The following is a 70,421-nucleotide window of genomic DNA, read 5'->3' on the forward strand; positions in this document are numbered from 1 at the left end:
TCTCCCTGCAGTCACCAACCTTCCCGAGCGGCCGACACAAAGGGACGGATTGCCTGGCAGGTAATTGGCATCCGCGGGGAAGCAGGAACTCCCACAATGCAACGGGGGGCCATCCATAGGGGCTTCTTTTGGTCGACGGTAATTACCTAATTGAAAGGCACACTGGGGGAGAAGGAGAAAGAGAGATAAGGTCCGTTTCTCTGCGCTCGGCCAGGGGCTCCACAGCTGCTAGCTTCATGGTGCCGGAGGTAAATATTGTCTGCCAAAAGGGGGACAGGGTTGGGGGAGACGAAGTGGAAATGAAAAGATATTGTAAAGGTATGCAGGTCTCAAGAGAAGCTGAGGAGGTGGAAGGGAGGAGAGAAGAGCGACACAGTAGTAACAGAGAGCGTGTTCAATTTCCCTAGCCCTGGCCGGGCTCCACAAAGCCTGAGCTGAAGACCAGGAAAAAAGCTCAGAGAAGGCCAGCATCAAAACAGTACAAGCTTGGCTCTTTCATTTTAAGTATACAGCAGTAATTCAGACAGAAAATTAATGTGTGAATGGGAAATGCTATTCAACATCAGAGCTTTAGTTTCCTGAAGGTTAGAGTTCAAGCTGCTGCAAGATTAAAACACACTTTCATTTTGTCAAGACTTTCTACAGTCTTAACCATCCAAAATTTGATTTTATTTTCATTACTTATAAGCACATCTAGGTAAAGGTATGATTCTGAATGACAGCAGACCAGCAAGCCCTAAAGGAAATGCATGTTTTCCCCCTTTGTCCTGACTGTCCTTGAGATATAGTCTCTTTCATGTACAGCAGGTGAAGTGGTAACAATGACACTAATATTTTTATTTCTGAAATATGCAAGCTAAAAAGCATAGAAATAACTGCTAAGGCCAGCTTGGCTAGCTGTCAAAGCACATGCACTCCTTTCAGTAATTCTCCAAAAACTCTTGATGATTTTTCACAGTCAGGGGTGATTTCAGATGTCTCATTTATGATGCCTATTTTAGTTTAGGGTTTTGCAGTTTGAACCATTTTGCAGATAAATAAGCAGAGTAGAACAGCAGGCCACTTCTCCCAAAAGCAGTATATTCACATAACCTCCTAGAAATGTAGAGGGAACTTTATTAAGTTAATGAAAGTTAATTTTAGACTTAAGAGATGACATATGACATATGATACAGAATCAAGATTGTCCCTGCATTCAGATGCCATCTTCCTTCCTTATGTGTGTGGGGTTTTTTTTTTTTGGTGTTTTTTTGTCTGGTATTCTCCCACAATGTTAATTGTCTCCAGTTCCACCTACTAGCTAATTTTCCCTCATTGCACAACACCAGCAATCCAGGAGGGTGTAGGCTAGCATGTTCTTCCTTCTACACACTGTCAGCCACTACATCTTTTTGAACTGCTGCCAGTGCAATGTCAATAGATGTTTTTACCTTCTTGGAGGTGAGCACTAACCATTAGCTCTGCCTATGCCAGCAAGCAGAGGCCCTGATTAGTTATTGCTGTCTTGAGATGTTAGGATATTGCACCTCTATAAGAGGCTTTTTGTTTCTGTTCTGCCCTTTGCTGTTCATAATCAGCTCACCATTCCACAGTTAGTAATGACTTGGGTAACTTCACACAGACTGGTCAGTGATTATTCTTTTAGGAGTACCAACTGTAGGAAAGCGATACTTGCCTATACTATAAGGTACAGGTTAATTAAAGCTGAAGTAATAGCATTTTACTAATTATATGATAGGAGACACTGTTCTTTGAGAAACTGATACTAATTATAATGTCAATTTTATCCACACAGCGCGACAGTATGTTCATTGTTCTTGTGGCATGCTGAAGAATCTTAAAAACAACTCATTGTGAAATGAACCAATTCTGGCCTCTAGTGGTTGCTTCACAGACTGCACCAGCACGAGTATGGCTGTGTTTGTTGTTCACATTAAACAGATGTGAGAGAACTGAGCCAGATACAATATGCATGGAGGGAAGTGTTCTGGTACTACAGGATGCCATTGGAAATATGGCATTCTTAAAGGTTTACCAACTGAACTGGTGTGGTGACATCAATGTAACAAGGTTATGTCAGTCCTTATTACTGCACATTTATAGCAACCTATAAAAGTTATCATCATAGAATTATTCTTATGAAATGAAGAATATGATATCTAAAGATATCATTAAGCTATACACCTGCCTGAGAAAATACACACAAGGAAAATACACACAAAAGTAAATGTATAAGAAATAATCCCCATCTCACCCTCCATTTCCTCAAACTTGGGTCTTCTTCCAAAGGCCTGGGGGTATTTTTTGGTGTTTCTAGGATTGTGGACTGAGACTGATATCATTCCTGCGATCCATTGGAGCCGCTCCTCTGGTCACATTCCTAAGTGTCCAATCACCACTGGGACAATCATGGTTTTAACCTTCCACATTCCATTTCTTATTTCAGTTGCTTTTCATATTCTTGCCTTTGAATATTCCCATCACTTGTCACTGCCACATCTATTGATGCTGCTGTTCTTTGCATCTTATTTACTGTCATGATGTCTGGTGGGTTTGCCACTACTTGTTTGTCTGTCTGGATCTCAAGGTCCCACAGGACCTCAGCCTTCTTGTTGTTCACCACTCCTTCCATTCGGGCTTGGGAATGTCCAGCTCATGTGCCTTGCACATGTTCCTGTATATGATCCCTGCGACTTGGTTGCATCTATTAGTGTATGTTTCCTTGATATGCAGTGGATTCAGAAATTCTTTAGACCCATTTACTTATTGTACACTATATTGTATTGCGGATTTGATTTTGAATGGATATAATTACCATTATTATCTATCATTCTACACTTAATCACCCATAATGAAGTGAAAATATGTTTTTAGAATTTCTAAAATTAATTTAAAATAAAAAAATATTGACAAATGTATTTAGACCCTTTATTCAATACTTTGTAAAAGCCATATTGCCAGCAATTAAGAAAAGAATACACTTTATTAATGTCTTATCTTAATTCTTACCTTAATCACACATTTTCACGTCATCAATTTGGGTGACTAGGTGCAAAATTGATGGTTAAAAATGGTAATTACATCCATTACAGCCGCATTAATATTCATGCCAGCTGATGAAGGACTTTTGTCTGAAATATCCTGTTCCTCAGGAAACCTATATATAGGTTATATATGAGTAACTGTACTGTGTACTGTAGTAAGTGTACTGTAGTAAGATATGTAGAGATGTTCAAAATTGTCATGAATTACACAAGGTTACCATAGAAACTATAAGGGTCGGCGCCAGGCCGAGGCCCCCTCCAGCCACCAGAGGGAGGCTTCGAGTCAGGTACACCACTAATCAGGCTTAACACCCAACAGCTGGACTAGGTCTATATAAGCTCAGTGACCCAGTCACTCACTACTGGCAAGATCTTAGCTGATAACTTTGGTTATTGCGGTCTGTGAGCCCTTGTGCTACAAGGGTGTCTGGTTTTCCCCCTAGTGCTACACCTTACTTCTGTGCTGTGAGGGTGTCCGTATTTTCACACGTCCCCTCCCCTCTCCAGTTTTCCCCCTTAAATCTGTCTCTCTCCCAAGGCTCCCCTTAGCCATTACAGTTCCTCCATTTTCTGGTTTTGTTTGGGAAGTTTTAGTTTGGTTTTCCCCAGGGCATCAGGGCTGCCATTCTTCCCGTGGTGTCCTTGGTTCTCCCTTTTCCCACACTTGGCGTGGAGTTTAGTTTTTTTTTCCCCTCTAGTTTTGTCCTCTTCCATTCTTCAGAGCACAGTTGCTCACCTAGTAGGCTGTTGGTGTCATCACCTATCTAACCTACGTTTGAGCCCACATTACAGAAACAGGACATTTCAGACAGAGGTCCTTCATCAGCTGTGCTTCTGAACTTGAGAAACCAGTTAGTGTATATATATATATATATATATATAATAAAATAAATAAACTACATGCAAACAAAAGGTCTGGGTTACTTAAATTACTGATTATAATATGATTACACTGCCAGAGTTCCAGAACAATGGTTGTCTACGTTATGGCCAATGACATAATTGTGAAAATTAAGTTTATAAATGAAACAATGTCTATTAAAACCATGTTTTACCATCTGCAATTTCAATGTTAATACACCAAACTACATTCATAAATCACTTTACTTTAACCACATAACAGTCAAATGCCAGAAAAAAAAAATTGATACAGGATAACATGTTTGAGAAAATAAATACCCTTTGAGTATAAAATAACAATGGTACTACTCTCAAACAGAGGGAAAATTATTTAAAGGGAATTTTGTTTTCCTTTATGTAACGCGGTGTAGCCCTAGTGCCGAAGGGCGTGGATCAGGACGCACAAACTTCCTCGACAAGGACGAACATTTAATTGAAACATATAAACACAACGGCACTCACACGTATTACAGACAAGGAACATGAAACGGTTAACAATAAACACACGATAAACGGGAATACATGTAACGATGACGCTAACATTTAACATTAACACGCTATGTCAATGACCACCGACGCTGCACACCCTGACTTGGGTTTAAATACACAGACAAACGAGGCGCAGGTGTGTGCAGGCGTGGCCACAAACGAAGGTCCTCCCACTGCACGTGGCTGGCCAAAGCACGTGCCTCGCCGGAGGCGAGCGCTCCGTCATACTTTTTAAAAGACTCACTGAGCGCTGTCTCAGCAGCTAATGAAATGTGATGCAAATTTTTTACAGATTTTAAAAAATAGTGATTAACTATTGTGAAAGTAAATAATAAATACATAATAATCAAGAATTTATATGAAGTAAAAACCCAAGAGCAATACATATTATAAATTCCATTCTGCAGCAAGTTCCAGCATGGCTAGCCTTCAATGCTCCTAAATCTCACCAGTGTCACTACACTACTCCATTCACCACTGTATTCCTGTAGCTGCTCATATCAGATTTAAAACTTTGATGCTTACTTATAAGGCCAAAAACAAACCTGCTCCCTCCTATTTGATGGCAACTGTGAAAACTTCATCTTTATATCAAGCCCTTTGTACTTCCAAGTGTGGCCTAGCTTGGCTCACCATCCTACAAGATTCATGGAAGACAAGTATCAATACTCTCAATTTTGTTCTCAAATTGTGTTGTATTATATTGCATTGTAGCTCTTCTATGTTTCAGCACTGACAGATCTGTCATCTGTCTGTCTCAGCTAAGGTTATTTTTGAACTCTAACCTATTTGCATTAGCTACATAGTGGTTATGGCTCTGGGGACAAAAATATTCCTCAATCTGAATGTACATGCATAAATGGTTTTGCATCATTTGCCAGAAGGAAGGAGGTCAGAAAGATGATGACATGGGTGTGTGGAGTCTTTACAGATGTTAAGCTAGCTGCTTTCCTGATGCACTGAAAGCTTTAGATGTCCTCCAGTGCTGGGAGCTGACTCCCTTTGATCTTGTGAGTGCTGAAGATGACCTGGTGCATAGCTTCCCCATCAGTTATTCCCTAAACAATTATTGTTAAGCATTCGTATTCAAATCAAATTTTGATTTTTGTTTTTTAAATGTGACTCGTATACATTTAATTTATTCTCATTTGAAAAAAAGAACGGTATATGTCCTATGGTTGGTTTGCGATGCCCCACATTTTAAGTTCTGGATTTTAATTTTTCAAACAGATTGAGGCTGAGGTTGCAGAAGTTTTGCGGTGCTAGGGATTTGTCCAGTGCTTTTAAGAGTTTTTAACAATATTACTTTGGGGATCCAGGAGATTTTGGTCCTGAAGTCACAATTGATGCTTCAGGTGATTGAAGACTGGCAGACTGTAGCCGAATATGACTGAGCCTGTTTTGCAGCAGAGCAAGCCACTCTTTTTTTCCCCTCTCCATTTTTTTGTTTTGCTTCTTCTTTTGTGTTTTTCTTCCTGTATGGATGGAATGGTATTGTATTTTTAACTGCTTTTAACTTGTGTTTATCGGTATTACTATTAGCGTTTGTTAAGTCTTGTTGGCGGCGCTCGACAGTGTGGGGGTGTTGTATGGAACTGGGGATTAGTGCTAAGCGGGGGGAAAGCTGGTTAAATATTGACTGCATTCTTGTTTTGATTGTGAAGTGTGCCCAATTTATAGTGTGGGATTGCATTTGTATTTTGTTTCATTTTGGGTTGCTCACATCAGCAGTGTGTTGTGATTTTTTATTTATTTATTTTTTTTCTCTGATTCTTGCTAAGAGGACCAACAGTAGCAACGCAGAAGTAGTGGGGCTTGAACCAGCAACCGTAGCTTAACCACTGAGCTGCCACTGCCCTACAAAGTAACAATGTTTTCACCTGAACAGGGACTTGAACCCTGGATTCTCAGTCTGATGCTCTACCGACTGGCTATCTATGTTACACATATATAGCTACAGAATAGCTGAAATAAGCCTAAATAGAATCGATGAAGCTCTTGCCTGAAATGATGAGACTGCAGAAAATAGTTTACGAAGAGAGATTCGAAAGCCTTTAAATCTTCCACGATTCATTTAAACTGTAGATATAATTACATTGATCAACAATGATTTGCTAAAAATTTTAGGGACAAAATATTTGGTCTCAGGACGCTCCCGAGACCAAATACAGACAAAAAATGTTTGTACATTTTAAAGTGTAATAACAGCCTTATTTGTGAATAATATATAGGCTAGTTAATATAAAATATTATTGGTTATATTATTGTTATATGTTATTATTATATATGTCACTTAAAAACCATACATGATGGGCAATTCTAAATGCTGGATTTCAGCATAAAAAGTATTATGATGTCCATCTATTTTAGTCTGAGAAACAAAAATATTTGTGTTATCAATAGCAGGACATGTTCCTCCAGGAGATTGCTGTGGTCTTCACATATATGAGGCAAGAGCGTGCGCATACCTTTACCTTCTTATTGCACTGTGTTTACCTGAAAAAGTCACAAGTAGTATCCAACTGAAGATCCTCAGCACTGCAACCTTAGACTCTCACTTTCAGATCTGCTGTTTCCCTTTGCTTACGAGTACTCCCTAGCGGGAAATCTTGGAATTGCAGTGGTTCCTTTAGTTACACACAAAAAAAACAAAAAAACAAAACAAAAAAACACCCCCCCCCCCCCCCCCGCACTTAATGCTTATTACACAAAAATGCTTATGTAAAAAAGTGAGTTGAACTTATACATTACTTCCATTTACGTAGGTCCACACCATGACTTACTTTTTTTTCCTGTACCATTATCTTAAGAAAACAAAAGTTTTCTTAAAAGCTCTAACCACTAAAATAGCCTGCACAAGCTCTCTGCTTCCTAAAAGGACATATTTCACTGGGTAAAGTATGGCATTCCTTGTGTTTTTTCTTAACTTAGGTCTTCTGAGTTTCACCAATTGCAGAAAATATTGAGTTATAAACTAAATTATCTTAAATAAAACCACCTTATATAACAATAAGATGTGATGTCATGAAAACAACTTTTGCTATCTTGAGTTCATGAGAAAAAAGCTGCAATCTCGAGAAAATTACTTTTGTTATCTTGAGATCACAAGAAATTTTCATCTTGAGATGAAAGAAATTTCAAGAAATCACAAGAAATTTCATCTGGGGTCAGAAGCTTTCTGAGAGCCTGCTGTACTTCATCCACTTCAATTGACCACCTATCACAGTGGAGGTAGTGTGGGTGGGAGTTTTGAGGAGGGTGACAGAAATGGAAGTGATTGTGAGGTCGGGTGGTAATAAAAGTAAATTCAAGGCATGGAGAGAAGGCAAGCAAATGATACTGTCAACTCACTACCAAATACAAGTGTATTATTAATTTGAACCTTTTATCAGTCTTACTTGTATGCAAAATGTCTTTTACCTGTCTACAATAATAAAACAACATGCAATGATGTATTAATCAACCACTTAGTGCATGATTACTAAGAAAACAAACATACTACAGTTCAGATTTATGCTTAATTCTGGCTTGGCAAGGAGCAGTTATGTTCAGCAGTATTCAGTAAACGTTGCAATTTGTTTAACTGGCTATTGTTAGTTAACAATGCTGAGCTTTTTTTAATCTAACCTGGTTATGGTGAAGATTTTAAGCAGAATTTGAATGACTAAAAAAAATTATTAATAATAAAAATAACTTTATTAATAATGGCATCATACCTTAGGGTTTATAAAAATATCCTGCACCAGAAGGTATATTTACTTACCTCTCCCACATGTTCCATGTTAAGTAGATTCTCAAAGCGTAGGCCCCAGTGTATGTCACTACTTCCTCCAGCAATGCCGCCAAGCTTCATTGTCCTGTTGACCAAGTCCCTACACCAAGGACCCAAGTAGGCTTGAGATGTCCCGTTGTTAATTCCTAGGAGCTGCTTCGCTAAAAATGTTTCCCGGAGGATCAAAGTATAACATGGGTAAAGGGTCAGAAAGTTGCTACTATTACTTCTGCAAGATCCCGGAGATACAAAGAGAGATCAACACTACTCAATACTGTTAACAAATAAACAACAAAGATCTTAGAGTCCAGTTCCCAGACTTCCAAAAACTAATCTCATGTGGGTTTACTCAGCTTTTCAAGAACATTTTCTTTCTCTCAGTGAAACATATCACAGACATTAAGCCACTTGAAAACCCTCAGAAATGTAAACAAAATGACTATGTTTGGGCACCTCATCACCTCTCACCTTCATAAAATGAGATACATCCATGGAGTCTAAATATTAGATTTATTAAGAGATAATTCCAATACTGCAATATATTTATATACCACTGCTCATTATAAAGGAGGGAACAAAGCAAAGTCAACATCTTACAAATACATTTTTCATTTTCACTAATAAAATGTTTGTTTTGTTTAACCATGATGGTGAGAAGAACCAAGATATTCTAACATGTTACCTTATGGCTGGATGGCTGGAACAACAAACTAAGACGCTAATGCAGTTCTCTCAAAATTGGACACTGAAAACAAACAAAAAAGAAAAACAAAAACAAAAAACAACCAACATAAGAACAAAAGCTACTGTAAAAAACACCAAGTGCCAGCAGGTGCAAGAAATGAGTGGGGGAAAAAAAGTCCTGTTGCTACACGTTAGTTATCAATAAAGGACTGTACAGTTACAGAAAGGCATAACATTTGCTCCCATGCTGCACTTGATGTTAAAAAAAAGAAAAAAAAAAAGAAAGAAAGAAAATCTCATTTAGCCAAATCATCCCACAACATTAGATAAGACAAGAGTGGACATCACTGTCTCAATGAAAATTGAGAGTAACACTGGCTTGATGTTTTAATATTACCACATCATATTGGTGCTAACAGTAAGCGAACTTGCACTCTTTCCAATTTGCTGCCATATTTGATCACCATCATCAAGGTCCGGCAAAGGAGGAGTCAACAGTTCACATCAGGGCATTGCAACATAGGGCCTGTGTTGTAACCAGTCAGGATTCAGCCCTGGGTTTAAACGGTCTGGGTGGGGTGGTAGTTGACGGTGCCAGGGTCAGTAAGTCTTGGCATAACGTACACGCACATTCCTGCGCATGTTCAGGTGGGGGGAGAGGGGCAAGGGGAGGGGCATGGCGTCAACTGCTACGTGGCTCAGCTCTTAATGGGCCTCCCCGTTGAGGGAGGAGGCTTCCCCTCGAGGGGAAGAGGAGCGAGAGAAGCCCCTCTCTGTGTTGTCGGAGCTGGAGCCGCTCTGGCTGTGATGGTCTGCCGAGGCAGCGCTGGAGGAGGGGCTAGCCGATGGCTTGCTTTTCTCCTTAAAGTCTGTGATGACGACCGTCAGGTCGCCCACGGTCACCTCCAGGTGCTGGGCGCTACTCCGGTCGACGTTTTTTAACCGGGGCCTGGGAGGGCATAAAGATGTACATTTACATGTCAATTCTTTGAGGCGCCCTAGCTTCAACATCAAACAGCCTCTCTTTATATTAGGGCCCTTTTCTGGACTGATGTGACTCAAGAAGATGGTCTTGTAAGTTGACCCCTACTTGGGCTAAGTTGCCAGTCGATTAAGTACACTTACTGTACAGCTGGACACACATGCTACTAATCCTTATTTGGTTAATACTTTGTATTCAGAAGACCAAAGTTAACCAATGTCCTGTTCTCTCTGCAACTGTGCCATTGTTCCAGTGGTCATGTCTGCATATTTTGTGTACAAATATATAACTGCATATATATCAGTTTATGGTGCATTCTTATGTCTTTGCATAAGTATTTACGAGTGCATTTACAGTATCAATGTATATTGAATGCACTGACCCAACATTGACCCTTTGATGAAAACAAGGTTACTCATAAAAGAAGCCAAGAAAGGTTGAAGATATACACAGCATACAGGACTCTAGTAGACAGACAGTACAGTAATGGTGCTTAGAATAGTGGATTACAACTTACAATCGACTGTGTGTATGGCAGCTCTCTTGCTACAGCTATAATGTATACTTAATAAAGCAATCACTAAGTGTATAGTAAATTGCATTTAGACAGACTGCTGCACATTCATCAAGAGCCCCAGGGTAAATGTACTGCTCTAGTGCCTTTGTCCATGTATTTGTAAACAATAAGGTATACACTCCAAGAGTGGCACTTGTAATTGTGGAAGTTCCCCAAAGATGGCCTAATGATTTTATGGACAGGGATAAACTGATTTTAGGGGTCACCAGAGGCACTGGCCAGAAAGACAGAATACATAATAGTCATCTGGTGGGGTCTCAGGGAAGGAGAGGCCTCCACCCCCACTTCTTTTTTCATGTCGATGCATTTAGTGACCTCTGCACCCCATTCGGCACTGGACCTCGCCTACAACCAAACCAGCGCTACATTTGTGCCTTTGTATGTATTGGATTGTAGCCACAGATGTGGAGACCACACAGCTGCAGTTGTAGTAAAGAAAGCTGTCATTGTGAAACTCCAAAAAAAACAAACATAGCTGGAGATGTGCAGGATTCCTGTACCTGTATTATCTACAAAACCCCTTTCATTGTTACCATAATTCAAGCGATTGCCACTTTCATGCTTATATTTATAATCCAGGTTTGCCCAGTGAGTACCCCTCCTGAACTGTGTAGTTTATTAGCTTGATTGCTCACTCATTATTTAATGCTCCTGCGCTATATAACGGCAGGGTAAAGATTGAAGAGCTCAGGACAGAGGCTCCTTGGGTCTATGCCAGGGTAATGTGGACCCAAACTGGATAAAAACTGTGACATCTGAAAAGACACAGCTACAAAATGTATCACCTCATTTTCTTGTGGCTGTTCCTCTTCAGCGCAGGCTCCTTCTCGTTCTTCTCCTTATCCGTCCGCTCCTTCTTCTCTTTCTTGGGCTGAGTGGGCGAAGCAAACTGCTGCGTTACTTGCTGTGCTACCAGCTGGGAGACAGGACGAGGCTTCCTGGGGGTGGGGGGGAGTGGAGCATGAGAGTGTGAGAGAGGAAAAAGAGAAAAAGAGAGAGAGAGGGATGGGAGGCTGAGTGAGAAAACCAGAAATGCCAGAAATGCAAATCAGGCTGATCTCAACTCATCTGAATGAAGCCTGAAAAAGGAACTCCGGGAAAATGCCAAGTTCAGACAGGCCTCATGCACAAAACCAGTGTAGAAATCCAATCCATCGTGCGCAGATTGTGAAGCGAGAGACCACTGCTTCCAGGGGAGCAGCTGCTAAGTGCCTCTCGTTATACAGCCCACTCCCAGCACAAGCCCACGGGTGCACGCCATCTCTGGCAATTAGGTGGTAAACCCAATATTACTATTCGCGCCACCTCAGGTGCTGCCTTCAACAAAGCTGGACAGCTTGTTGTTACATAATGGTTAGGAAACGCCTGAGAAGCACTTATACACTAATGTTTTTTTTTTTTTTAATTCGTTAGCAATCACTGCAGTTTGCTGGGATTTCAAAATGTTATATTTTGCATCATTAAATGAGGGTGGAAAAAGGTTTCTCTTCTCCAGAAAGTTCCTGCTAGAGACCATGAGCAATGCTGCTACTATCAACAATGTGTAATTAACAGACATCTTCATGACATGTCATTGTGTCTCCTGTTTTTAAAGACTGGCATCAAGGAGACTGATACAACATTTCTGTGAGACACATCAAATAAGCTGTGGCACATTAAATGTTTATGTATAACCGTTTGTGATCACTGTAATAGCTATAGATGTACATTTCCATAAAGGAAACTCCAACATTTGACACCACTAAGTTTTATGTCCTATTTCATCAATCAAGCAAAATAAAATGCTGCATTTGTAATCCCATAATGATGTAACTGGCCTACTTTTATTTATTTGTTTGTTTTTTGTTTGTTAATGGTGATTGGAACCAAGATCTGACAGGGAGCTTTTAGCCCTGTATTTTTAATTATGTCCTTGTTCCTGTACTTTCAATAAATTGTGAATACAGATATCAGTTAATAGACGACAGAGCCATTAGCATGAAATGGTTATGAGATTGATGATTAAAAGTGGGTCATTATATCGTAGTTATAGTATGATGAAGATAGCTTAATCAGGGTTTATGAGAAAATAATAATAATAATAATAATAATAACACTTGTAAAGGAGTGAATAGACAGACAGAGCAAGCGATTACTATAGGGCACTTGCACTTCATACAGGGTCCCAATAACCTGTGTTAACAACAAATTTATTTTTGCAGAATTTACTGCCCAAGAGAGAGGCCTCTGGAGTTACAGACAGCATACTCTATTACACACAGGCCCGTGAACTGCACATATGCTGTTTCACAAGGGTTCAGGATCAATTTCCCAAACCGAGGCTTACTCCTTATAACAGGCACTGCAAAGAATAGCTTTCGAAAAGCTTGCATGGAAAAGATGACTGTGGAGCAATAATGAAGCACAGCCACATAAGAGGTGTACTAGACCCACTTGCACCTCCTTACACATTTATCTTATGGACAATGTCAGCAAGCAAATTCAGAAAACAATCACATGACCATAACCTTGCATTAACGCTCATTGGTTGCCCTGATTTTCCATCCAACATGGGACAGACAGGTTTTGCTGACTAAAGCTATCTGTTTTTGGCAGCAGGGAAAAGAAAAAACCCAAAACAAAAACATTTGTTACCTTTGACAAATTTCCTCACAGCTTCCCCCTCCAGCACTGAGAACACACCTGCACTACTGTAAACATCGCATTATGCTAAACCCCCTCTATTATTCCTACTAAGCTGCCAGTACCTCAGGTGTTTGCATGAGGGTATGAGGACTGCTGGGAGGCGGCGTGTAGTTGGGAGTGTGAGGCCATGATTTATGCGCTACGCCGCAAGAGTGTGCTTGGGCCCCCTTGCTGGTGCCAAGGCCTGCCCCCATCCCATCCATCCCATCCACACCCCCCCAGTCTGACAGATGGCCCCATGCCTCCTGCGGCTTCCCCTCCGCTGACCTCCCCAGCTTTTCCTGCTGCTAGCATTTCCACTAGCTGTTCCGCTAGCCTTTCCTCTTTGCCGTTCCCCCACTTGTTCTGTACTGCCTTTCCTTGCTTGCTCTCTTTCATGGTCATCCCTTCTTCTCTTCTCCCCCCTCCTCCATTTCTGTTCTACCCGAAATTAGGTCAGCATATGTCAGAGATGTGGTGCAGGGCTCATCGTGCCTTGGCTAGCTGCATACTGTCTGTGGTAGAATCTCTCTGTTCTCGCCCCCCCCCCCCCCCCCAGGACAGAGTATTTTGGCAAATGAGGCTGCCAGCGCACCATCTTCCAAGCTTGGAATCAGAGCTGTTTGCTGAGATCTTTTGCACACTGTTGGTTTTGGCGTGGTGGAAAAGGGCACTTTAGCCTTTTGCACCCAGACTGCCACAATAGCTTAACTGGGACTTGCATGAACCTTCAGACTCCTCAATATGCTCCTCTATTCCAATCAAGAACAAGAGTGCATTCCTGTGCTAAAAGCATTACTGCCACCAAGAATAAGTGCGTTTTGGGGTCCGAAACCTGCTCAGATTCGCTTTCCCATCAAAATAAGATAATTATGACTGATCAGCTAAAAACTTGTTAGGATAACAGAACTGTCAGTCAGTCAGTCACAATTGCAGTGATCGTATCATGCAAGTATATATTGTGGTTTAAACACCCCCCTCTCCCCAATCTGTCAACAGCAGGGCCATTTGCTAAAAGCGCTAGCCTGGCCCAAGACACACAGGAACGAGTGGTAGCTTGCCCATTTTGGAAGTGCACTATGGTTAGCAGGAATGGTGGGAGGAGCAAGGGGGGGCTGGAGCATTGGGTGGTTGTCAACACCAGGTAAACATGGTACCATCAGAACATGGTTGGTGGTAGACGAGGGATGAGGGGGTTTTAGGGTCAGGCTGAAAAGGCACTCAAGAAGCAAGGACGAGCGCTGACTGACAAGCGCCGACTCAACAAATCTGAGTAGCACGGACGGGCTGAATTGCTAGCATCCTGCTCCTTCCTGCCCCACCTCCAAACCGCTTCCTCAAGTCGCACGACCAGCAAGCATGCTCTTGAACGATTGCTTTACCTTTCAACACCTGCCTGCCGTACGTGGTTTTAAAGTCTACCTCATAAAACATTCATTCTCATGCACTAATCGGAGTGCATACATAGGGTCAAACAGCGGGTCTGGGGTCTCATTTCTAAGGCCCAAGGAAGGAGTGGAAAGCAGCTGTTAATGCAGGCATAAACAATGAAGAACGCAAATGTGAATTACTCAGTGGTAGGTAATCTTAAACAGAAAGCGAGGACCGCTTGGTGGTACGCGGCTCACTCATTTTGCCGAAGCGTCCGTGCAAAGAAGTCGCCTCGCATGGCACTCCAGCTTGTAAATTAATGGACTGTACGTGTCACTGAATGAAGGGCACATCATCATTAAAGCCCATCAGCAACAGCCATCTCAGGGGCATCGCGAACAGAGGCAGAGGAACGGGAAGAGAGAGAGAGAAAGCGAGAACACCCGTATTTGTGTGTGTGTGTGTGTGTGTGTGTCAGCAGTTAAATGTCCTGATGAGGTGCTTCTCCCCCTGATGACACCGCGCCTGATTAAGCCATTGAATACTAATGAGCCCTGGCTGTCTGGGAGCCAGCTGCCACAGGGCCTGGTTGTGTAACAGCCACACGCTCTCTGCCATACTACCCTTTGCCTACTACTCCGTCTATATGTGGAACAGCCAGGCCCCTACAACAAAATTAATAACGAATTTGAACCACAAACGGTGGACTAAATTAAGATCATAGGATTATTTGTCCTGAAAGTGCAATGATGTAGTTTGGGAACGAGTGTATCATTTCCTGGCTCTTTGCCCCAGAGCTCTGATATCAGGGGAAATATTACTGTCAACAAGGCAAAGCTGGGTGCTGCTCCAAAACTCCAAGACCCTCTCATGATGGTTGAGCTGGGACGGGTTACGCATGGTTTTCATAGCTAGTGTCAAGCCAGAGGGTTTTAAATACCTTACTGATCGCAAAAATGTTCTAAACAAAACAGCAGAGCGAGTCAGTTAGGTTACTAACGTTAACCCTATAATACTCACTCTTCCTTGCGGGTCAAACTGAAAGAAGCGTCGGACGCCGTTTTCTTGAATTACTGATAGCGGCAATAAATAATTTACAATAACGAAAGGTGGTAGCCTGCAACCAGAGCATCTTCCTGAAAATAATGCCCTCTTGTTTACAAACCTTTATGGAGTGGCAGTTTCGTTTCACAATCCGCAGGCTACATTTAAACAGTCTACCGCAGACCTCGACCACTCAAAGAAATATTTACAAACGAACAGCTGTAAATTCGATGGATTTAAACCTAACTGACGGCTCTTTAGCTCCATGCTTCACAACGCACGCATTAGTGCTCCTTCATTGTTTCAAACAGAATAACTACGCGGATAACATTGTATCAACACGCGAATAAGTCTGGTAATCTCGCAGTGTAGGTAACAAATTCTGACAAGACGTTTTATCGGTTCAAAATCTCATCTAAAGCACTTACCGCGTTGACGTTCCCTTTCGGACATCGCACATCATGCATTTGAAAGCCTCGGCGCTGTTCTTGAACGTACAGACACTACAATCCCAGTATCCGTCGTCAGACGAGGGTTTCGGTTGCCGTTTCGGCCTTCAAAAACAAAAACAGAGAACGTCACATGTCTAACTTGAAGTATTTCTGAAAAACTCTAGCGTTACCAACACCCAAAGTCAGCGCTACCCTTGAAAAGGTGACTGGTTTTATGAGGTCTTGGTTTTATGACAGGATAGGCTATTAAAACATGAGTCCGCCATGGTTGTGTTGCAGCTACCTCATTCACACACAGCCTCAGCCTAAACCCTGGGCGCGCGCGGACTGCCTGAGCTCCCGTGTTGCTCGCTTCGAGTATCTTCAGTGACAGTGCGAGTATTATTTTACCTCGTCGGGCTCCTCTTGTCTCCCATACTGCCAAAACTTTGTTTGTGTACGGTGTTACCAGCACAGTCGCTATTTTGTTAAACCGCGATGCGCCCACGGCTCCCAGCTGTCGTAGAAACTCCAGTACAAGGACGCTCACGTGACCAAGTACATCCAACCAATAATTTTGTCAAGACAGGGTCGTAGGGTTTACGCTTTTAACACAAAACACCCGATCCGCGCCGTTTAAACTTACACATATCAAAGTTGATTTTACCCAGTGTGTTTATTCTTGGCACGGGCATTACATTTATCTATTGACCTAATATTTAAGACATCGGGAAAGCCTTTAAAAAGTGTAGTTTATCCCACACCAATTCGGAAATTCAGTTAAGGCAAATGATAGTACGCATTTGAAGACGACATGGTTTTAATGGATTCTTAAGTTCTCTAGGTTAACTCGCGCAGCTTCACAGCTAAAAAGTAGGCTCTTCTGCAACCTCCGAGCTATAAATAAAATACAGCCAGACTCAGTCCAATTCTGCCATTGGCTAACAGTTACGGTCTAACAATCCCCATGAAACCTGAGTCACAGATGGAACACAAATAGAAGATTTGGTTACATAAATTCCCATTTTTATGTGAGAGAAAAAGGGTAAAATGGGGATTCGTTATTTTAACTTGGCTTGGCTGTGTGAGTGCTCCCTTACAAACACACTGATGCACTCAACAATGCTATAGCTCTGAAGGATGGAGGCTTGTTGTAGATTACACAGCAAGTGCCATATATGCACTTGAGCATAGAGGTTCAAGGACGTTGTCAAAAATAGTTTTATTTATTCATATCTGTCTGGGTTTGAAAATGATAAACATCTGTATTTTTATTTATTAAAAAAAAAAAAAAAAAAAAAAGGTTTTAAAAAATGACTGACAGAATAGAGACTCTAAAAGTGAAAAACATTTCTGAACCCCTCCATGAAGTGACTACTACTTCTTAAATCAAGGTGGGGTATTCTGAGTGTAACATCAGTAACAACAGCTTTCCTCCGCACCAAACCACTAAAACCTACAAAAGTTACTTCCATCTTTGTCAAAGCTTTAAGCAAGCACCTCTGATAATCAGTTCAATCTCACAGGTACTTATTCTGGACAATAAGATGCATCGTCTTGTGAACATCACAATAGTCATCAGTCACTGAGCTCCTCCTCATCGCTGAAGTAGGTGCTCTTTTTGATCTTTTTCAGTTTGTGCGAGTCCTCTGATGTCGAAGCCGGGCATGACTCTTCCATGAGCTGCCGCCTTCGTCTTTCTTCTTCTTCAATTCTGGCTTGCTGCACACAGTAAGACCTTAATGAGGATTTGCTTTTGAACAGGCTTTAGGAGTCCCCCCCAGCCCAAGAATATAAAATGATTCTTCCTTGTTGTGGTTTAAGTCTAGTCCTGGACCACACTGGAAAACCAATGATGATTCACTAGTGAAAACCAATTGTAGCCTATTAACCCTTTTAGCATATTTAATTAATGAGCATGTGGAAATGTAAAAGTTCTGTTTAAATAATGACATTCTAAAGACCTTAAAAAGAGTAAAAAAAGATCATAGTTATTGTACAATTCTAAATATTAATTTACAAAAGCACAAGCCAAAACCTGTAGAACCATCGGAACTCCAAAAAAAGACCAAAACGAACACTATTCATTCGCCGACCTGGAAAGCAATTGCTTGACTTAAGCTGTCAAGTGCAGGGTCCTCGCCTTCATCTTCACTTTCTTCTTGGTCACTTAAGGAGAGGGGGAAAAAAAGACACCAGTGCAAAATGCATCACCTAACATCAGCAAACAACACAAGCATTCCCACTGTGTCTCGGCTGCTAACATACTGAATGGTACTTACACCTCCTCGACATGCTTCATCTTTTTCTTTTTTTTCTTTTCCTTTTTTGGCGGCGGTTCTCTTTCTCCAAGCAAATTCTTTGGGCAGGAGTAGCTTAAGTGGCCATCTTCCTGCAATGGAGAAACAGAGTTGTATGATATGATCAAAGTCTTCAGTAAAAATGAAGCCTAAAAAAGTGTACAGCTGTATTTGTCTAATTTAACTTCTTTGTTTGGTTCTGCAGTACAGTAAGCAGACTAAATATGGAGCCATTACTTCTTAATATTTGTGCATTTGTAAATGGGATTAAGCAATTGCCCCAGCTGAATAGGGATGCGTCATTAATTTATAATTTTATTTCTGGATTAAGATACGATTTTAGGTCAATACTAGGCTTACACATAAGTCAAAAGTATACTATCTGATTTCAAAATGATTTGTTTGGCATTCATTCCAGGGACTGAATCTATACTGAGTAATTTAGTGAAACACTTATCTCCATATGATATTACAATGCATTCATGTTATTTTTAGAGATCACTGTATTGAAATGTAATAAAATGAAACAACTGGAGTAGATTCAAAGTGAATGCACTCCTCCCTAAAAAAGCGAAGGATGATTCTGTGCTTCAGTGGCACAGTAAACCAACATGAAACAAGCTAATGACTGGAAATGTGGATAAGCAAGCAGAGAGCAACTCCCTAGATGAGACTTGGGAACTATTGGGGAATTTTTTTTAACTTGATCACATTTTGCATGATAAAGTAAAGGTTCTTTCCCCTTCCCATTTCGTGGAACCAAAAGTTATTGGACAAAGTTCTCACTGCAAGTACTCACATAACGCTTACAAATTACATGTGGAAATAAATCACGGGCAAAATTTTCTGACTCTTTCACTTTGTTAACAAGGGGTTGTTAATGTTTATTTTCAACACCTGAAGACATTTGTGGTTATAATAACTGCCCATAGTCAAAATGTAACAAGTATGAAGAAAACCTGGCTGTACACCTCCACACAACACAGTGAATAGAGTTCTAGTGAGAGAGCCTCTCAGAGCTCACACCACACTCAGAACACCTGAACATATCAGTATAGTTTCAAAACTTACACCACACTCATAACACCTGGACTTATCACTGTAGTTTCTTCTCCGAATGAACTCAGCCGCCCTCCCATTATCGATAGCAATGCTGGCCTTCACTGTCCGACCGAACAACTGTGGGAGACAGAGAAAGTAATTGGCAATTACTAGGATGTCATAGTCACAAAAAGACTTAGAGACAACCAGGAAGTGGGTAAGCAATGATTTAGCGATTGTCTATGTACCTGTTTATGGTTCAGTGATCGAGCACAATTATGGGCCGACTCTTTGTCCAGGAACAGCACAAACGCGACACCTTTACTCATCCGTGTTTGTTTGTCTTTTACAACGGTCACCCTTGAAATTATGCAAAAACAGTGTAATGTTTTAGAGTAAATGTGATTACTACTTGTTTTATTGCAGATTTGTTTAATGAGGAATAAGCTTAAAATGTACTTACTTGACAACTTTTCCATATTTAGTGCATAACTTGAAGGAAATGGGAGAATTCTCAAATAAGTAAACTAATTTCCAGATGAGGCAAAACAAAACATTAAAACTCTGCTGCTATTCCCTATAAAAACAACCATATGGAAACATTATCCTGAGAAATATGAGAGTAGAATGGACTTTGATTCTAGTTAACAGAACTAAGAAGTAGACTTTATCTGAAGGGGAAGCCCCTGCTGCATCATCACGATAAGCCTTTGGAAAGCCAGACACCTTCAGGGTTCTCACTGGGCATCAGGCTCCTCAGAAAACATAGCCTTTAGCCTTAAATCAAGACTGCAGTTCTAAAGATTTAGTGTTGCACATCCTCCTGTTTATACATGCACGTAATTAACAATAATTAACTTTTCAACCCAGACAAGCATTGACAATCAGTCTGACTCCTAATTGCCAAAATGACAAGAAGAAAACTCGATGTTTTTTTTTTTTTTATACAAAATCTCAGTTCTTCAAGTACTATTTTATTAGATTGGCTGGCACAAAATGAGGTTTGTTACCTCAAGGATCATCAACCTATAAAATGAGATGTCAGCAAAAACTTTTTTTGTAAAGCCATGTCACAGATGAGCTTGACATTTCCATCAATTTTGCATAACTTTCAGACATATGCTGCACCATGGTGAGGCAAACCTTCATTTTGAAAAACACCAATCAGTGATAGAAATTATTATTGTAGTCAGTATTGTCTGGAAATTCTAAAAGTTTAGCTTAGTATTTTAGTAGTTTTGACATTTCAGGCAACTGATATTTCTGAAACGGGTTTTAATAATTACTGAGTTATGTACACAAAGAAGTAAGAGAGACACTAGATCTTTCTTAAATAACAAATCATAATCCCAACTGTACTGGTCTATTTGTCTTTATCTTATTATTTTAAGACCAGTGAGTCAAAACATAAATATGCAAAATCTATGCAACCTATAATACTTAAGTTGAGAAAACCATGCAAGTACAGTCAAGACAGCAGTGTAGCACAACAATATGCAATAGCCTACCTTATGCAAGTCATTATTAGTTAAGGAAAATGGTAGATTGGAAACATAAACAGTGCTTTTGCTTGGTGCTAAGCCGCCACTCATGTTGCATCTGGAAAAGTAAAAAGAGAAAATGCAGTAACAAAGTTATCAGCCAGATCGCTGACAGATTGAGTGAAATTTAGTAGCTAAAACAGCTACTAAAAAAGCTTACGTGAGTGAAGTAACGTGAATAAAAGTAGATGCTTAATATGATAATTCACCTACGTGTTATGAATATGTTAGCTCCGTTACTGTTTTAAAACGTGTGCTGAAATATTTGACTACACGTCTTCAGAATATGTCTGACAAATAATAATTTGAATAATTCAGTGAATCCGAATCTTGGCAGATATATGTGAAAATATCTGAAGCACTAGGTTAGGTGCCCAATTAACTAAGTAAGCCAAGTTAGCTAACGCTAGCTATCCGAATACATCACGATACACTCCAGCTACTGTTTACTAGCAGCTTGTATGCTAGCTAGGTTAGCTACTTCTGGGAGAACGTATACATAAACACAATCTGAGAAAAAAAGTCTTACCAAACAAATAGCTACACCTTTGACACAAAGCCTCCGTAGATAAGATGCATTCCAACAAGTTTAAGATATGCGATTTGTTTTTAACAGCGATATAACCTAGCTATACTAGATACAACGATTATAAATGAGGTTTTCTGTTGTTTTTTGCAGAACAGTGAAGCAGGTCACCACCGCAATTCCTCAAATAGCTACCACGAAATCCAATTTCTAACCTACAAAAAAATCAGAATAATATCGCACAACCACAAAAGAACTACTAAACACAATCTATTTCGATATGTGTGGTAAGTATAAAATACGCAGTGTTCTTCACAACGACCATTAGTCATGGTGCACTCTTATTTTGTCAAAAACCTGACTCGGAAATAGTTTTTGTCGTCTGTGGTTGCCGCCATCTACGGTTTAATATCAGACATATCTGACCATAAATTGTCAGTTGAAGCGACCCTTTTGTTTATAGTTGCATTGTAGATCGATAATATTCACTTTGCGATCAACTGTGGAGTTATGCATGTCTTATATGGTATCTGTTCTTTGACGTAAATGGTAAGCTGTAGCTGTCTAAATAGTATAACTATAATCGCTACCTAGCAACAAGCACTCAGATATCCTAAAATGGATAATGCTTGCTAAACTGAGGCAGCGTTAGCTAACTACAGTTAGCGGGCTACCTCCGAATCGTCTGCGTTAATGTGCTAGGTGAGCTATGTGGAAAACGATGGCCTATAGAGAGTAATATATGGTTAGCTGGCTAACTAGTTAGCTACTTGATTACTCTGCGAGGTTGGTGTCCAGCAGGGTTAATTAGCTATCGTTCTCCTAGGTTAGCTGGTTATTTATCGTTATCCTAGCTAGATTCAATTGAAGACAAGCCACATGCTATGCCTTAGCGGCTTGTGCCTTAACTTAATTCACAATGCTTAACTAGCATTTTTGTTGTATGTATAATCTACAAAAGGCGAAAAATGAAATAATGGAAATTTGAAGCAAATATCTAGCTAGGTTAGCTAGGTAGCCAGCCAGCTAGCTAGTTGTTTCTTGTTATATTTGGATGGATCCTTTTTTCCACCAAGGTGGCGGGTGCAATACACCCAGTGCAAAGTTTGGAAAGCGTAGATTTCAGTTTTTTTTTAATTTTTGTGCTCTTCTTCAGCTAACCAAGATCGTCTAAATAAACATCACTTCATAGGAAAAAGCAAGTATGTACAATCTTTAACAAATTACCTAAACTTAATTTACTGATACATGCCTAATCAGTCTGATGCTTTTGAGGTATGGTAATAAAATGTGCTAAAGTTAATAGGTTCATTCTAGCTACCCAAATCAAATGTTCTGTAGGCTTTATATGGATTTCACGTACTAATACATTTTCTTTGTGATATGCTTTCTAAGGGAACTTTTATTTCATCCTCTGTGTTTATTGCACTTTTTTTTTACCCTAGTGGCATTCAGGAGAGAAAGGAACATCCGAGAAATGTATGAAGAGCGGTTTCACCCTGAAAGATCTGTAAGAACTTTTTGGCTGCGTACTACGCTTGCCTATACTTTACCGTTTTGTATTTAGAATATAAACCTGCATTTCTCCTCAGCCGGTGTGGTGAAGGAACTGCCTATTTGCAGCTGTCTTTTGGCATGAAGGTATGTGATGGGATTAAGTGCACTTCCCTTAATTTCACTGCTGCAGGCGCCGTATCCAAGGGGAGTTGCGGGTGAAAGGCGACCTGCATTCGGACGTCCTGACGACGACTACAGCCGAGGTTTCGAATACGACGGCCCACGCTTTTACCCAAACGGTGGTCCCAGGAGCTACCACGGCGACGATCAGAGGGCTTACCATGGTGATGGCCATCACTCTTTTTCTAACGAACCCAGAGGGGGTCCACCTGGTCGAAGGGTAAGCGCTGACATCACAGCAACAACGCCTCCCTAATAGGACACTAGAGGACACATTGTTTCAACAAGTATGCAGAAGATTTTAACAGACTGTGGAGGTCCAAAAAGGAAGTTAAGTGGATGACCAAAGTGAATGAAGTTGCACTCGGCCATTGTAAACCAGCAAAACTGTGACACTGAAACTTTTTTTTTTTTTTTTTTTTTTCCCCCCCCATTAAATTTATGGGGCAGTTTCCAAGACACAGATTATGCCAAGGTCTAGACTAAAAAGAATTTCCAATTCAGTTCCTGACTAATTTCCATATATAAGCATTCAAAGGATTTATTCTGAATGTTTGTTTATTAGTAATGATTTTTTATATTCAGATTGTTTTAATTTGAAGCTCTTTTTATTGTAAACAGCTCACAGCAGATAAAAATTGCATTAGCATTGTTTCCAAAGAGTGTACTTGCAGTGTTTATAACTGACACAATTTGTATGTGTGTGTGCGTGCGTGCGTGCGTGCGTGCGTGTGCATGTGCGTGATCAGGAGGACTACCCTTATTACAGAGGTCCCAGAGAGGAACCTCACTCTGGCCGACAGATGGATTTCAGGTATTACCCTGCAGTCAGACAGTGCTTGTTTAGTAACTTGTCTGACTTCGCTGTCATTTCACTGTCATTTTGCTGTCATTTCCACCTGATTGTGACCCAAAGCAGAAAATGAAACTGAGAGTAAATCATCACATTTGAGGAAATGTTAGTTTGTTGAGCTTGTTTTAGGCTTTTCCTCATGGTCCCTGCAGCATGTTTGTGAAATGCTAATTAATATGTCTTAACATAATTAAGAGCTTACATCAAGTGTATAAATCAGCCTGCCTTTTGTTTCCTGTTTTGACTGGACTGTCGTGGGTACGCACCCAGAGAAAGGTACTGTGGTTTATGAATGAGCTTAGAGAGAGCACATGTCTCATCCCTCCTCCTGCCATCCCGCTCTGCATTTTGTGTGTTTAATTTGTTTTAAGGTCAACTTCATTAAGCAGGAAATGCTTAAATGCATGTCCCAGTCATGTTTTCTTACCTTAGAGGAGTGGCTCAGAGCACTTTGAATTTCTTTACCCATAAGGCATTTGGTCAACTGACTGCTATCTGGTAATATTCGAATGCTTTGAGTTTGGCCCTTATCCCCACAACATGATTCGTTCAAATGGCTGACCAAGCCCAGAATTAACTCCCCTGCCGGCTCATCAGTGTGGGAGATCAGGGAGAACGGGGAGAGTTTGAGTCTGCAGTGCTCCTCTGTTCTGCAGCAGCCAGACCCTGCCTCTCACTCACACACCCTGCCTCTCACTCGCCATTAGCATAGCATTTTTGACAGAGGGAAATTAATTTGAACCGGAGACTCCCTTGTCACTTAGAACCTGTGCACAGGATTACCTGCAAGTAAAACAGATTTGAATTGATCACGGGAAAAGAATTGTGCAGCAGTTTATAAATCATCACACACAGTCAAATAGAGGTACAGAATACAACTTCTGACTGCCACGGCATCAACACCAGTGGGCTAGGATACTGCCAGGCAGCCCAAACCTAGGCAGGAGCAACTGAGAGTTAAGGGCCTTGCTCAGGGGCCCAACAGGAGCAACTCAGCAGTGGCCGGGCTGGAACCAGCAACCTCCTAATCACAAGCCAAGTACCCTATCCACCGAGCCAACACTGCCCTACAGTTTATAAGTTATTTGTGTGTTAAGCTGTTTTGGGTCAGAGTTGCATGCTTTTTTTTTTTTTTTTTTTTTTTTAAATCATTTTATATTTGATTAAATCATTGGGTGACTGATTTTGAGATTAATTGCTGAGTGTGGTTCATTTGGTTCATGTGCATTATTTTCACGGTGTATGACAAGCTATCAAGTGCTCTCTCAGTTGCCCTGTTGTGTGTTGTATGAGAGCTTGCATTAGCTGAAAGGCATTAATGACATAACCCTTTTCTGCCGCTAGGTGGCATCAGTATTTTAAAATTATACCGTGGGCTGCTTGCATTTAGGCACCTATTCTGTCAATCATTGTAGTCATCCTGTTTATTTGGTTCAGTATATACAACACTACATACATCAGAATTCTGCAGTATTGTATAATCTAACCAGTTTCTACTGGTTGAAAAGTGCTTTGTTCTGTATTTTGGGACAGCGTTGAGACCCTGTAATGACCACTGTGAACTGTCAGAAAAATCATTTAACACTGTCTCATATATTAATCTGTGATTACTGCTCTCTTAGCTTCAGACTGTAGGTTTATAATTGAAGGTTATTAGAACCCCCCTTTTGGCCTAGATGTAATATTGTCAGTAAAGACAGATATGTGAGATGCAGTAATTTGGTATGCTGGTGTGAGGCAGGCAGGGTCATATATGCTTCAAACAAAACTCGGGGTCAGTAAAGTTTTGCGAGGTCGGCATGAGTGGCCTTTCTCTCGTTCCCATGTGCATGCACATGTAAAAGTGAGAAATGGCTAGAGTTCACGTTGAGGTCACCCAGGCCAGGTGCCTGCTCTCTGACCCACCCCCACAGCCCCCATCTGTACGACGGGTTGAGTTGTATGAGCAGGTCGTACTGGGCACGTGTGAATGGTGGGGAGAGCAGGGTGAGGGGAAACAGACGCAGTCCATTAAAATGCATGTTAATGAACAGCACTGATGAGCAGCAAACCACTAGGGGGTGGTAGGTTTGTTTGCTTGCTTATAATCAGTGCCCACCTCTTTGCATAAACCAAGCAAGAGTTTACCAGCATGATGTGCCACCTGATCCTCACACAGAGGTGCGTAATCTTCAACAAGGAGGCTAGTATGTCACGTTTGGTAAACCTTTCCATTGGTAATTCACATTCAGTATAAACATTTTCCATTAGCATTCCTGTGATAAGGCCTTAATCAGGTGAAATAACAGGTTTTACTCCCAGCGAGTGTGGCTTGGCCTGCAGTTAATGCAAATTCCAGACATACAGAATCAACATGTTTATGGGAGTTCACAATAAGAGCTCAGTGGAGCTTGTGCTGCATGACATTGGCTGTTCACGCAGACTCACAAGCAGGCATCTCTGCTGCCATTGTGTACCGGGGCGTACTGATTGCCCTCAGCCACAGCATCTCCGCCTAGTGACAGAACTACATTTTGCACGTTGTCCGATGAAGAGCATGCAAGGGGGGTTCTGAAGGCAAACCTGAAGCAAACCATGAGCTTTGCCTGGTGGAGAAAGTGCTGAGTGGTGTCAGGATACTGATGGAGTCCCACGCACTGAACCATCAGCATACGCCAATCCAATTCATAGCATAGCTTTGATGATATGAATAGGATATACATGAGTTCCAGGTGTCGGAACACCACCCTTGCTGAGGCCCCCTTGGTCCAATCGCATTGATTCATCCAAGTGGGCCCCAACTTCTCTGCTGTTGTACAAGCTGCATCTAAAGTCTCATCACTGATCTGCGCTTCAGGCTACGAATGAAAGAAAAAAATTGTTTTGGTCTTAATTTATACTTTTGAAGATGGCATCTGGGGTTTGGCCAGAAGGTTATCCTTCAAAGACCCCTCACCCTGCAGGGTCAGAGACCAGACCCTCCCTCCCTCTTTTCTCCTGGTCCTGAGATACTACACCACATCACTGCTGAGTGCTTAGGGACAGGGTCAGGAGGGCTTGAAACTGCGAGGAGAGCCTGTTGGAGCAGCACTCTTAGACGCCTCTCACTACTCTGTCATGGCTGTGTGTGTGGTGTTTTTAAATATTTGCTGGCTAGAAATTTCAGGGAGAAAGTGCACTAAAGGGGCCAGTGGCTTTGGCTTTAAGTTGATTTCGCATTAAAGCATACAGTTTTGATTACGAAGAGAACATAGAACAAATGTGTCTTTCACTCATGCTAGTTAATCCATTCCTTGTGTACATGTCATCCGCTTGGGCATGATGTCCCACAAGAATGGTGCATGTGGACAAGTAATAAATCGACTAAGCTCTTCTGTGTCTGTCTGTATAGCTGTGTATGCATGTTCTATGGATAAGATTAAGCCTTTATTATTAAAATAGTCTTGATTTAAACCACCCAGAGTTGTGCAAATAGGGGAAACCAATGTTTTAAATGTGTCTTTATACCACTGTTTATTTGGTCGATGTTTGTTTATATTTGTCCCCCCCAAAAATTTCAGAGGCAGTAGTCGAGTTGGACCCCCTCACAACGCTCGCGTCCAGGGTTCGTATCCTGCCCCCAGGTCGCTGTCGGCTCTGGGCCCAGACCCAGGAGATGATACGCTGATGCAGGCCATCATGAACCTAGACCGCGGGTATGCACATGTTCCATCATGTGCTCCGTCTCGCATGTGTTACCTCCTTCTCTGTTTGGACTGTGTTGTAAAAGTGAAGTGTTGTAAAATGCTAGGCATCTAAACAGTGAAAATGCATCCATTAAGGGGAGTAAAGGGAGTCCTTTTTAGTATTCAGCAGACTGTTTGTCCCTTTACTTATTTGCGCGTGTGCTTGTGTGCGTGCGTGTGTGTCCTGCAGGGAGGAGAGGGAAGGCCTGCGTCGCAAGGCGCCATTTCCACAGGTACGCGACCGCTCCCCTCCGAGGCGGGACGTGCCCCCTTCCCCACACAGCCGCTCAGGATCCAGCATCAGCAGCCGCAGCTACTCGCCTGAGCGGGGCAAGGGCCACCCCTACCAGCCTCCTCAGGGGAAAAGTATGCTCGCCTCCTCCTTCATCTTTCATGGCCCCGCCAGCCCTTTGCAGATATGTTTGTCTGTCCCTGGTCTAGGCTGTATTGAGCTGTGCTAGGTGGTTGGGTGGGAATTGGGCCTAGTTTCCAGCGGTGCTTTTAGTCCTTCTTGGCACCCATGACATTAGCACCTCTAGGGCAGGTCATTGGTAGCCTTCTGAGAAAACATCCACAATCTCGATGCCTTGCTTTGTTTTTCCTCCGTGAATTCAGTCTGGAACTGGCTGAATAGTGAGCCATTTCAGTGCCAAAGATTTCTGATTGGCTACAGAAATGGCACAAGGATTCTGATTGGCTACATCGATGGCTAATACCACCAATAGATTTTGAAACAAAATTCAGAAATCTGAGACCATAACAAACACCGGAGATTTTAACATACGAGCCCAAATTATTATCGGTTACCAAATTGGCAGTATTAAAAAAAAAAAACAACAACAAAAAAAAAACGGTAGTTAATTTTTGTATTGTAGAGATGCCTCTGCGCATATCCTGGTTGGTCTCAAGGAGAGTTTTTGAAAATTTCAAAGTGTGACAATACAGCCACAGGGCAGAACCCAAGAGGACGCTCGCACAATTCTGAGGCTAGCTGACCAGTGCCTGAGAGCGTATTAATGGCCCTGCTGTTTGCAGGTATGGATTTTTCTACTGGTCACCCATTTTTTCTGACGGAGGGTGCTCAGTGGCGGGAATTCCCTCACCCTCAGGCCACAGCCTGCGTTATGGGTCAGTGTGTAGTGTAGCTTGCTGTGGTGCAGTGTGACCTTTGATCTGACAAAGCATCATAACCACTCACGCGATGCTTAGTAAACCCTTGGCTGCAGAAGATTAATCAAAGGTTGTCATATTTAAACAGGCATTTTTTGCTGTGAAGGTGCAGAGGCTTATATTATGAACTGCTGCCAGTTGTTCACCTAAAATACCCACTAACCTCGATTTATGCTTGACTGTCTTAAGCAGCCTGTGAGCTTCTCGTCCTGAGCTCTCGTCTCTTCATATCCACAAAGCAAACTTGTTTACAACAGCTGAAGAAGCACAAGTAATTCTTCAGCTTCTTCCAGCTCAGTATGTGGACCTGAAGGTCGTTAACTGGTTATTTTGTGGAAAAATGTGAAAGCATATGGAGGCTGAACGGAAACATCATGAAACAAACTGAAACATCAGGTTTCAGAACTGAGGTGCGAGTTAAACTGATCTAGGTTCAGCCATTTGGCCTTTCTTTTTGATATTATCCAGAAGCACCTTGGAAAAATAATCAGAAAGGAAGTGATTTTCAGCATCAGTTTTGAAAATTTAATTCATATTCATATGCCTTCTGAGTCCCATGACTTTCTCACGTTACAGCCTTTGTAGGTCTTGCCCAACCTAGCGCTACCTGAAAGCCTGTTGTATTGTAGCTCTGCTGTAGAGTGGTGCCATTGTCTGTCTGATTTTCAGACCTGAGGTTTCTTCTTAAATGGAATTTTTCGAGTTGTTCTTGCCCACTAACTCTCCTACACTGTTACAGTGCATGAACGCTTTCTGAAAGGAAACCTGACTTCGATATTGGAAGGAATAGTTTGACTGCCATTAACAGAGGAGATCTCAGTTCACTTTCCCCTTGAGAAGTGTCCTTACCGTGTTTTCTTTCAGGGAGACAAATCCCTCCCTAGAGCTTGAGCTTTTAATTTCACTCCTTCTCACAGCTCCTCGAGGGTGGTGTACCATGCACCGCTGCATCTGCAAAGAGAATCGGCCAGAGCTGGCCTCGGCTCCTGCCCTGACAGCAAGGCCTGGGATAGAGCATTGCACGAGGAGTGTGTGATGATGAAACTTGTTGAAACACAGCTTGTCACTATGGTTAAAATGATTGTTGATTTCTTTGATTTGTTTTAGGGTTCGAAGAGTCCTATGGCCCTAGTCGAAGTGCAGGTGAGTCCACCAGGTCCCGTCAATGCCTCGTGACAGTGTTTTAACCCTTGGGGTGGGTGGGGGAGGGGATGCGGTGGAATACTGTATATCCGTTGTTTTGACCCCAGGGTGCTTTGACTGCTAATGATGTGAAGGTTTATGTTGAAAACTTAAGTTGTTTTTGCAAATGGTAAATTCAGTAATGCTGGGGGTCATCTTAGAGCTACATGCTAATAGCCTGAATGAAATTAGCATTCAAGAGGCTGGATTGAAGGCAGTGAGTACAAAGACTCAGACATGCGCACACGCTGTTGTGCGCTTGCTTGCTCTCTTCCCCTTTCTCCCACCCACCATCCTTTGGCAGGGAGGCCGTTTCCGTATCAGAATGGTCACGCCTGAGTCTGGGTAACTGGAGAAAAAGCATAGCTAATCGCATCGTGTCCTTCTCCGGGCCACTTGTTTGGTCAAGGATCGTAAAAGTCCAACTGGGTAGTGTGTAGGAGGCGGATATCGAATGTAATTACAAAACCTGCTGCTGTAACTGAATATACGGTAGCCCAGATAATTTTCACTTTAATAAAGTTGCCTGTCAGAAGATATAAATTTAAACTATTGTTCATAGTTTTTTTTTGTTTTGTTTTGTTTTTACACCTCACAATAAGACAGAAGTATTTGTGATATCTCTCATTTATGAAACATTTTAGAAGTTACCAGAAACATAAATTGACTTATGGGGGTTGGAGTCTAAATTTGTGGTAGAATAAGTTACCATACTGCAGTTACCATACTGCAGTCTAATAGAACTGTTCACTTATGAGAGTCTGTATGGTGAAATTTATATGTAATGTCCTTTGGGCTTCCAGACATGGGTGTAATTTACATTGGGACAAACATTGGGAACGTTGTGGACATGTCCCCCCACCACTTTCTAAAATGGCTGATTTTGTCCCCACCAATTTTTGAATGTCTGCTGTGAAAATATTTTATATAACAGCTTGCTGCAGATAACATGACTGAATCAGAAATTGATCATGTTTATCACGCTCGTCACCCCATGGCTAGGGTGAGAGAGCCCCAGCTAAGATGAAGCTTTAGCTTTTTCAGTGAGTCAGCCATTAATGGATTGAAGCTTTCCTGCTTCAGAGACCGGTATTAATCTGAGTTAGGTTAAGAAAAGTGCTGGTTTACAGTCATGTCCCCTACTTTATACATGGCTGAGATCTGTCTGATTTATGTTTGCTGCATTTAGCAGTTGCTCTCGTCCAGAGTGACTTACAATAAAGGTTTGTTGACTTCATTAAAGAAATCCTTATGCTGGTATATTAGACCAGAGTTTAAAGGATTTTATTAAGATAGGACCTTGACAGAGAGAACACACAGGAAAATGCATGATCCTACTCAGCGATTGTACTTGGCAGCCCTCCTCTTGCAAGCCTGAGAAACGTTCTGTAGGCCTGCGGGTGTGTACGGTAGGGCATATAGACCTGTTAGTGGTGTGCGCTAGGGTGTGCAGGCCCACAGTGATGGGGAGAGACAGTAGGGCCTCCAATTCAAGTAGCAGACCCCTGGCCTCCAGAAGCTCGCTCTCTGGGCCTCTCCACCTGTCACCTGGGGAGCCACCTGCTGGTCAGATCATAGCTATGCCGGAATCTGAACCGAGATGCAATAGGCTGGAGGGTGATCCCACATCCCCCTGCTTCAAAGGATTTCTTTGTACATGCAGTCCAAAACAGCACTGTTGGCAAAGTTCTCCTTCTGCTATCTTTATTTTGTTCTCATCCCCCAATTCCCCATCCTGTTTGATCTTGCATAGACAGGGACCGAGGCCCAGGGACTTCGGTCATCGCCTCCCGAGATGGGTCACCCCACAGCACTGTGTCAGCCTCCAAGGTGAGTGGTGTGTAACAACACACATGCAAAACTGAGAATTTTCTGCCCTCTTTTAATATATGAAATAACACAGCTAACGTAAAGTACCTGACTAGTGGCAAGGCTTCTTCCTCCCACAACCTTTGACTCGTTCTCACTGGCCCGAGTGACTCCCCCTCTTTTAAGGGCTATTTGCTCATGCTTGGACCCCTCGCATGCCTTGGCCCTAACTTGCTTTTAAGGTGCCCTGCTTGGCACATGAAAGGCAAGCTGTCCCTACAGCATTTGCCCTTATTGTAAGCAGAGTTCACAAACCAGACACTCAGGGGTGGGTCAGAGGACAGGTCTTTGACTGAGGCCACCCAGGACGCTTTGACACTGAGCAAAGCAGGAGAAATCCATTAACTGGGACTTGCAGTTTTATCGCACAATCTGACGGAACACACAGAGCACTCTGGCTGCACTCTGGGGACTTCTCACGGCCTGCAATGAATTTCTGTTCTCTTGCTCCCATCTCGTTCCCACTACCTTCTCCGTTTGTCGGGCAGTGACTAAATCCATGTTGACACCGTGTATGGGGATGTTTGTTTTTAAATGATTTTTGCATACATTCTGAAGATATTTCCCTTTGAATTGATTTCAGGCTTAAACTGGTGGCCATGGTTGGCTTCCAAAGCTTGTTGCCCTTCCTTTGAATTTTGTAGCTTGTCAGTTTCCTTTCTGTTTTGCTTTTCGTTACGGGTTTTGTACAACCCAACCACTTTGTAATCTATTCTGCATAAGAAACCAAATACTGTTATCTGCAGAGCCTGAAATGCACACATCACACTTGCCTTCCTGATCTTCTGATCTCCACGGTTGTGGTTGTGCTTGCTGGGCGCGACCTTTAACCTTTTACGGGAGATGAAAAGGCTGGTTCTGGTGGAAACTCCTCGTTGCGAGTGGCCCCTCAGGATCAGCAGAGTTTTTGGGTTGTCACTGTGGGCAAGTGAGACAAGCTGGAAGTCCTCCACACCCACACTCTCTCCCTGAACCTTCCACTGGCTCTAAATGTCTGGGAAAAAGATGATTTTGGGTACAGTATATGCAAGCTTTAGGCTTAGATTAGTTAGTGGGTGGTCATGTCCTTTTTACCATGGTACAGATACACTGTTGTTTGCAAGTCCTCTGAATCATTTAATTCCATTAATATCCAAGTTATATCCAATATCCAATTAATATCCAAGTCTCGTAACCAGTTAAAGAATATAATTCAGCATTCAACCATATATTCTGTAGTTTCACAGGGAAAGAAAGAAAAAGGGAACACTTTTCCCCTCAGAACCTCCTTCTGTACTCCAACACTTTACTCTGTTTCCTTTGGAATGCGTTCCCTTTAACACAGTCTTCCATAAGTTTAAGCTGCATTTCAGTTATGTTGTTTCCAGCCAAGTCGCTGAGGGCTGCATTTTTAAAATGTGTGCGCTTACAAATTTGCAGGCAATTACTCTTGTCAGGTTTTGGAAATAGCAATTTGCTAACACAATCACGGGGCAAAAAAACAAGAATCTAGGGCCTTATCTAGCATAAAAACTGGCATTATATTTGGTCTATGAATGTAATTCTAAATGGAAATTTGAAACGTGTGTGGATTATTAGAGAATTGTGAGCTGTGTGACTGTCCAAGATCAGAGTGGTGTGGTTTTTGTGCAGGAGGACATGCCAGCGACAGAACCCCCTCCAGATGAGCCACTAGCCACTGCAGACGAAGCCCCCGCTGTTATGGACGACTTCCAGGAGCGCAGATCACAAGCCATTGCAGCCAAGGCCAGGGAAATCGAAAAGGTTTGTCTCATCCTAATGCTTACTTCTAATGGCCAACAGAACATTTTGGGGAAGGTTATGATCAGAGGAACATGTTTATATTGCTAAACTCCTCAGCATGGCTGTTTCCTCACCAACTTAAAGAAGGCAGCAAGGTGAGGAAACTTTTCCCTTCTGCACATTGGCCCCTGCCATGAAAGGCAAGATGCATAGTGACACAGTCATGAGTGACAGACATGCATGCTCCAGGCTCATCGGTGCTCTGCCCACACCCTCTCCACTGTGCACTTGTTATTTGGTTTCATCTCTCCCACAATACATCTGGGGCACACCTGCCCCGGAGCGATGCTCCACCCCTCTTGCGGGGGACGTCTCAGATCTTCAGCTGCGGACTTACATTTACCATGTGATGTTTTTATCCAAAGTGACTTATAATTGCGACAGAGTACAACTTGAGCCATTGAGGGTTAACGGTCTTGCTCAGGGGACCAACAGTGGCAACCTGGTGGTGGTGATTAGAAGTTGCCACTGGCCTCTTCCCTTCGCAACATCTTGTTCGCTTCAAGCTGGATCAGACTCCTCAAAGGAAAACCTGGTCAATGTTAAAAGGCTGGTCCATACAGAGCCCTGCCCTATAGGAGAGTCAGCCCCTGAATTTGAGGTACAGCTCTTCAGTCTTGGTTCTTAAGAAACTCTTTTTGATCCATTTCATGACATCTTAGAGTTGCAGGCAAGAAAAAAGTTTCTTGGGAAGACTTCAGTTTCTGGCCTTGAGGGTTTTCGTGGTTCCGGCCATTTTGGTGCTGAATTGAAGTGTGTTTGGATTTCTTTTGAAACATGCGCATATTTCACTGACAGTGTGTGAGGGTCTGTCAAGGTGATGCCTATGATTTGACATTGTGTGTGGAGAACTGCATGTAGAAGCTGTCTTATGGACACTGCCATATTTCACTAATTAGCCAGATACTAGCTAATGTTTAGATTTGACCCTGATCTAGTCTCTCAATACCAAAGTTGTTGTTCTGTTTTTGTTTTTTGTTGTATTTTTTAATAACCGAAGCCGACATGTTGACATTCATAAATGGCCCAGAACACTAACCACACTGCTACATCATTCCTCATTTTTATTCCCCCATTCTGTAAACGTTTTGCCTTTGCTTATATGCTTTTTTTCCCCCCTTTTTTTTCCATGTACTGCTCACTTGTGACTTAGAAGATAAACTAATTCCGGTTTTCAACAGAGCAAAGCTGTTCTCCATCTGTGTTGCACTGACATAACAGAATGTAGCTGTGCTGTGTAAAGGACAGAGCTTTGCAGCTGCATGCTGTTACGTTGAGCAGATGTCCACATGTTTTCTTATGTAGTGTCATGGTCCTATAAGTTCATTAAAAGGAAAGGTGCTAAATGTACTTTCAACAAACACAGAAAGATCATTTTGGCCTATGCAATGGCTTAGGTTTTCACATCTAACTTAATGTCTTTCCTGGATTCATCTTAATGAAAACAAGCTGTATGGAAATGGCTCTTGAAATCCTTTCTCAGTCAGAGACTACTCATAAACTGCATCTAAGGCACCTATCTCACGAGCAGTGCCCTTAAAGGGGCCATGCTTACTCCAGTGCTGGGGTTTTGAACCCTGTTATATCTGATCCGAAAATGCGGCAGCCCGTATTGAGGGCAAATGGTGGAGGAAGTAAGTTAGTTATACGCAGTTACCCAAAGGTCATCGGGCTTTAATCTGTTTCCTGCAACTACACGTCAATTTTTATTTTTTTTTGTGTTAAATTACGCTCACATATGCCACGTATCAGTCATGCATTGGTTCAGTCCTGTTTTTGCATTTTCCTCCCTTTCATTCCACTACTGGAAAGGAGTTGGAGTCCTTGGCTGTATGCTCTAGAAACACTGATTGTGAGATGTTATCATCTCATGTTTCCTTCATTGAGTGCTTATTTAAACTCCTTGCGCAATATCCTGTTAACAGCGGGCCATAAGAGGGGGAGAGATGGGGCTCCTGAAGAGCGCCAGTGCCTGGAGTCATTCCCGCTATTCTGGCCTACTCTGTCCTGTTGCTTTTAGGAAGTGGTTGGTAAAGTGTAGTGGGCAACAATGCTGCCTCCTGTGAGGGACAGGGGGTTCGATACCCACTATACCATGCTGTACCAATAAGAGTCCTTGGGCAAGTCCTCTTAACGCTATGCTGCCTAAAATGTAAATGAAGAGTGCAGATTAATTCTGATTAGTTGGTCTGCCAGCCCCACGTCTCACTTTCTCATTCTGCTTCTCTCTCCTAGTGAGCCTTTGCTCATGCTGTCCTTTAATCAGCGAAGCAAAATAACACGCAAAAGGGCATGCAGAAAACGCACACATGGGGAGCACACATGGAGTGGTTGGGCGGGGCTTTCCTGTTTGACTGGGAAAGGGGCGTAGGGTGGGGTTACAGGAAAAACGTGAAAAGTAAAATGCGCTTGAAGTCCCTTCCCCACATTCTCCCAGCATTAAGAGCTTTTGCACTGGCTCTCATGCGACCGATCCTCTTGACGAGAAGCTCATTGTTTTGAACTTTCAGCATCCAAGAATAGATGCCAGTGATGGTGAAATGTGCAGGGGGGATATCTTCAGGCCTGCACTGCTCAGCTGGGCCTGCTCTGTGGCTGAGAGGTCAGGGCTTGGTACTGCGGGCCAGGGCCTTATCCGATTTTTGTATTGTGCAGCTGTGAATTGGAACCTCATGTTTGTGAAAGGCATTCTGCAGGGATTTAATTTGTTCTTAAAGTTTTGGGGGTGGATAAATTAACCAATGTGCTTCATAGATTAAAAAAAAGAGCTCTAGATCTTTAGGTGATATCTTTTAAATCATATTTATAATTGGTAGATATGGTTATGCAAACTGTTGTGTTGCTGATGTTGAGTGCAAATAATGTGCCTTGTGTACAATAAGGCTTTGTCTGGGATGGCTGCACCCTACTCCGCAGGCCTGTTAAGTGAGCACTTTACTCACAAAGGACAGGGCTCTTGTCTACACAGACGCATTGAAACTATAACACTACCTTTCTGCTTTTTTCTATAACAACCATAAAAAAACACCAGTTAAATGTAGGCCACACATGCAACATTTTGGCTTTGTGAAAGACAACCTGCATAAAATATTAATGGAAGTGACTGATCTTTTTGTTGACTCATCTACAGCTTTATTGCTTTTAATATGTGGAGCATTATGCCTGTAATCTGCATTCCTTAACATAGTGCAATGTTCTCAATATTTAGTGCTGAAGCGTGGTATTACCATCATTTAAAGCTGTCAAACACTTGCCAGCAGTGCTGTGACCTCTAAGAAGAGAATGCAGACCAAAAATATCCCCAGCAACAGTGCTTATAGCTTTTACTGGGAAGTGAGTGTGAGCTGGTTGCATTCCTCCCAAGCAACTGGATAACTGCACTCAGTTCCTGCTGTAAGTTGGGACTCCCGCGCTTCCTCTCAGAATTCCCTCAGCCCCTCTATTCTGGGATTCCATGATGGACTGGCTGGCTGTTCTCCTGGAGCCACTCTGAAGTCAGCTTGATTGCCTGCACGTTGTGCGGGCCCGGCCAGTTTCTTCTCCCTGACCCTAAGGCAGATGGCTGTACCATGATGTGCGGAGCCCATGTACAGCTCACGCAGTGATCCTTCTAGCCGTCAGCACGAGAGGTCGCGGATTTTACTTGGACAACTTGCACATACAGGTTATTCAGTGCGTGTTTCAGCAGGACCAAGTTTTCAGTAACGTCTGGAAATACATTGGGTGTTCTTACGGCCGCTTCCTCTGAGCCGAGTCTTAATCTATGTCTAGGAAGCCCAACTGCACACTTGTCACATGGAAGTATGTGGATTTAAAAGCGAAAAGGCCCAGCTGAAATGTGGTTTTAAAAGCACCAGTCCGACACTTGGGATCCAGGCTGGGGACAGTTGATTGTGCAAAGCCTAATTGTATAGGCTTCATCATCTCTTGAGCACATTCTCAAGCCTAGTCGGAGCCATGGTCAGGTCTGACCACATACGCGTGTGTGCTGGGGTGGTGTGGCGGTGCTTGTAGATTTTGATTGCCGGGGAAAGTGCCTGATTTGACCCACCTCAACAATCTTACTCAGGCTGTATGAGTTTTGGCTTTGAATCCTTTGATCACAGGGCTTACAGGTTACACCCAAACATTAAACAAAAAGCCTCTCATTTCAACCCATTGTCATTAGAGGCTTTAGATTGTTAGGCCATAGATGAAAGTGCTCACCAGATGAACCACCCTATCATACTTAAATACCTGTTGAGAGTTGTATCGAGTTTTGGTCAGGATTAGAATATTTACAGTGTATATTCTTTTTCCAGGTTAATCATAGAATATTATTTATGTAGTAAGAATTATGTATTCATTGCAGTCAATGGTAAAAAAAAATTCTGTAGTGAATTTGTATCTTAAGTAATAGAAGCACAATCAGTCAGTGTGGTCCTGGTGAACAAACGCATGAAATGATCCTTATGCCAAATGTCATAATATGAGAAAGTACAATGTTTGCCTAAAATATCTTGTATTGAACAACAGAACATTGTTTTAGGGATACCAATAAATTAAAATGATTAAAAGGATATCTTTGTCCAGTTTTTGGTCAGTACATATTTATTATTCTTAATTGCTACTATGCATTATTACTGTGTTCTTGCCATGTCATAATAATAAACTATTTAGTTCCTTAGACTGTTGGTCTTCTGCATGCACAACATGTCCTCAGTGCATCTTGAACGTGCTTGGACATCTCCAGTGCGTATTTTGACTGCATGGTAACACTTTCCTGGCTGGGCTTTGCCTTGGCCAGGTTTATCGGCAGGATTGCGAGACCTTCGGGATGGTCGTGAAGATGCTGGTGTCCAAGGAGCCGAGTTTGGAGAAGCACCTGCAGACGCCCCTGAAGGAGAATCTGAGCGACATCCGTGAGCGCTGCCTCGAAGATCTCCGCCACTTCATCTCCGAGTTGGATGAGGTGGTACGGCCACCCGATGCCAGCGCCTGAGGCAGTGGGCGAGGGCTTTTGTGACGGGGCCCGGAGGGCTGAGACTCATCGCTGTGCTCACCCAGTTACTATAGAGACATGAAACACTTTGGAACGTTACTTCCCCTGTTCAGTGGGGAACAAGGGTGATAAGTTCTGTTTATGGCTGGTAGTTGGGTGTAATATGTTCTCAACATGAACGTAGATGGCTCAGATGGTTGTTTAGACAGTATGAAAATTGCAGACAGGTTGTTTAGACAGTATGAAAATTGCAGACATGCTGTTGGGAATATCTGCAATACACTAATAATTCTAAACAGTGTCATAAGGGATGGTTTATGATCGTCTGATCATCTTGTAATGAAACATTTTATGGATCAAGTATTAATTTTGGAAACTGGACATTTTGCTGGTTGTGGTCCAGCTTTACTGAAAAGAACACTTTTCATATTGAGCAGACATGGGGTGCATAGTGTTGGTTTTGCGCTACTACCACCTCTGTATGTACTGGACATGAATTGAAAATGCATTTTCTGTCATTTTGGGATTTTCAAATAATTTGTTTTATATGTCTGAGTACTGGCTTGTATTTTTTTTGTGTGTGTGGGTTTGTTTGTTTTTTTGTGGAGGGTTTGTTTTTCAAGTTCTCAATTCTCAAATAATTTCCATGTACAATTAAATAAAGCCCACCTACATTTGTTTTCTGTTGCCTAATTTTCGTAATGATAAATTAGTTGTTTGTTTTTGTTATTGTTTAGTTATATTATGTTTATTTTTAATCAGGAGATTTAGCTTGGTGGTATTCCTCCTTTACAGTCTACTAGAATTAGTGACACAATACTATAGTATATGTTTTACAAATATTTATTCAATTTTAATTACAACGTTGTCTGGAGTATTAATGTCAAAAATGAGTAGAATGTTTATCTGTGAAAGGTATACATTTATAGAGGGGTGAAAAACAACAGGATAAGTGCCTTCCCCCATTTATTTGAAGGGGATAAGCATATGGACAAAGCTATAGTATAGAGACTATAGTTGCTTAAATGGACAAAGTACTGTGCTGTATTGCTGGCCTGTATACACATGAACAACACATCACCGTTTTCAATTTACAAAGCCCTGGTTAGCAAAATGGCAAAAGTGAAATATACTCTTCATTGTCTATTGATATCATTTTCATTGTCTATTGATATCATTTTGGGATATAAAAAAATATTAGCAATCCAATTTTAATTTAACAAATATACATTAATGTTTGCTCTATTAAATAGTTTTAGTTAGTTTCTATGCAACTAACTGCTTTTACTATACATTGGTTCATTCAAAGTTCAACAGTGCCAACCCAATTTTGTGGGAGGTTGGAAAACTAAAAAAGAAAAAAAACAAACTTGAAATAATGTCTTTGTAGTGGCACCTAATTACTTTGAAGGGACAGATGTGTACATTTGTATGTTGTGGTCTTCATGGCCTGTCCCTTCGCAGAGTTATAAAGACTCAAGTATGTGAATATTTTGGAACATCTATGAAATAATACAGTTCTTGTTCTTGTGGCCTCTTTTTTTAGATTTGGTCCGTGAGCCATGCACAGGCGATAAAGCAGTTACGCGCGTCTGGGAATCTTCAGTGTAATAATGAAAACTTTGGGACCTGGGCTTGGGAATAGGTTTGCCCAGGAAAAATCCCTCTTCCTCAGACTCGGAGGATGAGGAGGAGCACGTGGAACACCAGTCGTCTTCATCATCACCATATAAGTCTTGAAAGTGTTCCGGGCAGGCCATGCTCTGCAGTGCACAGTCCGATGTGGTTTGGTGGTAAAGGTGCTGTCTGTGTCCAGAATGGTTCAGGAGAATTCCTTTCTTGTATTTGGATATATCGGGAACTACATGAGTCTCACAGAGCATTTCTGTGTGCTCTTTGGCTGGCAGGTGGAGGCCGTTTTCTGGGCACGTTTTCTGGCCGTGTCGGCGTCTATGATGCAGTCTGTGATGGCTGATTCGTCTGGGTGATTCCTCCATGTTATGTGTCCGCCTGTGTGCCTTTGCATTCACTGGAGGCAGCCGTGATGTTGTTTCCACATGATATCCATTATCCATGACATCTTCAGAAAATTTTACCTGTTGCGTTCGGGACTGAGACTGGGACTTGGTCCGTCTCAGGACAGGGAGGTGGAGAGGGGAAGGCAGCTCCCCTGAAAGGGACACTGAAAGCCCCTTGTCCTCTTGCATCTCGTCTTCTCCTAGCACCTCCTCATTGTCCAGCAGTGAGTTCAGACTCTTTAAGGAGTTGGTACTCCTGTGTAGCATGGAGGAGTTTAATGTACCCATGTTGCTCATTTTATCACATTCATCTGGCTCCTGCTGAGTGATGCTTTGAAATGAGTATGGGATCTGTCTATCTTTGCTATCTCTGTCAACCGAGGCTCCTAAAAAAGAAGTTCACAAAAAGTCAGATAAGGTTGACCAGCCGACAACAGTGCAACCTGTAACTTGTAATGTTCAAAAATGAAAAAAAAAATAGCATACTACGTTTAAAATTACTCCTTTTTAGAGGACCTGTCAAGGCATTCTGAAATGGTACAGCATTGTTTGAAAGCAACTTTTTGGACATAGAAAGTATGTTCCCCCATTTCACTGCGCGTTATACTGTGTATGACTATGTATGTGACGAATAAACCGAACTTGAACTTACCAGTGATGTTTGAGAGAGCGAGGGAGTCCATGGAATCCCCTACGTTCTTCTCTGAATTTCTTAGCTCATCTGTGATACATTCTAAAGAGTTGTTGCACCACTGCCTAGGCTCAGACCAAAAGCCAGCCCCTGCTCCTTGGTCTAGCTCTAGTTCCTGGATCTTCCTGGCACTGGCTGGCCCTGGATGACTACCGTAGGCAGAGTCTCCAAGACCATCCTGAGACTGGGTCCAGGATACATCTGTGTGATGTTTTTTAATGGCCAGATCATGGGCACCCATCTTCACGCCTTGTCTGGCCCTGCAGGCATCCGAATCTGTCAGCGTCCACTGCTCTCCCTGCCTGGCATCTTCCATCTGCTGGAAAACTCCATGCTCGCCAAATTTCAAGAGCAGCTGCGTCATGTAGTCCTCATGCTCAGCCCACCCTTCCAAAGGATCTTCCTGCACCTCCCTGTCCCTTAAGAAGTGCTCCTCTGCAAAGTTGAGGCGTTCCAGCTCATGACACACCGTCTCTGTGGTGTCTATGTGAAGGCTCGGGTGTGGGCAGTCGGTTGCCACTGCTGGATAGTGTGGCACCTGGTTGCAATGCACTGCAGGCCGGCTGCTCTTGCCCATCCGCACACTGCGCCGGGACTCTCGTGACCTAGCCGACTGGAAGGCTGAGTCAGATGAGTCAGAAGCGTGAACATCCTCACCAAGGCTGCATGCCTTGGAGCAGTAGATCCGCCCATCCTTCGGAAGGAAGGGGCATCCAAGGAGAGACATATTGCAATGGGTACAGCAGAAGCACTTATCAGTGGCATGCCAGTGCACACCTTCATACGTCATCTGAGCATGATCCACTCCTGAGCAGGACAGCAGAAATTGTAAGGCAATGGACTTATCTTCAAGCATAATGTTAATCACATCATAATAATATGAATTGCTATGAAAATGCAGTCTTTCACTTACCAATGTTTTCCCCACAGGCTTCACAGTATTCTGCATATAGAGACTCAAAGCAGCCACAGCAGAAGGGACGACCATCCTTCATAATATACCTCTGCCCCCCCAAAACTGTCTCACACTCGAAACAGGAAAAGTGATTCATGTGCCAGTGACGACCTTCGGCCTCTGTGCACTCATCTGCAAAGATGATCTGTGAGAACACAGTATAAAAGTTGTTTTAACAGTATAAAAATGTATTCCCAAAAGTGGATGAAATGTATTCAAGGTTTGGTAGGAATGGCCCATGCTTACTTCATCACAAGCAGAACATCTTGGCTTCAGGAGCTCAGCATGATGTCTTCCGCAGTATATCCTACCACTGTGGTAGAAGTAGATGAGGTCAACCAGAAGCTCGTGGCAGGTGGAGCAACTGAAACAAGCTGGATGCCAGCAAGGCCCCTGGCCAGCCCTCGAGGCGAAGACTGCCATCTCTCCCCCACTGATGGTTTCCTTACACTGCAATTCACATCAAGAACTCATGAGACCCATTATAAGTAGCCAGAGGCTGCATGCTTAATGCAAACAGAACTGTTTGCAAACACATAAGTCAGGGCAGAACAGTGGGCTTTTAAAAGGGCCGCAATTTGCATTTGTGAAGAACAGACACCCAAATTTCATTCTCCATAACCCTTTCATCCCTTAAAGATTAAATGGCCTTCCATAATTCAGTAGAGCATGACCAAATACAAGGCCACAAGTCTTTTTTGAAGCCACAGTATGTATTTCAAAGCTGTTTCTCATTATTAAAAGCTGGCCTTGTTGTTGAGTGCCCAGCAATTATTGGCATTGGAAACTTGAGAATAAACCTACCAGTGTGGGCCTACCATATCATGTGTGATACAGCTAATTACTTTGCATATTTATTGATGAGGTTGATTAAAGCTAAGGTTCTTTTACTAGTGCTGAGACCATGTGACAGAAGGGCTTCTGTAACTATCTTGCAACTCTGGGGTCCCTTGTAAGGAATCACAAAGTAAAAGTGCATGTCTTGACAACACTGCAAGGAGATGTATATGGTGGACGGAAAGCTTGGAATTCCTACTTTACACTGATATAGTACAATGTGAGTAAATTCCTGCATTTGGGCGTTCTGCATCTTTGTTTTGTGAGAGGCGCGTGCATTGGCGGTACATACATGCTCACAGGCTGTGAACTGCAGGGCCCTGTGCAGGAGTCGTGGAGTCCCCCTGCCCAATGCCTCTTTCTTCCTCTGTGCGCTGAACATATGGAGCTCTCTCCTCTCCTCCTCGCTCAATGACTGGCAGTATCGGATCTGAGATGAAGGGAAGTGAAGGTTTATTTATCCAGATCAAAACCAGATGAGAAAAAAGGTGACTTTTGCCCCAATCATCTCGCTAGAAGTGAGTGAGGAAAAGCTTTTGATGTTTTGTTTTGTTTTGTTTTTAGTATGTTTTTCCTTCACAGCCTTGGATTAGCAGAGCAGGAAAGTATACAAATCAAGCCCAGTGTTTATGAGAAGACATTCAGACAGATAAAAGAAGAGAAGAGGCAAACAAGCAGGTCTGCTTGCCAGTGCATGGCATTAAATAGCAGTGTCACACTTAAAAGAGCTTTGAGCGGCTCTTTTGCCGAGCTTTCACCAAGGCCACAACTATGCCAGGAACTCTCACTGCTGTGGGGCCCTGACAGCAAACATCCTAAAAATTACACCAAGAAAGAGTTTATTGTCGAAAGCCACAGTAGTTGGGAGGACAAAGGGCACACGCAAGATGTGCAGGATTAATGACTCGATAACCCACTGGAATCACTGGACTCACATTTACAATAATGTAAAGATCACTGAAACAGACTTTGCCATTAGTAGAAGGGGGCTGTTGTTTTGAATATCTGAGTCATTCAACAGCTCTAAGGTGGTATGGTTCATACCTCGTTGTCATGAGGTGGAAGCTGATACAGAAGTTGTCTGATGCGATGTTTCTCTCCAGGGCTATTGACATATGGCACCTTCTCCTCTGGCAAACAGGAGAAGTAGAGCTGGACCTGCAGGAGACACAGAGGGAGGGGGTTAGACATGAGTGTGGGCTTTTAGCAGCTTACAACACCACTAGCATTCATTAATTTTATATTGTTTAGGTTGTCATAAGCTTGCTCTACTTGTCTGTCCAGCAGTGGGGTAATGAGCTGACTCATATAAAGCAGGTTAAAAGTCAGCAATTGTCAGCAGTGACCCTTGGGGATAGTTATGGGACAGGCAGCATTAAGGCAGATATAGATGCTGACTAGAGTGTCCATCATATAAGTGTTAGCGTCATGCTGAAGCCGGGCTGCTAATTCTGGAACAATCTGTGTGTGGCTGGGTGTGTGGATTTGTGGGTGGGTGGGAAAGGCATCTTACAAACAGCAATAAAGTCCCTCTTAACTTGTACTACCCCTGAAAACATTTCAGTTTCTTCATCCTCAGCCATAATATTTCTCATATTTTCATACTATGAGGGGAAATACTATGACCAAAGATATGCAACACAAAATGACACTAGGAGAAGGTGGGTTGGGCGAGAAAGCTTCATTCTATGCATTCGTTCTTTCACTCTCCACTCCTCCTCCCTTGTCCCATCTCGCTCCTCATTGTTTCCATGTGTGGATGTTTAAAGGCAGAGGGGCCCGCCCACCTAGCCTTAGGAAAGTGCCATCTAGCCTCTAGACCTACTCTAGTTTGCAAACTACACACAACCAGGGTAGAAAGTAGCTCCTCTTAATAGTTTTACTGCAGAGTGTACAGTTCCAGTGTTGCACAAGTCCAAACCTCACCCTCATCTCTAATTAACTGTCGAGTTGGTGACATAACCAGTTTTTCCAAGTTTTTTCAATAATAGCAGGTTGTTTCACTGGAAGGCTAACCATGTATTCTGAACACAGAATGAAAAACCATCAGCACCAATAACAAGAATTACGAGTCTAATGATGACTTCTAGATGAAAGAGTCACTACAGGAGGATGGATTTTGGGTCCACGAGTCAATACACATTAGAGCCAGGATATGGCGTTTCGACATTTAGGTCTTTTCTCACAGATGACTTCACTAGTTTTGAACCATCTTCTGCTGTGGAGCAGGGAACAGCAAATTGAAATAAAATTGCTGCCATTAATGACTTGGTTGTCTCCTTTTGCATTTTCAAGCATAGCAAACTGCTGCACTTCTTCATTCCTGATGCTCTGGCGCCATAATCTAAAGCAGTGAAGGGTTTTTCCCGTAATCCCAGCTGTGGGGAAGCCACAGTGCTTCACACTCACACTCAGAGAAAGAGGAGACACAAGTTGTTTTTTGCCCAAGAGCACCTTTATATGTGGTTTAAGACACATGGCTGTGTTTTAGGGTAGAACATATCTGAAACTTAAGTTTTCCACTTGTACAGAAAAGGGCTTAAATCTATTTGAAATGATTTTTAAAAAAAACATGAGAAGAAGGCTCAGTTTAATAGATCAGTGCTTCAAAAATCTGGTCATCAAGGAAAATGTTTATAATCCCACTTGTCTTGTAGCTCATCACACCCTCCTGAAAGTATAATGGCATGTTTTCAGTGGCGTGCGCATTCTGCACTGTACACCCCTTCAGCTAACCAGGAAACGCCCAAGACAGATTGAACAGTTTTATTTCTGGTTTTATTTGTACGTTCTGTCTGTCTGGTGTAAAATATCACAGGTTCTTAAGAAGCGTATACTCTTCTGATAATAAAAGAATGTTTCAAAGTCACTAGAAAGTGAGTAGATTCTTCTGAAGAATGTCAAGAAAGTCAGATGTAAAAAGCAACAATGACAAGGTCTAACTCTGAAAACACCTAAATGTAATATATGACATGAGTGACGCATCTGCGAGTGTGATAGAGTTTAAATATTGCACCATGCTCACCTGGTCGGGTCTCACTCCTGGAGGGACCCAGGTGTATTCTTCCAGGGCACAACCAGAGTCGTCATCTGAGGTGGAGCTCCTTTGGAAACCCAGTGCCATCTTGGCTCCTCGCTTTTCCATGCCCAGGGTCCTGGCAGCGGGCCGGAACGCCGACACTGACTCCAGACTCATTAGACAAGGGTACTGTTCAAAGGCAGGAAAAAAGGAGAATTGGTCTTCCTCTTTCTTTAAGATGAAGAGAGTTCCCTTAGAGCCAAGAGAAGTTAACCACAAACAGTGAATTTGTTAGACCTTCCCAAACAGGCAGGCATATTACCATGGTGATACTCAGTACATAGAAGACTACTAAGCAGATGTGAGATTCTCCCTGTTTCACTAAATGCTCAGGCATTGTGATGGGGACTGACAGGTGGGTTAGATTGAAGAAAGATTATGTTCAGAAATCTCAGCCCTATGTGATCTTCAGACCAAGCCTTTACTTGTAGATAAGACTGGTGTATATGTGACAAGAGATTAAAAGCTTTTGTTTCTGTCTTTTTGTAACTTTGTACTCAAGTACTTCAGAGTTCTCTTGGTCAGATAAGAAGGCTTTGGCCTCTAGGTGCTGAAAAAGGCACTTCTGTTCCATTCAAATCCTTTGATTTGCAAATGAGACCAACGCAGAGTTTCACACGTCACCTCCCAGCTGACCCAAGAGAAAGCCTTTTTTTCTAAGCATGCTGTGGTAATCACAGTATAAATTACATATCAGTCATTTCCCAGCCGTCTCTTAGCACAGTCTGCCATGAATGGCTTTTAAGTCTACAAATGTAAGTCAAAGTCCCCGGGTTTTCTTATCCTTATTGGCAGCTCTTAATTAAAGTCAGCCATGGTCTGACTGACCCTCCATGCGCTGAGTCAAATGGCAATGCAAATTCTGCTGGATAGCATTTCTCTATTTTCCAACCACTATGATTCATTCAGCCCTCGTCACTATGCGATGGCTGCATTCACGTGGAAATGAGCTGATCACTTTAAAGCAGTATAGAATCATATCAAAAGCCCTTGCACTACGCGGTCAGCAAAGCACGGCACACACTAGACCTATGGCTTGAAGTATATCAGTTTAAGCCATAAAAACGCATGTAAAAATATATACAGTAAGTAGAGGACAAGTAGAACTGTCCAAGAGTCAGATCTTTATTATGATTTCAGCTAGAAGTGTCCAAGCAGCCCATGTTGCCTTATTAAACTGGAAAAAATTAAAAACTAAATGGGCTAATTGTCGTTAGCCTTTGTTTCTAAAACTATCACGCTGCCTACTTCATTAGAAAAATGTAGTGAGAAAAGCACTCCACACAGGTGTGATATACTTAATGCTGTTTAAGCCCTGCAACACACACTCTCTCTCCTTCTCCCTCTCCTCTCTCTCCCTCACTTTCTCTCTCTCTCTTCCTCCCTCTCCCTCTGTCCCTCTCTCTGTCCCTGCTATGCGGACAAAGTGAATTCCATAGCCATTTCCACAGCCAACATATACAGGCACTCATGTTACACCTTGTCATTCTGGCACCAACACAATGTGCAGCTTTGTGCCACAACAAAAACAGCAACCTCCGGAAAGGTATGTCAAAGAAACGGTGTTTTAACATAAAAAAAAACAAACCAAAATGTCGCAACAAGTGTGCAGTGTAAAGATCTTCCAGATGTGGAGCCGCAAGAGTGCTTAATTCTCACAAAAAAATTAACAGAGTCTGCGCAGAGAATGAAGATGACAGCAAATTAACTTCTGATCAAGTTTTATATTAATACTTTGGGAATCATGGGTGCGTGAACTAGTAAACCAACATCCAACTAGGTGAACTGGTCAGAAGATAAAAGAAGCTCACCCAAATGTGTTATGTTAATGGAAAACACACTCAGGCAGCTGATATCAAAAAGAGTGAGACCACCAGCAAAGACACATCTAGGACTTCAAGGTATTCAAGATAAGAATAACCTCCATAATACACACACACTCCCTCACACAAATGAATCCTGCAGAAGCTGACAGACAAATGGGTCTTCAGCTTCAACTCAATGGTACTGAACACTAAACATCATGCGCAATTCATTCTGGTCCCTTTCCCAAGACATCCAGGGCATAATATCGCCCACATAAATCATCCAAGGTCATCATGGGAAAACAACATTCTCATTCTCAGATAAAACACTACTGAGGAGCATTTCAAATAAAATACCATCTTACCTCAGTGTAAAGCATTTTAGTATTTCCAGTACAAGTTTTCTACAGGTAATGATGCTGATGGAATTGGTTCCAGAAAAGCATGTTAACAACAAGTTTTAAGTTCTTCTTTCTAAGCCTCACCACTTAACTGAATAGATTTGGAGGGCTCTCTTATCAGCAGACCTTAATTTTTAACATTCAAATATTTGAACATGGAATGGCAGTGTGTGTTTGTCTCTCATGTCCACAAGTGTGTAAGTGAGTGTGTGTCCCTCCAACATCTCTCTTCCCCTAGTAAGACCCTGAGGCCAGCCCCCTCTCACTCAAACCCTCCTCCCACTGTACTTCAAACACCCACTCCAGACAATCCTCCTGATACACACACATTTTCATACATTCCTCCTGTCAGATGACTGTCTACATATATAAGTCAGCAAGCCCCTTCAAGCTAACAGATTCTAACCTTTTGTTCACAAACCTTTAAAATAGGTAAACCTGTCAACCCACAAGATTATTTCATAGCACATTATTTTACTTATATGTGTTTTTGAAAGGTTATCATTTTCTGACAGCGGTCAGAGTTCCTGTTCTACTTAATACATATGTCATGTGAGAGATGGTTATAACAAATTTGAAGCAATAAACAATAAATGATGATATCCTACTACCAAGCAAAGTGGTATTTAAGATCAAATCCAAACAATATAAAATCACTGATTTATGGCTATTATTGAAATCCAACCCTCTGTTTTTATCAGTACTAAACTGAACCGTGTACGGTTCTCACAAGCGCTAGGTGACGTTGCCTTTATTGTATCGGTCTCCTGACAGGCTGTGGGGTGACAAAGGGCCCTGCAACTCACCTCTCTCCTCTTCACTTCAACAGTGAACAAATTCTGAGCCTTCATTTTAGATGTGTGATGCAAATAATGCAAATTCTGCCTTAGCAAACCAAACTTTGATTTAGAGAACTGAAACTTGACTTGATGATGTCAGCCTCCACCATTGATCATGATATGGACTCTAAAAGGGCTCATAGTGCTCATGTTAAGTCACATGACAAATGTATCACCATCATTGTTCATCAGACAAAAGCTGCCCTCACCCGACACGCCGCTCTGCCATCGCCATGGAAACTAAGGCAGAGCAATTCTGATGTCTGGATTGATGCGTCTAAACGTGGGGCAAGTCTCACTTGAGGATGTGCTCACAAGACCGCCAAAATTAATCCAAAACCAGGCCGAGTCTCGCTTTGGAGCTCTCAGCTGTTCTTGAACTGTCCATGAGATGACAAAGCATATCTGTGTAGAGCATACTCAAGGGCTGAGAGCAGGCAAACCTGGAACCGGCGAAGCCTGAGCAAGAGCACTTTCACATAGAGAATGAACCGCATGAAACCCCTTCTCTCCTGAAGATGTTTATCAGAAACACTCAAAGGAACTCCCTTCAAAGCAAAATAATCTAGATCAACCAAGTGACCATATGGCACAACCAAGTGTGCCATATTAAATGGTTCCACTGAGTGAGGCCAAAGGCAAAGACAAAGTCAGGACCTTTCTAACTTAATTAAAGCATATTAAAATACCCTGAATGATGAATCTTTCTTTACCAATTTTATGTACAAAAGCTAAAAAGCCTTGGCATGTGTGTTGAAGGACTGAAGAGCACTTCTCTTCCTGTTTCCTTCAAGGGCTTTTAGCTCCACGCTATCACCCACAGCCTTGCATGGTTCCCTAGACTTTATCTTTAAGGAAGCAATGTCCTAAACACCTAGGTTGGACATCCTCTACTTCACATTGTAAAATGGAGTGACCTTCCCCTGCCAAGCCATTATATGTGATAACACATATTTCACCACATTGCCATGCCAAGTGACAACTGCTTAAGAATGGTCACTGTCCTGTTGCATTCACATGTCAGTGCCATCTAACTAATGAGTCTCCTTGTTCAACCAACCTTTGACCCCTGCGCACACCCTTGGTTCCCAGTTCATCTCTCTTACTCCTTGAAGTCAAGCTTCTCCATGCTTGTAGCTACCACACTGTCCAGAATTTCTAAAAAGCATGAGAACTTAATCATTCATTTTAAAGGCATTGCCATACTTAATATTCTAACAAACAAGTATATGGTAAGTAGATGTTCATGAAAAAGGAGGGTGAAACAGAGGGAGAGCATAGGAAGAGCTGTTTTTCATTTCATCTCTAAAATAAAAATCTGTGTGCCTAAAGATTCCATGCAAACAAAAGCTGTTTACACTTGAATGGATAATGTCTTCCAAGTCATTAAATAGTCTCAATAAACCAGTACCTGAAAGTGGTGGCAGTATGTGCTGATGTGCCATTGAGAGTGTGGCTATATATACATGTTAATGTCTCAGTTAACACATTCAAGTGTTTGTACAATGCACAACAATTGCTCCAGTGTAAGTTTGATTACCATAGGTTAACAGTTCAAAGGCATTCAGGATGTTCACTTACTGTAAAAGACAAAATAGGAAACTTCTAGAGGGGGGATGTGGGTTGAGGACCCGCTATTTTCCGTGATAAGTCCATTGTTTGTGTCAGGATTGCTAAATGTCCTGGGTGGGGATGAATCGTAGCTAGGAAATGCTTTGACAAAGTGAATTCAGTGCAATAAACACACCGCACTATGAAGTTGCTTTGCTGCTGGGGTAGACCCATATGTGCATCAAATATGGTTTGAGAGTTGAAGTGTAACTTCCCACATACAGGCCTTTCACACCAGTGGGACCATGAGCCAGAATTGCACAATTGCCTAGCAAAAGTGTAGCCAAGCATTTACATCAAATCAAAACCATCAGAACATGCCCTGACAACAAGGTGAACAAACAAGGAGACTCATTCTGGATAGATGTTGCTCTTCAAGCTCCAGCCATTTTAGGGTAGTCTCAGTAGAGCATGAAAAGGAACCTCTGTTGACACCTTTGATGACCTCTATTGACCCCTTTGTCGACTTTGACCTCTATCACCTCTCGATATGCCCAGGCAAGTACACTCAACCCAATGAGGATCCAGCTGAGTCTCTCTCTCTCTCTCTCTCTCTCTCTCTCTCTCTCTCTCTCTCTCTCTCTCTCTCTCTCTCTCTCTCTCTCTCAGGCTACTGTCACTTTTTACACCTATTACAACACACATCGGCAACTGCTATCCAGTTCACACAGCCTCAACTGCATGTACGTTAGGATCCCGTTCATGGCCCGAGCTTTGCCACTTGCCTGAATTAGCGTGGCATTGACAGTTTGCACCTGAACGTGGCTGTAATGCCGCTGCCTTCAGTCCCGCCCCAATTCATGGCTGCCAGGCCAGAAATAAAGAGTTGGGGATGGCCTTGTGCTTTTCGCAGGCCTGTGTTAATATTTAAAGCCAGCGAACAGTATAATAACCAGACTTGTGTGAGATAACCGGCTCATAAAAACAGCGCACTGCGTGCCAAGACCTAATAGCCGCCAAGGGGTGTTATCGAGACACCTCCATGGCAGTAGAGCAGGGTCATAAAAGTCAATAAAGAAAAAAAGAAAAGACCAATGTTCCTTTGTAACCACAGTCTTGAATGCTTGGAGAGAACAAAAAAGACCAAATTAGCTGAGAGCTATCACACTTCACAGCTATGTGCAGGGGCTCGCCCAGCATCACGCATGCTGTGTGTCATGCTCACACCAGCAGAACTAAAATCCTTGGAAGATAACCTGCAGTTTTCTACTCCAAATGTATTACACAGGATTGAAGATTCTCAGTGTCATTAAGGAGAGGGATTTACAGCTTGACTTCTGTTTCATTTTCTCATACATCTAGTCTACCTAAACCCACCATTCAGGTTTCAGGCTAAAATCTTGACAGCAGTTGATTGATAAATTCCACTGTATCTAATTTAACAAAGGGATCATTATTGATTTACATTATCTAATCAGAGATATAACATTTTTAATCCCATAATTCAAGTAATCATAGTTTAAACCTACTGAGTTTTATTTAAAAAATAATAATAAAAGCTTGTCCCATTATTAAACACTCATAATTACAATAAACAAAGCTGTGAGGGGGAAAATGGTTACTTTAGACACACACTGACACACAAACACACACAAACACATACACTCACACACACACACACACACACACACACACACACACACACACAAACAGACACATGTGTGCACAGACAAACATCATTCAGCTATCATCAGAGTCATTTCACAGAGTTAGCAGTGACCATGTTAATAGACTGGATAACTCTGGAGTATTTATTTGTAGCACACTCCATTTGATCTGTATGGGTGAGCTGTGTGGGAGAGCTGGAGCTATGGGTCAGTGACTACCTGACTCTGTCCTTTTAGCCCTAGGACTTTAGCTGCTGCCCCATTTAGCCCCTCTCTCTCTCTATCTCTCTCTCTCTCTCTCTCTCTCTCTCTCTCTCTCTCTCTCTCTCTCTCTCTCTCTCTCTCTCTCTCTCTGTGTGTGTGTGTGTGTGTGTGTGTGTGTGTGTGTAAAAGCCTATTTTATTAAGGCGCTCCTATTTTATTAAGGCGCAGCTTAATTTTCTATTGTTAACTAATGTATTTTGTCTTAAGAAAGCCTAGCTACAGATTTCACTTCACTGAAAACATATTCACACACACCCAGCCCACTCTAACAGCCACCGTTTTCATTTTTATGCATCGGGACAGAGGATACGTTTAAAATTATCTAATGTATCTCAATACAGCCCCAAGCCTTTCGAGTGTCCAAGCACAGTGCTTGCACGAAGATGGGGGACCACCCAGTAAAGTGTTCCTGCCGGACACTCTCTGCTGGGTCTCAGCCCGCTTCCACGTCTGATAATTACAATCATTTAGCCTCTTTTCCGAAAACAACAACAAAAACAAACAAAAAAAACCCATCTGCACCTAATAAGCAGACTGATGACTCTGATTATTGATGATATAGCGTTCCGCGGAGGAAACAGACCAGACAGCAATATCGCACAAGCCATTCGTGTTTACGAGCGATGGCGCATTAAACGTGGAGGCAGAAGCGAAACTTGAAACGCTTTATTATAAATTAGTTTATTTTTCTTGGCTGGTGGAGTTGAATTGTACTGTGTGACTAATCTATCTGAAGCTTTATGGCAAACTGTCCCTCGTCAGTGTCTGTGTGGAAGTCAGAGTTCTAACTTCAGGGACTATGGGAATATTGCAATCAAAGTTGTTTCATGTGTTAAATCAGGTTCCACACGAACTAAATCTGACCATGATTTGAAAATCGAATACAGAGTGACTGGTGTTTAGGATGACAATGATATCGCTAAGGATGTCTGGATAATATTTTGTTCTCCAGGCTTTTAGGGATTAAGTATAGAGTTGGAGTTATTTCCATGGCAATCGCAACCCTGAGTACTATCTTGCATCACGTCCACCATTTGGATGGTAATTAATGCCTCTCCTATCCCCAAAGACACATGTAGGCTAGGGAACCGCGACTGGGTATACAAACAGTAATGACGCTATCCCTAAGGCATTATCTCTCTCTCTCTCTCTCTCTCTCTCTCTCTCTCTCTCTCTCTCTCTCTCTCTCTCTCTCTCTCTCTCTCTCTCTCTCTCCCCCTGTATTACTTAATCCAGCTACTTTCTCATCATTTATAAACCACTTACATAGCATGTGCAGGGAACCGAGGACCCAGCCTAATACTTTTAGCCGCCTGACAGGCTGTGCTTTACACTGCTTCCGCCACCATTTACACATGGCGCCAGGACAGCGGTGTGGGAACCTCAGAGCTGCGATCGGCTGCGCCGATCCCAAAACAGTGGTCCCTCTGTTTCAAACAAACTCAGCCTTGGTCTACAAACCAAGCTCCCTCTGTATATGCCGTGTAATGTCAATCCGGCAAAATGGCCATAGGCCGTTTGTATCTTGCCGTCATATGGTGGTTAAGGTGGATGTCCAGGGTGGTGCACGGCGTGAGGGGGAAGACTGGACAGCTGGCCGTGGCTCATCAACTTCAGCCACAAGAGTCCCTCCTCTGTATTTATTTGTTTGAGTCTGTCCTGCAAGGTCCCTCCATTAATCTACTGCAGATGGAAAAAAAGGGAGTGACGTTGAAACACGGAATCAGACATAGTAAGAGAATGAAAGACAACTTTGAGGAGGACATGGACTAACAGTGATCATTATCTCTGTTAGATTAACATGCATATCATTGAAAGGTAAAGGCTTTGGGTCTCCTTCCAGATGTCAAAGCCCCGGAGGGAGATTCCATTCAGTCTAACCACAGTGGGAACACACATCCAAACTGCATGCGTCTATGTGTGTGAAAGAGAGAGTGAGTACAAACAGACAAGCCTTCACATGTTGCATTTCACAGCTGAACGAGTTAAGATAATGATGTTTGTCCTGATGTAATTTTTTTTTTTCTGCAGAAAGCAGACAGCCTGGTTTTTGGGGTTCATAAAAATAAACACACATGGTGCTTATTTACAATGCTATTACTATGCGAGCATTTAGGTTCCCATACTTTTACCTGTGCAAAATGGGTATACAATAAATTCTCTGTTGGGATGAGGCTGGGGAAACTCCCGGTCCTTCATTAGCAATCTGCGGTGAATTTATGAGCATGTCTTCCTCCCCAGGTTCCATGCATGTATTTATTTCAGTAAAGGTGAAGAGCGAGCACCAAGACTGGCGTCTATTTTACGGCTTTGTGAGTGTGATCTTGTTTAGGGGATTTCTGCATGGTGGGGGACATGGAAGCAGTTGTATGTGGTATGTGTTCGAGCTCAGTGGATGACACGCTGCAGATGGCAGTGCCAGTAGCGCTGGGTACTCAGTGTGGAGAGGTGGAGAGTCAGGGTTTTTTGTGCTGTATTAATGCACTGTACTTTATACTGAAGAGGAGTTTTGCTCTGAGAGCCTGGTTACACACAGCATCCTCATGCATCCTAAAGGGGTGTTTGTGATGGCTAATTCAGTTTGGGTTGTGTGTGTGTGTGTGTGTGTGTGTTTTCTTGTGACTAGTCTTGGGACAGTGCATTCAGAGCTTTGCTAACTTTTTGTTTTTTTGGGGTCTAACGGTGATAACATGCACATGGCATTGATCCAAACTAAGGAAAAATCAACCCATAACACACCCTCCCACCCACACGCACACACAAAAAACAGATGCTCGATGCACAGATTGCATCCGATGCTCCCTCCCTGCACATCCCTTCCACCCCAAAAGCAAATACAGCCAAACCAGGCTTCTGCGTCTTGCGCTGAAGCATATGGCCATTATAGATCTGTACTGGGGCTTTGGTACTGACTTGAGGTCATGCATGGGCAAATAGGAAGAGGACGCTTCTCACCTGCCACACTGCCAGGTCTCCCACAGTGCCAGTCTGCTAGTCCATTTGTCTATCCTTTAAAGAGTAACAACAAAGCCTCCATCCCTCCCAATTGCCACTGTGGTTCCCCTTTAATCTCCCTCCTGATACTTCTTATCAAAGGCAATTAGTGCACATCCAAGCTGTCTCTATGACTCACGTTTTGTAAAGAGACAGCACTGAAGATACTGATTAGAAAGTCGCGATGATGGGACACAGACCCTCGTCTGGTAAATCCAGTTGTTATTTCTCCTTGTATGACACCATTCTGCTTGGGTAATGGACCTGTGATGCATAGAGCCTGCGCATCACGGTTTTGCCATAATATAGACCAGAATGCCCTGGAGCCTGGAATGCTGCTGCTCTATAAGCAGTGCAGGAGTCCCAGGGCTATGATACACCTCCAGCTGTCTATCTTGGGAATCTTTGGAGACAGTGTAACCAGCAACCTGAACACTGATTTAATAGCAGTAACAAATTCAGGTCTGCGTCTCACCTGTGTCTCACCTGCATCTCATCTGCATCTCATTTGCGTCTTGCGCAATCCCAATTGTCGGCCAGGTTGTTTAGACAGCCAAAGAGGCTACAGTTACAGTATGCTGTGCCATGGTCCCGTCACTTTTTCCTGCTCTTCTTTCAAGCTGACTTGCCTGGATTTACAGAATTGGCATGAGCACAAACATAACAAATGTGCCTTCAAGTTTACCTTCAACTGAAGGCTTCCATTGATTAGGGGCCATCGTGGCAGGGTTTGTCGCATACAGATGTCTCGGGTGGCCCAAAGGCCGCCACATGTTTGTGCGTGGTGCAGGCCTGATTTATATAGGCGAGCACATGTTCAGCACCTTGCAGCATAAATGGGGGCTCTGTGACACCCCTGGCACTCTTGACCCATAAACCAACATGGCTGTGTGTCCAGACCACAAGTGCCCTGTGCACGTGTGCTCGGCTGTGCACAATGGCCCTCTCATATGCACACGTGGGCGTCCGTACAACAGATAAGCCTCTGTCACTTAACGATCACATTTATTTAAAGACTCTGAAAACCCAGCATAAAAATATAAAGTACTTCTAGATGTTGGGGTATGTTTTATATGATATATGGTGTTGGATCCAACTTTTTGCTTTTAAATTACGCACACATACACACAGCAAAACAGTTAAAAGTTTTCCTCAAGCTCACTAACTTTGAAATAAACTTTGGACATCCCTTTTGGCAGCGCAGAGATGGAAAGTGCAATACCTGCTAATAGTGAGTTTATGTTACACAATTAGTGAGTTTATGTTACACAATCACCAGACAAAAAAAAAATGCTAAAAGGAATGCTGGACCTCCCTGAGCTACTGATGGACCCCCCTCGGCCTAAAAGCGATCTCACAAGGGCCGGTGCTGGAGGGACCGTCTCATTCACAGCATTCCAGTCAGCTGACATAGCACTTAACATGTGGTCCTAATGGCTCATGTATTAACCAGGTCTTTACTTAGCCCTGAGATCTCCTCACTGTGCTCAGTTGGCGACCTGCCACATGTTCTGCCGGAATCACCTGACACCCCCCTGGGTCTAGTTAACTAGTTTGTTATTGAGTCTCATAGTGGGCTCCTCATGTAGTCATTGCGAGACACAGAGGAAACAAAGGGACTGGTAGCTTCCTGTAAGGAATGGCCATATATGTAACACATTAGATGGACAAAAATATAAGTAATGCAGGCTTCACCACAAAACAGTTCTCTGTGGTGAGGCGCCGAGCAAAGCCAATGTTAACAAAGGGGTCCAACCACTAGGTGACACCACCACCCCTTCTACTATTGGGAATGAGCTCGCTCTGCTTTCCCGGTTTTTTTTAAGGTGTCTTTAAGGTGTTAGTGAGCAGTGATGTTGTTCAGGCACTCAGGCACTCGAAGGGCATCGTGACAATCTACATCTGGGATTCACCGTCAGAAAATGAAAGAATTTACAAACAATAAATATTACTAAAGAATCAACTGCAGTACAAGTCAGCCAAAAGATACGAGAGACGTAAGATACTGACTGCGCGTTATGATTAAGATATTCCGGCACGGTTGTATTTTAAAGAGTTGTCCTGAATTTCGTGACAGTGTGACTGAAGTGCCAGCTGTGAGTGACAAGGACCAGCTGAGTCCACACATCTGGAGAGCAGTATACATGAAACGTAAAAAATCACGTTCTGCGCTTTTACAATCGGTCTTACATAAGATTAAGTAAATTAAGTATATATATATATATATATATATATATATATATATATATATATATATATATATATATATATATATATATATATATATATATATATATATATATATATATATATATAATTGAATGTTATAGATTCCAGCCCACGAAGCAAGTGTAATCATAGTTTGCACTGACTCTTGCACAAAGAGTAAACCATGCTATTTATACTATATACTATAAGTATAATATATACTATATACTATAAAAGTATATATACCAAGAATAAATACAAAAACGACTTTATTGCGCGTTCATTCGCTCGTTCTTTCTGCCTCCCCGAAATGTAGTGCTAAAATGTCCAGAAATATGTAACACCGAAAGTCTGTGTTGTTTTTTTCATATAGGTAAGTTTGAACATGACTTTCCAGCTTGTCAAGTTGAACCAACGTATAAAAATACACCCCACTGCAGAAAAAAAGTAAAGGCATAACTTCATACTTACACGATAATCTCAGAAGTAGGATAAAATCGTAGACTTCCTCAAATAATCACACCGTAACCTATGTCATTTGCTTAAGTTCCAACCGCAAGTAAAGGAACAAAACGTCCACTGTCGATGATCGAGTAGTTTTCAGTATCCAAATAATGTGAACCAATCGCCCAACATAATGTAGACGCGGGGCTGTATTTCAACCCCAGCTGCAAGCAAGTGAACTTGCTGTGTATAGCTCCGCCAGTTAAAGACCCGTGTGCGTTCACGGGCGCTGAAATGACATTAACGTTACTTTCTGCCTATTGGCTTAAACAAGCAACCCCCACCAATCCCTCGACAGCCTGAGAATTCTTCGCAGTCTGGAGAAAGCGGCTGGTCTTCTCATCTCACTTTTAAATGCTTCCAAAATAAATTGTGCATGGAGTCGATCTCTAAATGCCTGTAGCCTAAGCGCAAACGTGCTTGTATCATATTAACACAGAAAACATAACTGCATGGTAAGAAAGAAATATATTTAAGATCAGTTGGTATTGAGTTAGTTTATTAGCCAATAATACTCAAGAAAGAATGAAGGGACTCCTTTCCTTTTTAAACGTAGCCTAACTGACAGTTTTATAACTGTCCTTTATAACTGTCCTAAGTATTTGTTCCACTTGGACCTCCTTGCTGGCACTCTGTGGTGGAGTGGCATGGGGAGACAATCACGTTATTCTGCAGCACCTCTGAGGCACACTGGAGTGAAGTGTTTTTCTCAGTGTCTCAAGGACAACACTTCAGCCCCAAGACTTGGCAAACATGGAAACAAATGTGCTTCATCAAAGTGCTAAATTTAAAATTCCAGCAAGATCTAATGCTAGAACTGAACGGTTTCTGCAAAGTATTGCCTTTAATGTTGAAATGAACAGGAATGGTGGTCACTACCAACTCTGTTTATTCTAATGACTCTAATTCCAGTGTGCTGTATTGTCAGATTACTGTGTACACCAGAGATGGCACTTTCCACTCATTCTATATGGATGAATCCCACATTTCCAATATTATTCCTAGTACATTCAGTTTAATGACTTGTCCTTCCTTTCCCATACACTATTTTTCAGTTTGTCCCTTTCCCTTTCTCTATCTCAAACACATTCACCCTCTGACACGCACACACGCACGCACGCACACACGCACGCACGCACACACACACACACACACACACACACACACACACACACACACACACACACACACACACACACACACACACACATACACACAGGATGTCACAGAAACCTGATCATCCTTGACTTTATCTTAAGACTTTGCCAGCGCAGATCTAATCCTGATCTAATTGCAGTGTTGCACCAACAGTAAGGGGACGTTTATGCTATTGGAAGCGGAAATGTGCAGTACATCTGCTGTGGGCGTTGTACACTGTCTGATCCCCTTTCCCTGCTGTCTTGACTGCTAGAGATGCTTACCAGACAGTCTCAAGACCAGCAGACATCACTCCAAATCTTTCTTTGGCTTGTCCCAGTTTGGCCTCTCTCTCTCTCTCTCTCTCTCTCTCTCTCTCTCTCTCTCTCTCTCTCTCTCTCTCTCTACTATGCTTCTCTCATTTGTGTGCCAGGTTTGTGTAGTTCTTTTTGCCTAGTGAAAATTAAAAAAGAAAGAAAGAAAGAAAGAAAGAAAGAAAGAAAGAAAGAAAGAAAGAAAGAAAGAAGAATGACTACAAGCATTAACCATGTTGATTACACAATCAATCCGACACAGAAATCAAACGTAGACAGGACGGTGATCTGATTACATCCACACTGGGCTGTCAGTCTTGCTGAAACATGACCTATTCAGTGAAACTGAGCTGAAACAGTGGTGACATGAGAGTTCTTCCATGTGGTGAATCTGGTGGTTAACAGTTAGCCTGAGGTTTCTTTGGATTCTGAACCAATAAGCTTAACGCTTGTTTTTTGTTTTTGTTTTCTATTATTTGGAATGTTAGAGGGATTTTGTGGACCTTCCACAGATTTCAATCAGAACCTAATCATATCTAGAATCTTTGGGGCAAGGTTTTATCTCTGAAGTGTGCTCGTATGTTTATACTTCTCCCTTCATCTCATAATGTTATCAGCATTTCACCAGAGGGGCGGTGCTTCTCTCCTGGGTCACAAGCCATTGCTAGAATTCAGCAGATCGCTGAAGTGCCTGCTTTCAAACCCATGGAACTTACTAGCGTGGCAGCTGGAGCTGAGTCCATCTCTACCATGCACACTCGTTGTCTGCCCAGCAACACTGACAAAGACCTTTATTCTTAGGGACAGATGACATGGGTTTACAGAGGCCCATGCCAAAACCTGGCAAGCTCCTGCAAATACCCACCCTCCCACATACTGAAATATTCCTGCCCCGCATTAGGTTAAGACAAGTGGTGACATTGTTCTTGGTGACAGTCAGAATGAAGCTACACAAAAATAAATACACATACATTCAGAATATGAAACAGAGGCCCAGAGGTCAATATGCCAACCGTCATGAGATATTCAGTACATGAAATATTATGCGTGCGCATGCAGATCCATTCACTCACACTGATCCTGCCTTGGATTAAGACCTATGCTGCACTTGTTCCTTCGTAATCCCTTTTAGGGATCTTTGCATTGTCTCCACCCCAAGGCCACTTCAAACCTAACCTGGCCTAATTATTCTCCAGCGCCACATCCAGATCCGCTCAGAGTCTATTACAAGTGCACTTATGCACTTCACTGTCTGTTTGGCCCATCATGTCAAAGTCCATTGTTCCCTCTAACACACTGTCAATAAGGTTCTTATTAGAGTCGTCCTCTGGATGCAATTAACCGAGTGGAAGGCCCCTGTGTCTTCTTAAAGTCAGCTGCTCGCTTCGAGGGCCAGCAAGGGCCAAACCATGTGGGCCATTTCGCTGACTCATCATGGTATTCTACAAACGAGGCTGTCTTGTCTACTCTCGGTTCGTTTAAGTTCATTTGTGTTTATCTTGACTCAGATCACCATCGACGTGATAAACATCGCTCCAGCTGGGCCCAGCGGTGGAACCATCCTGCTGTTCCTTGTTCATGAACTGCACAAATGAGGGTGACCCAGATTCCACAGAATTCCAGCTCACTAACAAGAGAAATGCTTGTTAAAACTTTGCTACTTGATGCAGCATTGCAAAACCGGAGCCCGAGCAGGAATGGGCTTGAGAGTTGAGCTCTGTTGTAGTTACCACAACTGGAATCTCAGTTGAAAGCTTATTAAAACTAAATAAACTTGTCTTCTTCAGCAAACTCAGGGTTTAGCTTTGTTGGAAATATTTGTTATGCTATAACAAATTTCTATGGCTGATGGTCACAGGTCGTTTGTGTTTGGCGGAGGGGGCGGTGCTCAGAAGGGTTGACGGGTACTGTTGCAGAATTTTTGCATTTTCTCATTCACCCACAGCTTTACCTCCTTCTTGCTCTCTTGAGGTTGTCATCTCGATTCTGGGGGTTAATGGTGATCGCTCATTAATGCTATTATCTTAACGGGTAATCGGTAAACCAATATTAACCCAGAAGATTTAGCCGAAGAGTTGTGGAACCAGTCAAACAAACACGGTGACTTTAAATGACCTAATTAGTGCTCCTCTAATAACCAAGCAGAGCAATGTAATGGCATGTGAATTAAAGGCGGGAAAAAGCTCAGCAATGCTAAGAATTGGCCCCACCAAATGTCATAATTGTTTCTTTGGTTTTTATTGGAGAATGATTGGTTGGGGGGTGTGGTAGGAGGGGAAGTTTACTGTGATGGGCAAACAAACAAACAACTAGAGACCAGATGCAAAAGGGAGAGGGCCAGAGACCAAAGCTCACAAATCAGGTTTCCCCAGTGCACTGAAAAAAGCTTAAACGGCCGTAATATCCATGCCAGGATCTGTAGTTAATGTTCTATAAGGCAGCTAAAAGTTCAGTAAGGCACACTGAATCTTACTGTGGCAGTTTATTCTCTTTGGGAATATATTCAGCAGTGTAAAACTGCAAGTGTATTTTACATGTTCCCTTGGGTTTCATGTTCTTATAACTGAGGAATATGTGTTGTTCACATGTGGCTTTAAATTATAATTTCTGTCTGGATGAGGGACACTATGTGCAACTGTTGTCTTTATATTTTGGGGGGGGTGGGGGGGGGTGGAGTATTTTGCAAGGTCTGTGTTCTGGTGGTGGTGGATTTGGTTCCACCCTCTGGGTGGGGACAGGGTTGTGGAGGAAGTGCATGGTGGCACGTAGCTGTGGGTCAAGCTGTGGAATGTCACATTTACCCAGGGGCCTAAGAGAGCCAAGGGAAGAGCTCAGGAGAGAGGGGAGGGCAGTCTGCTTGCTTGAGACAGGGTTGTGGGGGTGGGGGTTGATGGGAGGGGAGTGGGGAAAGTGGGGAATGAAGGAGGAAGTGAGTAATAGAAGGCTGGTGAGAAGCAGTGGGATTGAGAGAGGTGTGGGTAAGGTAGGGAAGAGAGCTAAGGAGAGCAGCAGAGAGGAGAGGTCGACAAAAGACGCACTAACCTGGAAATCCTATGGTGTTGGGAATGAGAGGGCTGGTACTGAATATGGTTGGAAAATGCACTTCAGAACAGCAGGCCAAAGGTTTACCATGGTTCCCAGCAGTAGACTACTCACATGTAGTGTGGTGGGGTTCTTGAGCATGGTGCACATTCTTGCAAAACACACTGCACATTCTTTCAAAAGCCTTGGAGGGCTGAAGCTTTCAACCACCTTTTCAACACCATTGGAAATTAAAAGGTCCTTGCAGTTTTAATAGCCACACCATGCTACCAGTTCAAATGGAATTCATCAATAATATTGTGGGAAAGAATATAGAGGTGTTCATATAGAATGACCCTAGCTGCTAGAACTCAGGCTGTGGTGTCACCTTGCTGAATTCAGATATTATTTGACAGGGACTGTTGGGGGGCTAAACTAAGAGGTTAACACCCCCACTCCCCTCTCCCCAGACAATCAACCCTGCTCAAGTTGCAGAGAGCTGGCCTGAGAAAGCTAGGTGTTCCTTGTTGGAGGTGCTATGGAGGTAGAAAGGGGTGGAGGCTAGGCAGAGGAAGAGAGGGGCTTTCCCCATTCACCCCATCCAGATTTGGGTTTCTCTCACAAGCCTTCCATCCTTCTGACCCCTCACTCACCCAGCTACCACAGGACACATGAAGAGGAAGGCTTTGCTCTGCCTCTTATGGCTGCCAGCCATGAAATTGGGATCTTTGAATGCCCATCCTCTCCCCTGCACATATGACCACCCAAGACTGGAGAACATCTGTAGGAAAGGAGCACTGAGATAAAGCCTTTCTCTTTCTTTCTTTCTTTCTTTCTTTCTTTCTTTCTTTCTTTCTTTCTTTCTTTCTTTCTTTCTTTCTTTTTATCCTGTTATCTCTCGCTATCCTTTCTTACTTTGGCAGAAAGAAAAACAGGAGATTGGAATATGAAACAGTATATTTTGGCCATGAATCACCACTTTTCGAGAAAGGCGCACATGTGGACGACTGCCCCTATGGTCCTGCATGACATAAAGCTTTCACACTGGGTGGGAAACGCAGTCGATTTGACACACTGCATTCACAAAGACCACATGTACGTGCATGTGCGTGAACCTGATATGTTGAGACACTGGCGCTGTGTGTTTCAGTGATTAACACTTGACTGCTGTACAGGGATTAATCAAACTTTCCTGCTGTATTTATCCAAATGATGCAAGACTCTGGAGAGGGACACATCTCAGAACTTCATCAGGAGTGACATCTACAGTAATTTGTACTGAAGCTGTACAAACAGCTCAAAGGGCCTACTGACAGGTAGAATGCCAGATCATAAGGAGTTGGAAAATGTTTATCTTTAATTGTGTGATAAGGTTTCCACTTGGCATTGAACAGAATGTTTCTAACTTCCTTTTGAGAACAAACCCCATGTCCACCTGTCCATACCAAGCTGATGAACAACTCTGGTACCCTGGGGTAGGTACTTTAAACCACAGAGGTTGGCACTGCCTGACGGCTCAGTGCTACACTCTACCTCCTTATGAGCCAGTATCTAGACAGCAAGAGAGAAAGGACTGTACCATCAGGTGAGGGATGGGGAATGGCTGGACAGAGGCAGCCCTTTGCCCCTGGGCCTGAACATGGACCTCTGCCTGAGTGCCTGGAGCTCATCCAAGTTAACAGGATCTTTCTGTAGGCTTTCTCTTTCTCTGTTCTCTTTCTTTCTCTCCCGGGCGATCCAAAGCTCATGTCAGACCTTATCACTCCTTAGTTTTTCCTTGCAACCTCTCTACAGCCCTCTTCTCTATCTAGATCTATGTTGTATGTCTAACTGTGGTAGATCTTAAACCACACACCTCAGTCTGTGTTCAGACCTGTTCTTATCCTGACACATCTGTCTTGCTGTCTCCCCCTGTCATCTACTTTCTCTCTTTCTGTTTCTCTTTATCTCTGTACTCTGTGTAGCCGTTCCCTTCCCTCTCTTGGTCTCATGTACACACACACACGAACGCGTATGCACGCAAACTCTTGCAAATGTCCTCCTGCCCACTCCTAATGCCCAATCACCCGCCCACCCTCTGGTGCGCTGCAGTATAATTCATGCACGGAACCTGCTGCCGTCAAAAGCCTCATTAAGTACAGTGGTGTCATATTAGGAGTTTGGATTCACTGCAGTGAATGGGATCATGGAGCCGAACACCTGTGCTTTCATAAGTCACCCAGCCAATAATGAGAGTGTCACTGATAGCATATCAGACACATTTCCACCTTAACAAGATCACCACGTCAATGCACAGGGTACGTGGGGAGGAAGGCATCTGGATTTAAGGGAGTGGCACAAGCCCAGGTGGGAGTAGGGCAGTTACAATGACACCGCGGGGGGGGTTGGAGGACAGTGTTACATCATTATCTTAGAGCCTCCTGAGCTCAGTTTTACTGCTCCTCAGCCCACATGCTGCTATTATCAGGCCCAGCTGGAGACAGGGCGACACCTCATAACACACTTGGGCACACGCACACGCACACGCACACGCACACACACACACACACACACACACACACATACACACACACACACACACACTCCTCAAAGAGACATTTTTCTGTTGCAACTTCTTTTCTCCTGTTTGATTTGATCTCTCTCGAGGGCCACATATAAAGTAAAATGAGGAACAAATTTAAACACAACAGATCTCTACATTAACATATTGATATTGATATTAAAAAAGTATGTAATCCTCTCTTATTAAACGCATATCAGGCTTGTAGCTTTTATAGATTGTGTCTGATATAAATGTGGAAATGTTCATAATAATCAAAATATTATCAAAAGTCTTTGTGGAGCTGGTTGGATCTAGTACACAGTGTAATAAATGGGATTCATGTGAGTGTGTATTTTTTAAATGAGTTGATGTGAAATGAATGGCCTCTCCAAGTGCCCTGATGTGCATGTGTGTGTGTGTGTGTGTGTGTGTCTGTGTGTATGTGTGTGTGTGTGTATGTGTATGTTTTGCTCCCCACAGACTACTCATTGGCCCACTCTCTCTCTCCAGACTGCACCTGTCCTTGCCATTAGGATTTCACTAATTAATCACTGAGGTGACTCTCTCTCATATTTTCAGTCCTCTAACATATGGCCTCCTCCAATTCATACACTACACTCAAGAAGATAGATTAAAGGAACACACTTAAAGGAGCCAAGAGCCAAGATGCAGTCTATGAAGAAGAAGAGGCTCTGGCTCTGTGCAATGAACCTGTTAGCTCTCCTATCTATCTATCTATCTATCTATCTATCTATCTATCTATCTATCTATCTATCTATCTATCTATCTATCTATCTATCTATCTATCTATCTATCTATCTATCTATCTATCTATCCATCCATCCATCCATCCATCCATCCATCCATCCATCCATCCATCCATCCATCTATCTATCTATCTATCTATCTATCTATCTATCTATCTATCTATCTATCTATCTATCTATCTATCTATCTATCTATCTATCTATCCATCCATCCATCCATCCATCCATCCATCCATCCATCCATCCATCTATCTATCTATCTATCTATCTATCTATCTATCTATCTATCTATCTATCTATCTATCTATCTATCTATCTATCTATCTATCTATCTGCCTGTCTGTCTGTCTGTGAATCTTTCGTAAATTCTTTTATGGCATTATGCTATGCCATGTAATGTAATTCTTTCTGGGTGTTTTATACATTGTCTTATTCATACTGTTTATACAATAATAAGGTATTCTCCACAGTGACAACAAAAATAAATATCTTCCAAGTTCCACTCATTTCATGCATTCTTCAACTAATACCATGGAATGTGATTCATACAAAATGAATGAAGTCCAAAACTCATGTGAAGGTATACTTGACAGATTGATGGCTAGGCACATTTTACTTCAGAATCAGTATGACATCTTTTAGAAACACTGTGAAAGGTTTGAGTAGAAGAAATAACAAGTCAAGAAATCAATACCAATGTGATTGGCGTTTTTTAAGTCATCAGGACCATTTTCAAAAACAATATCACAAAATAATAAAGAAAAACTGAGAGATACAATACTTTTATATGCTTATCTCAGACAAAAGGCCATGCGTGTATTCGGGAGTAAGTGTATCACTTTAAGCCATGTGGGATGTGTTATGTGGAGTAGTCATCATTTCCATGTGTTCAGTCTGCCGTGCTTGTGGGGCTGGTTGGGTGTAGAGTGGTTGGCCGATCACCCACTGGGTTCCGGTTCATTGTAAATGCTGCTGTCACTTGGCCAGGGGCCGTTTAGGCGAGTGGGCACCTCTGGACTTCCCTCCTGCTTGGAGAAGGCACTGAACAAGTCACCAGCGCAATGCACAGAGCTTTGCTGGCTGACCATGAGGAGGATGCGGCTTGGAGTCGACCAGCGGTCCCTTGGGGTCCCTTCAATTCGCACCAGACCGTCTCCGTATCTCCACTCTCCTCTCGCGTTTCAGTCATCCTCATTCCATTCCTCAGGAGGAATACAGACGATATGGACACTATCGGCTCCCTTCAGCTGCTGTGCAGACGTTACTTTACTCCTGTTATTTTTTAGAATTTACTGTGAAGAGATCCGGTCCAGGTATGTGCATGGCAAGTGGCCAATCACTTTTGTTACCCTTGCTGAATCCCCTTTGTGACTGGAGCAATGTCCACCCATGCAGCATGACAAAAAGCTATGGTCTTTTCAGGTTTAGTACAAGAAATCACCATAGTTAAGATTATACTATATAACTCTAACATATATATTCATCATTCAAGTTTAAGCAGCTGTCATTCGAAGCAGTTCTGTATAACTACATCGATCAACTCTTATATGTTCAGTGAGCAGTCTTGGCAGTAGACAGTTACACATGTTGTGAGCTGCATCTGATTTAGACCTCTTCAGGACCGTGGAGGAGGTAGGAGATGCATTATTCTCAAGAGCCATTGGCCAGTGGTGTGTTTGCTGAGGACAGAACATCCATGGGTTCACCAGTGGCTTGCCCATAGAGACCAGTGACGTCCACTTCTCCACAAGCCTGCTAGATTTCCACATTGTGCCACGGCATCACACACTATCTGTACAAATATGTAAACAAGAAGCTGCGTCAGCATTGCTAGTTTGAACCATGTGGGGAATCTGATCTGCTCTCTCCCAGTGCTCAGCCTAGCACTTAGCCTACACGAATGGTACATGCTACAAAGCCGTTAGGAGCACAGAGAAATACTCCAATAACACGTTGTCTCTCCCTCCCTCATAACTGCTACTTCGCTAGTTATATCCCTGCAAGGTATCATCCATTAAGAAAGACTTCTGTTTCCCATCTGACACAACTCAGCCCTCTGTTTTTGTCTCAGCAGACAGTCAGAATCCTGCCAACACTAACAGACTGGAAGAGAACCAAGGCTGGTGAAGTACAAAGACCTTAGTAGAACAATGGCCCTGCTGAAGAATTTCTGGAGAACAATGATCTTTATGCCTCCCATTTTTCATCTTCTTTTTTAAAGACAGTTGTTATTCATCCCTTACTTTATGTACCGCTCCCAAATATTTTTAGTTTTTCAGTCTGAGTTTAGTTATGGACCTCTAGAGAATGTTCAGTGTCAGAGTCATTTAGCATAGCTAACTCTATAAAGTTGCTATTTTCATTGGATGCTGGATATGGCAAACTCTTTCTTCCCCTCTCTCTCAGCAGCACCCCTCACCCCTTCATGTGCACCAAACTCTTCATTGGGTCTCCTTTTTATTCTACCTTTCATCAATAGCACTCCCAGAGTTCTCCCTGACTCAGAGAGTCTAGTGAGACATTTATTAATTAAATGAATGAGTAATGAGTGATTTATGGTGTATTTCTTTGGTGTCAAGTGCAGCAGAACGCGTTTCATTAGGCTGCCGTGGTGCTCTTAAGTAGCAGCTATGTCGAATAAAGAAGCCTTTCATTTGCCAGCCATAGGGGCGGTTCATACTGAGGCGCAGGGCCGTGTTTGTTCTTTGTTCGAGGCCCTCTCACGCATTTCTCGCCCGCCTTGATTTTCTTGGCACCACGGCACGAGGGCCATCCTCTCCAAATCCACGCGCAACCCCTTTCCAGGTCCTCTCTTGGCTTCTCCCGAAACTGCACTTCGCCAAGAAACGATATTTGTGTGTGTGTGTGTGTGTGTGTGGAGGGGTAGGTGTGGGTTGGGTGGTGGTGGCTAAGGGATATTGTAATGCAAAAAATCCATTGTTCATTAGGTGCTCTGTTCGTATTTGCTCTTCTCCAGCTCTTTTTAACAACTCTCTTGCACTCTGCACTCATTGCAGTCTGAGCTCTACATCATACATTGCAACATGGGTATGGACCGGACGAGCTGCCTGCATTTTTGTGGTCCTCCATGGGCTAATCATCCTTTGTGGAATGTGTGTTTCTCTGTTTCAAGTGCATCTCATTTGTCACTCCTGAGTCTGGGCTAGGCGGAGGTCCAGCCAATGGGTCTATGTAAACAATGACAGTGTAAGTATAGGGAAAATAATATAGGAGCTCTTCAGTGGAAATAAGAGATTGTTTATGCAATATTTATAAGTGAAGGTAGGCAGGGTAACATGAAACATAATACTGGATTTTGTTTCTTTTTACTAGGATTTCTTATTGAAAAAAACTCTTTAAAAACTCTTCTTGTTTTTAACCCGACCTGACTGTGTTATGATACACAATTAAGCTGGTGTTAATTAGAAAGCACAGCTAATTAGGCGAAACTGATCACATATGCATCTTTTCACTTATAAAGCCCATTGAGGTTTTTCATTCTTCTCATAATCTCCCTGTAGAGGATACTCTAAATTTCCCCAGGCTTTTAATTTGACATTGTTGGTGCCATGATGCTGGATGCTGGATTTCTGGATGATGGAACTCATGATGTCCAGCTTCATGTCCTGCTTCACATTCTAAACCCACCCCCATGACAGAGGCGCCGGGAGCCTCACCTATAACCATGACAGCAGTCCACTTGGCATGAAGCACAGTGCTTGAATTTATTTCATAGGGGCATCACAGCACAAGATGTGTGAGGGCACGTGCCTTTGGAGATAGAGGTATGAGAATAGATACTATCCTGCTCAGGGTAGCAGTCTGGTTCAGTCAAATGATCTGTACAGCACTGGAAGATCAAGGAATGTAATGTTCTATCCTGACACATATACAAAAGCAATAATTATTATTCAGGGTAACAGGTCACATTAGTGAAATATACCTTAGCAAAGCATGCCTCTGCCATTTACAGGGCTCTTCATCTCATATTCAGCTTATCAAACAATCTGGGGAACACTGAAGAAGTAGTGGGGGCCTGAGCCCATGCATTTCCCTCCCTGATCATGAGGGGGAAATCAAGCTCAGGCCTGCATCTGCAGAAGAGGGTTTATTCGAGTTCACCTGTCCGAGCTGCAGCCAAGCAGAAAAGGTGGAGCCGTCGCCTCGATTCCAGTCACCAGCATTCTCCAGAGGCCAAGGACCAAGAACCCTGGCGCCCATC

General features: G+C 42.6%; 4 protein-coding genes across 11 annotated transcripts; 1 reads left to right on the plus strand and 3 right to left on the minus strand.

The window, feature by feature from the left end:
- Positions 1–8,696: 8,696 nt before the first annotated feature.
- On the minus strand, positions 8,697–16,520 carry yaf2 (YY1 associated factor 2). Of its 2 annotated transcripts, none has more exons than XM_027011133.3 (4): positions 16,370–16,520; positions 15,956–16,081; positions 11,234–11,386; positions 8,697–9,838 (listed from the first exon to the last, which is right to left on the minus strand). In XM_027011133.3, exons 1-4 carry the CDS (start codon positions 16,393–16,395, stop codon positions 9,595–9,597), a joined length of 549 nt encoding a protein of 182 aa, XP_026866934.1. In that variant the 5' UTR covers positions 16,396–16,520; the 3' UTR covers positions 8,697–9,594. The 2 variants fall into 2 exon arrangements, with proteins under 2 accessions (XP_026866934.1, XP_026866935.1); XM_027011134.3 differs by having other exon boundaries at positions 16,263–16,401.
- A 644-nt stretch (positions 16,521–17,164) lies between these two features.
- Positions 17,165–21,663, minus strand: zcrb1 (zinc finger CCHC-type and RNA binding motif 1). 2 transcript variants are annotated; one of them, XM_027011083.3, is made up of 8 exons: positions 21,370–21,663; positions 20,808–20,898; positions 19,763–19,791; positions 19,548–19,659; positions 19,330–19,437; positions 18,241–18,350; positions 18,055–18,127; positions 17,165–17,680 (listed from the first exon to the last, which is right to left on the minus strand). In XM_027011083.3, the coding sequence occupies exons 2-8, from the start codon at positions 20,889–20,891 to the stop codon at positions 17,537–17,539; spliced, it is 660 nt and encodes a 219-aa protein (XP_026866884.1). In that variant the 5' UTR covers positions 20,892–20,898; positions 21,370–21,663; the 3' UTR covers positions 17,165–17,536. The 2 variants fall into 2 exon arrangements, with proteins under 2 accessions (XP_026866884.1, XP_081568778.1); XM_081712652.1 differs by lacking the exon at positions 21,370–21,663 and adding an exon at positions 21,054–21,250.
- Positions 21,664–21,759: 96 nt separating this feature from the next.
- Positions 21,760–39,284, plus strand: pphln1 (periphilin 1). 5 transcript variants are annotated; one of them, XM_035536216.2, is made up of 12 exons: positions 21,760–21,915; positions 22,523–22,568; positions 22,812–22,876; positions 23,054–23,263; positions 23,793–23,857; positions 27,436–27,570; positions 27,791–27,966; positions 28,636–28,728; positions 29,878–29,913; positions 31,706–31,782; positions 33,454–33,585; positions 38,423–39,284. In XM_035536216.2, coding segments are annotated over exons 2-12 (1,173 nt in total). In that variant the 5' UTR covers positions 21,760–21,915; positions 22,523–22,567; the 3' UTR covers positions 38,606–39,284. The 5 variants fall into 5 exon arrangements, with proteins under 5 accessions (XP_035392109.1, XP_035392108.1, XP_081568777.1 ...); XM_035536215.2 differs by having other exon boundaries at positions 21,762–21,915; positions 38,411–39,284; XM_081712649.1 differs by lacking the exon at positions 21,760–21,915 and adding an exon at positions 21,934–22,068 and having other exon boundaries at positions 38,411–39,284.
- Positions 39,285–39,432: 148 nt separating this feature from the next.
- prickle1b (prickle homolog 1b) lies at positions 39,433–58,639 on the minus strand. Of its 2 annotated transcripts, XM_081712648.1 has the most exons (9): positions 58,386–58,639; positions 54,242–54,395; positions 46,132–46,314; positions 44,151–44,264; positions 43,399–43,536; positions 42,516–42,719; positions 42,228–42,414; positions 41,276–42,121; positions 39,433–41,009 (listed from the first exon to the last, which is right to left on the minus strand). In XM_081712648.1, exons 2-9 carry the CDS (start codon positions 54,245–54,247, stop codon positions 40,108–40,110), a joined length of 2,580 nt encoding a protein of 859 aa, XP_081568774.1. In that variant the 5' UTR covers positions 54,248–54,395; positions 58,386–58,639; the 3' UTR covers positions 39,433–40,107. The 2 variants fall into 2 exon arrangements, with proteins under 2 accessions (XP_081568774.1, XP_026866890.2); XM_027011089.3 differs by lacking the exon at positions 54,242–54,395 and having other exon boundaries at positions 58,386–58,638.
- Positions 58,640–70,421: the final 11,782 nt, after the last annotated feature.

Source organism: Electrophorus electricus, chromosome 4 (assembly GCF_041902795.1).
Source record: "Electrophorus electricus isolate QZ-2024a chromosome 4, ASM4190279v1, whole genome shotgun sequence".
Lineage (NCBI taxonomy): Eukaryota > Metazoa > Chordata > Actinopteri > Gymnotiformes > Gymnotidae > Electrophorus > Electrophorus electricus.

What these genes read in the sequence shown, in the direction of transcription:
- yaf2 (XM_027011133.3), bottom strand. Translation starts at nt 16,395, where the DNA reads ATGGGAGACAAGAGGAGCCCGACGAG. An exon ending in GACAAGAGGAGCCCGACGAG is followed by an intron (nt 16,082 to 16,369) that starts GTAAAATAATAC and finishes TTGTTTTTGAAG; the next exon opens with GCCGAAACGGCAACCGAAAC. An exon ending in AACAGCCACAAGAAAATGAG is followed by an intron (nt 9,839 to 11,233) that starts GTGATACATTTT and finishes ATGCCCTCCCAG; the next exon opens with GCCCCGGTTAAAAAACGTCG.
- zcrb1 (XM_027011083.3), bottom strand. Translation starts at nt 20,891, where the DNA reads ATGAGTGGCGGCTTAGCACCAAGCAAAAGCACTGTTTATGTTTCCAAT. An exon ending in CCAGGTGTTATGAGTGTGGT is followed by an intron (nt 18,351 to 19,329) that starts GTAAGTTTTGAA and finishes TCTCCATTGCAG; the next exon opens with GAAGATGGCCACTTAAGCTA. An exon ending in ATGAAGCATGTCGAGGAGGT is followed by an intron (nt 18,128 to 18,240) that starts GTAAGTACCATT and finishes CCTCTCCTTAAG; the next exon opens with TGACCAAGAAGAAAGTGAAG.
- prickle1b (XM_081712648.1), bottom strand. An exon ending in GATGTTCTGCTTGTGATGAA is followed by an intron (nt 42,415 to 42,515) that starts GTAAGCATGGGC and finishes GTGTTCTCACAG; the next exon opens with ATCATCTTTGCAGATGAGTG. An exon ending in CGCTCTCTCAAACATCACTG is followed by an intron (nt 41,010 to 41,275) that starts GTAAGTTCAAGT and finishes CTTCTTTTTTAG; the next exon opens with GAGCCTCGGTTGACAGAGAT.
- pphln1 (XM_035536215.2), top strand. An exon ending in GGGGTCCACCTGGTCGAAGG is followed by an intron (nt 23,264 to 23,792) that starts GTAAGCGCTGAC and finishes GTGCGTGATCAG; the next exon opens with GAGGACTACCCTTATTACAG. An exon ending in CCAGCCTCCTCAGGGGAAAA is followed by an intron (nt 27,967 to 28,635) that starts GTATGCTCGCCT and finishes TGCTGTTTGCAG; the next exon opens with GTATGGATTTTTCTACTGGT.